Source organism: Pipra filicauda, unplaced genomic scaffold (genome assembly GCF_003945595.2).
Source record: "Pipra filicauda isolate LSUMZ 115617 unplaced genomic scaffold, ASM394559v2 scaffold324_size1259732_pilon, whole genome shotgun sequence".
Lineage (NCBI taxonomy): Eukaryota > Metazoa > Chordata > Aves > Passeriformes > Pipridae > Pipra > Pipra filicauda.
The window spans coordinates 142,293-213,191 of record NW_024104448.1 but is presented as its reverse complement, the minus strand read 5'-3'; the positions used below and the strand labels follow the sequence as shown (position 1 = coordinate 213,191).

At 46.8% G+C, this 70,899-nt stretch overlaps 1 protein-coding gene and 3 long non-coding RNA genes across 6 annotated transcripts; 3 read left to right on the top strand and 1 right to left on the bottom strand.

The window, feature by feature from the left end:
- Positions 1–4,440: 4,440 nt before the first annotated feature.
- On the bottom strand, positions 4,441–12,397 carry LOC113998110. The gene is made up of 3 exons (XR_003544337.2): positions 12,222–12,397; positions 10,880–11,229; positions 4,441–8,031 (listed from the first exon to the last, which is right to left on the bottom strand). It is a non-coding gene; the product is annotated as an uncharacterized LOC113998110 (long non-coding RNA).
- A 3,059-nt stretch (positions 12,398–15,456) lies between these two features.
- Positions 15,457–16,160, top strand: LOC113998105 (translation initiation factor IF-2-like). The gene has a single exon (XM_027740483.2). The coding sequence runs from the start codon at positions 15,457–15,459 to the stop codon at positions 15,946–15,948; it is 492 nt and encodes a 163-aa protein (XP_027596284.1). The 3' UTR covers positions 15,949–16,160.
- Positions 16,161–16,178: 18 nt separating this feature from the next.
- LOC113998109 lies at positions 16,179–21,151 on the top strand. Its single transcript, XR_005564469.1, has 5 exons — positions 16,179–18,167; positions 19,316–19,433; positions 20,252–20,369; positions 20,962–21,027; positions 21,113–21,151. It is a non-coding gene; the product is annotated as an uncharacterized LOC113998109 (long non-coding RNA).
- A 9,662-nt stretch (positions 21,152–30,813) lies between these two features.
- On the top strand, positions 30,814–50,303 carry LOC113998108. Of its 3 annotated transcripts, none has more exons than XR_005564463.1 (7): positions 30,814–31,083; positions 32,157–32,269; positions 32,387–32,511; positions 35,019–35,312; positions 38,227–38,485; positions 47,525–47,703; positions 49,124–50,303. It is a non-coding gene; the product is annotated as an uncharacterized LOC113998108 (long non-coding RNA). The 3 variants fall into 3 exon arrangements; XR_005564464.1 differs by having other exon boundaries at positions 30,814–31,473; XR_005564465.1 differs by lacking the exons at positions 30,814–31,083; positions 32,157–32,269; positions 32,387–32,511 and adding an exon at positions 32,526–34,001.
- The last annotated feature ends 20,596 nt before the right edge of the window (positions 50,304–70,899 follow it).

Sequence of the window (70,899 nt, the reverse complement as noted above, 5' to 3'; positions counted from 1 at the left end):
ATGGCATCCTCACAGCAGTAATACTGGCAATGACTTGGACATACCAAGTAGCAGGTGTTTGGAGGGTGCCAGTCAAGGTTTTGTCTCAATAATTACTAGCAAGAAATGGCTGTTCCTCTTTTTCTTGATCCTTGATTGCATTGGCTCAATGCATCCTCTGTTGCAGAATACACTCTATGAGGATGTGCATAATCCATGAGAATTTTCTCTTATGGATTCATCACACATAAATTTCATCAGAAGAGCAGACTTTTTTTTTCTATTTTCAATGCCACTCCAAATCATTCAGATGTGGAGAAAAACATGACCATTCATGAAGGAGCTCTGTACTCCAAGCACATCATAAAAGCTCCTTTGAGAACTAACTTCTTCTCTAAGTAATCATTGGAAGCAGGAAAATGTGAGGTAGAAAAACCTATCCTCCCAATTTCTTTCCCCAGAGAAAACACATGTTTTTAGGAGGGAGATGGAAGCCTGTTAGCCTAACATTCAGAATAAAGGGAATTAATTTGCACATACAGAATTGCTCTGTACAGAATACGGGGTACAAGCAATCTTGCTTTTTAAACACACTGCATGGCACTGGCAGCACTGAGGGTTGACTGGAATGCTGCTTTATGTTTTTACATGGGAGTTACCACATCAGTAAAGATTATTACAGGTAAGTCATTCCAATTATGTTTGAAGACTGTCATGTGTGGATTACAGTGATAATATTTCCTGTTCATAGTTCAAGGCATCTCACTAGAAATGCGTATATTTCAGTTTCTGTAAATATATTTTTAAGTGTTAAAAATTTAATGAATGACAGCAACATGACAATCCTGCCTGATACAGCATGGGCTTACTGGATTTACTATGGTTTAAAGGTGTGGCTTCTGTAAAATGCTAACTGGTGCATTCCGATACGTGTTCTCAAACTCCAATAGCCCTCATTTCTGCCTTTGGAGGGAGCCTCTGGTTATTTGGAACTGCCTGCTCAGAGTTGGTTGATTTCATTCATCTTACAAATTACTCACTAACAAAAGATGAACGAACAATGGCACATCTAAGGACCTTCTCATTTGGAGGACCTCTTTGGCAGTGTCTCCCTGCCACTGTCAGCCTGGTCTGGCATTTCACCTCACCAAGAAGAGAAGGAATCTTGACAACGGGGATCCAACTTACTGTGGAGTCGTTTTCTCTTTCCTTCTCCTGTTCTGTCACTGAACAAAGCACAGTTAGCCAGGACCTAACAGCTCCTTGGACACCTTTTAGAAGCAGTGGGTGCTGTCATGTTCACTGTTCCTTACATCAGCTTAGTTTCCCATACTTACATATTTGATCCTTTAATTCTCACTCTTCTTTTTTCATTTTTTATTTCTTTGCCAGAATAAAGAGTTCCAACCTGTGAAAACCATTTTGTCCTATGTGTTTGTTCATCGTTGCCTTTCTCTGAACTTTTTTCAGATATTATCTAACATTTTCAAGATGCAAGCACCAGAACAACACACAGTGTTCCAGGTATGAGCAAACTGTGGCATTATAGACTGGTATAATTATGTTTCCTGCTTTTGTTCTTTTTAGCTTTTCTAACAAACATTTGCATTTTTGGATTTGTACCATGCACGGAGTTGATGTTTTTATGAAAATGTCTACCTGTCGCAGTTCCAAACTTTCACTTCTGAATGGTAACAGGCAACTGAGAGCTCATCACTTTATTCATACAGCCAAGAACACTTTAGCCCATGTACATCATTTCACATTTAGCTACACTAAATTTCCTCTACCATTTTATTAGCCCATTATTTACTCTTAAGGCCCATTTACAGTTCTGTGCATTCAGCTCTCACACATCCTACATTGAGTAAAAGCGTACGCTCAGCAGACTCTTCCACTTCACTGCTAAGATTGTTTTCCAATCAATTTTTGAGTTTGTTAAGAAGAATCAATCCCCTGCAGAATTCTACTGGTGACTTCTCTCTATTGTCACTCTGCTCACATGGTTGAAGGTTTGAGAGCAGGCATGATTATGGTGCTGGGGAATGTGGCATTCAACATGGGTCTGTAAGGGTGCTGGGGAGCTCTGTGCTCCCTCACCTTGGACTGCACGCATGAGAACCGTTCACAGTGCTGCACTATGCTCTGTCTCTTGCACTGGGATCCTGCACCCCAGCAAGAGCTCATCAACCTGATCTGTAACTTCATCTGTGCCTGGCATGCTGGTCATGTGAGCGGCTTATTTGGCATTTCCCAGCAATGGAGGACTATGCGACTTCTGCCAAGATTCTGCATTAACTGTGGTCTTCTTGATTTTTTCCTATATGCAGTCCAGACTTATGGTCTTTGCCTATCATGTGATTTGACCCCTATGTTAAACATCTCCCTTCATGTGATAAGATACATGTAAGGAAGAATAAAGTTCAGAAGTCTAACATTGCATAGAAGGTAGAACACTAATAGTCTTTGCCAAAGGAATGCATCAGGGCATGGAAAAAGTATTTTAGAGCAAAGGAAGTTTAACAGCACATAGCCTTGTGACCCAGTAAGATAGGACCCAATACAGCAGTTCAGTAAGGAAATTATATAGATGATGAGTAGAAAGGCTGTGGAAATATGATTTGGATTGATACAGGCATGCAAAAAAAGGAGCCATGAACAATCTATTGGAAGTGAATACGTATTTCAGCAATAGTTAGCAAAACAGATAAAACCTGAACTTTTAAGTAGCTATTGGGTTTTTAATTTGGTTTGGATTTCATGGGTTTGATTTATCACCACAGTGCATTTAATTTTGCTATTTCCATATGGAAAGTGAGTATGAATGTTTCCAAGTCTGCAAGGAATTCCAAATTGTGAAAATTATCGTATCTCTGAATTTGGGCTTGTACTTTTCACTGGTTTGTGTTTGGATGCCGTTTGTTCCTGTCTGGGGAGCACAGACTCCAAAAGAGTATTTTGTTTTCCATGTGCAATGAAGCAATGGAAGTATTTGTCACTGTGCCTTTGAAAAATCATAGTTACATTTGTATGGGTTAGTAGGTAACATACACTCATTAGGGATGTTAGCAAATCAAACCAAGAAATGCTTCTAAACACCTTACATGTATCCTCTCTATTTGTGTGTGGGTGTATATTGTGTGCAGGAAAACTGGGCAAACAAATCATTATGATATTATTACAATTGTAAATAATCATTCACAGCTGCAATGTCAAATAAGCAGCCAAGGAATTGTACTGTGGTACAGTACCATCTAGTGGCCCAATGGAACAGGGCTTGATTGGAGACTGGTACTGCAAGTGTTCAGTATTAACTGCCAAACGCTGCATTGTTGATGCTTCATCATCATATTATTATCATCATCATCATTATCATCACCACCATCAACATCATCATCATTGTACAGAAAGCATCCTTCTAATTTTAATAGATATGTAACTTACTGGGCAACCTTGAAAATCTAGATAGACACCTTAGTGGCCTGGCTTGTGCGTCCAGCTACTCAGACACAGCTTTTTGAACCCTGTGATTGTGATACTCAAAAAATGTATTTTGAGTTTTAAACCCAACGTTCTCTTTTTGAGATTTTTTTTGGTCAATTACTATTTCACTGAGTATTTATTGCAAATAAAAGTAAGTTCTATCTCCAGAGCAAAAAGTCTAAGAGAGTTCTAAACCATTACTTTACAAATGGTATGGGAAATGAGAAAAGGCAAATTTACTACATTCATTCAACAAGCTTAATGCTGTAACACCTTCTCATTCATCCTGTACTAGTGTGAGTTCACTTTTTGTAACTCAGTATTTTTAATTGTTAGAAAACCAGTTGTTGTAGTTACTTAGCCAGATCATAAGCTTTGCAGCCTAAGACACAGTAGAGATAATCCAGTGGTTATATGATGAAATAGTAAGAAGTTAAATAGAAACTTACATTTATAAGCATGAGATTGCTATCTTACAGAAACAATACAAGTACTTATTTTGTGACTCCTAGACTATAGTGCCTTCCCTAATAATGGGGTCTTGTCCCCAACAGTGCTGAGGTAAAGGCATGAATTTAATTTTTTTGATTGTAGTCCCTGTGCTCTTACAAAGTCTCTGAAGGAACCCAAAACACATGCAAAAAATTACATAAACATTCTACTATCTAAATTACTAATGATGTTTAGAGGTGTCAGATGCCAATATACAGCTCTTCAAATAAAGCATAAAAATCTGGCTGTGGCTTAGCTCTGCGCTTCTTTCTGAATAAATCCTGTTTACGTGATTTGTACACATTATTTTTTATTATCTAAAGCAAAGCAGAGACTCTGTTCTTTACCATAGAACTTACAATTAGTGAAGTTTTGCCACACTTAAACTTTTTTCCCTCTCCAAAGTGTTGAATTTCAAATGTTAAAAACTGATTTATTTAAGAACTGTAAAATACAATTCCAATAGATTCAGAAAGGTTCTACAATGGAACTGAACTATTCCAAAATTTAAACATAAGTGGGAAATCCATCAATCAGACTTCAAATACAAATTAGTTACATGCACTCTACAGTGTGTACCGCACAATCATAAACCATTTAGACGAAAATGGAAAAGCTGCATGCAAAAATCTCTTGTTGCTCACAGTGTGAAAGTAGATAGCTTGTTTTAAAACAACTGCAAAAATAGCATCTGATTGTCACAGTTTGGATGTTACTTATTCTGATAATTTATTTGACAGCCATTGTGACACAGTCTTTTCTTGGGAAAGTAACATATATGTACTATTTTAGTTCTCAATCAATAAGAGAAATAAACTGTTGCTAGAGGAGAAAACAGAAAGAAAGTCTGAGGAAAATAATTAACTATTTTCTTTTATGACATCTGCATGATTTTCATAGGGCCAGCACCAAATGTCCAGGGATGCTTGAGAGATAAAGTAGCAAAGAAAAACCCAACCAAAACAAACCCATCAAAAAAAATCCGAATGAACAAAAACTGCCAAAATCAAAAAGAAACCCCCCAAATCCAAAATAAGGGTGTTGAAAGCAGTACTTATTTGAGGTCTTATTCAGGCAATTACTGACCCAACCTATAATTCCATTCATTTGTCTTAATACAAATGCCCTCTTTTGAAGAGGGTATTCTGAGAAAGAAGGTACAGAAAGGACAATAAACAGAAGCATGGACAATGTTTTCTGGTCCAAAATCAGACCATATCCTTAGCATTGACTTACTGAAGTCATACAACGTGGTACTTCTGTCTGGTATTTTTCTGAGTGCATTTGTCAATAAGCTGCTTGCCTGGGAAGTCCTAGGCCAAATCACAATATGCAAACCTCAGATTTACTCTATTTCATTTGTGTTAAAGACCATATTTTTATTGTAGTAATCAGAAATGCTGGAGCCGTCTCAAGAGGGGATATTGAGAAAGTAGAGTGGGGTATCCTTATTAGGGCTTTCACCTTTAAATGAAAAATTGAGTGTGAATCCACACACCTTTTGCCTCTGTAGTTTTATTTTCTCTTTGTCCGAAGTACTGACTGAACATAGCAATGGCTACAGTTGGCTGATTCTTAACTAACAGGGTCATCTTAGTGTTTAGAACTGAGGGGATTTTGCTCTTCCCAGACCATCTATTCTGCAATGGTAAGACTTTGATAACTTGTCTACACATAAATATAAAAACATAGCTTTACAATTGCTATGTAACTGTGGAACTTCTATTATTATCTGTAGTATCAAAGTACTCTAACTTACCGTGATGCTCCCACTAACATCATCTGGAATTTTGCCACTTACTTCAGACACGGGAAGTTCTTGTCCTTAAAGTGTCTGTGTGTCTGACATTTTTCTATCATTGAGAAAAAAATACAAAGGATTGAGAATATTTACAAATATTTAGGAAAGGGCAGTAAAGCCATCTTCCACTTTCTCCTTATACTCATCTCTTCTCATCTAGCTACTGCTATGTATTTCTAGTTACCTTTATGCTCCCTACAGTCCTGCATGGTTGTATTTATGTTTGGTACTTTCTGTCTCTGACAAGTTGCCTTGTTCATAGAGGCCCTGCAACTGTGGTTTGTAAAGTGCGTGTCTGCAGGATACACATTGGTGGCACATTTGCTTTGCTGCCAGCTTTATTGTTTTCTTCCAAAGTGGAGTTGTCTTTTTCACAAATTGTTCCAAGCACTCAAGACTCTCATGTCCACAAAGACCATGTTGCCTCTGGTGTTTGACACAGGTGTGGCACTTAAGAAAAAACTAACATAGGTCAGTTAGACATTACATTTTTTTCCTAAGTGTCAGCATACAACAGAAGGCTGCTGGTGCTTTTTTAACCTGGTGTCAAGATATATTTTTTCTTCCAGGACACTGGTGTTGAAGTAAATCGTGTGCTATTGCACACCAGTTTGTCATTGAGTTTTCTCTTTGCAGTACAGATAACTATTCCCTTCTTGCTGCATGAGTTCTGGAGCTACACTAACTTCTACACTTCACACTGATACACCCCAGAGAGAGTATAGCTTCAGCATCTTTTTTTTTCTTCTTCCGGGTTGTATGCAGAACTGATGTTCCATATGCTTTTTGTCAGGTGGAATGTTATGTAACTATCTTATAGTGAGACTACTTGGCCCTGCAAATACTGATAGTGACATCTTTTATATCTGGTTGAGGTTTTTTGAACTCTCAAGCATTTCCAGCATAGGCTGACCTCAGGAAAGCTTTCCTACTTGGCTACTACTTCCCTAATGTGATTCTTTAGCTGCAGGCACTTCTTAATTGGTTTGGTTTTGTAAGTGAATTGCCTTGCAAAGTTAGAGGGCCAGTGCTACAAAATTAATCTGTTTAAATCCAAATGGCACATATTCAGATTATGAATGACTACAAGTCTCCTGGAAGTCCTGTGAATATCTGTGCAGAAAGGAGTTCTGACTGGGATTTCATTAGCTGTGTGTATATCTGCCCATACTATATTGTATCAAGTGTCTTCATACTCTATTACCATTTCATGTTTCACAGCTACTCAAGGTGAACCGAACCTCTTACAACCACAATTTTTTCAATCACTTCACAGTCATTAATTTTTACTACATTTCTAAAAACTAGTGTAATCCAGACCATAGCCGAAATGTAACAAAATTAACCTAGACCTGCAAAGGTATTAAAGCCTCCAGAATCTACTGTTTATATGTTACTGACACACCAAAACAGCAGGACAGCTTTTAACTGCTTTTAAGCATTTTTCTCAGAATGGCTTAGGTGAACACGTGTAAATTACCTACAGTATTTCTAATAGCTAATGAGCTATTGAGAACAGTAGCCCATTCTCAGCTAGATTCCTTATTGAATTTGGCAAAGAATTACTCCAAACACACAACTGCAAATGCCTGAACTGAATAATATCTACATAAAATGTAGCATTTTAGGACTTTCCAAGGTTTTATTTGTCCTCTCTTTAGGTGTAAATCTCTGAAGCAGGGACTTAAATCCCAGTATCCCAGAATGTATCAGGTTACATGCTGTTCTTACATAGGTCTTCCTCTGTTTCTATTCCTCTTAAAATAAATGAAAATAACAGTAACTGTGATATTAACTTAGGTTGTCTCTCACACTCCAAGAAAATTTAGAAGTAAAATGTACTTATCGTATGTACTTGAACACTGAAAACTAGCAGTGTCATCAATGCATTACATCACTAATGAATATCTGTAGTAAAGACCAGAGGTGACCCCCAACATAAATCAGCATCCAAAAATCAACATCAAAAATGTTTGTTATAAAAGTGGAATTGTAGTTTACAAATGCCAAGTCAAATCAGATGCAAATGAAACACTTTTTGAAAGCATCAGTGGTGTACTTCACTTACATAGAACTAAATCACGAGAAATATTTGGATCATAAAAGACATCATGACAGTGATAATTTTAACCTGTATTTGTTGAATGATTGATTCAGTTGTTCCTCAGCAGAAAGGCTTCCTTCTTGGTCGCTCATCTGACAGGTTTCATGAAGCTCCATCCCTGCAACAGTTCTCAGTTTTGTTTGCTCTGGTAACACTGGGAAATTCATGTAGTCTGGATAATAATAAAAAAAATTCTCTGATGCATTATTCAGAATAACATCTACAGTTTGATGTAATTCTGTCTGTGATGTTGCACTTGGATAAGTGGCTGTTTTAGGTAAACTTTTGACTTTTTGTATATAAGGTTATTTCCCTATTCATATTTACAATAGACCTGAAATGTACAGGTCAGACAATTTATAGGTATTTTGGAAAAAACCTGCAATTCTTACTCAAAATAAAATTCTGCCTGGACAATGAAGAACTGACTTCCTACTGTATCATATGGGCAAGTAGTAACCAAATGTTTCACCCATGAAATCATTAGGAGCTTTGCTTTATACTATAATGAGAACTGTAAGTAGAAGAATCAAGTCACTAGTGCCTTGAGGCATAAATGCAGCTATAACACCCCTTAAATTACTGTAGGTGTAATTCTTTGAAATAATGAGATGAAAGAGTTCAAAGTGGTGTTAAAACAGTTATATGCAAGCAACAGTACATCCTTCACTGGACACATTTCACTAGCACAGTTCACAGTTTTTGCAGTGAGCTACATCAGCCCAGAGACTGAGTGACCTCTTGGAATCCTGCCACGTTTCCAGCACCTGTCAAATGGTTCTTTCTGTAGGGCATGCAGACAATGGAAACACATTAAAATAACCATATCTGCCAACAGGGGCAGGTCCAGAGAACAAAAATTGGCCCCCACTGTACATGCAGCTGATCAATAACGAGGATTGATTCTATTCTGTGTGCTCAGTCAGCCTGCCATAGTGTCTTTAACAAGTACAGTGGACAGGATGGCATAACTGCTCCATTAGCTGGGGTGTTGATGCCACATAGCACAACCACAGCAATTTCTCATCATGCATCTAGACTGCATGCCTTCCATTTGAGTCCTTTGTCCTATCAGTCAGCTATTACAGGGTAGAGAGGAAAATTTTTTTAATGGAAACAATGAACAATGCTCTTTTTCATCATATCTTTCTGTGTACCTTGTAACACAGTTTATCAAAATCAATCTATAAAAATCCACAATGCCAGACACATAATGCATTTTAATTGAATCTGCAACATATGCATGCATGAATTTATACAGATTATTTGCATGAATTAATGTGAATATATAGCATGTAGGTTTTTTGCCTGCTATCCAGTAGATTATTATTAGCAATAACAGATTCTAAAACTAGCTTTGCACATTTGATAAATGCCACTGGGGGAGGGGAAGGAGGAAAGAGTGTAACAGTGGCTGAGCTAAGGCAGCCTAAGGCATTTTTCTGCCTACACAAGGCACAGACAGACAGAATGGATTGGGGACACTGCTCCAACAGTATCTTTTACTCTTTTGGAAATGTGCAGCATTGGCTTTCTCCTTTTTTCTCTGTATCTACTATGATGTTGTCAGGGAGACAGAGTCCTTGACTTACACCCAACTGCTGAGGCCATCACCCTTTATAACTATACCCCAAACCTTGTACCCACTGGAAGATCTAAATCTGTTCTGTGACAGGCCCCTGCATGATATGTTTAGGTGATATAGAATAAAAATCTCCTTCTGTGTCTCTTCAGTTAACTCAGAGGAAGCCCAAACTTCATTCCAAAACGTGTATTACAAAAGAGCTGGCTTTATAATGTATTTATAACCCATTGTATTTATATTTGTATGCTTTTTTAAAAAAATTATGGCATAAAGAGGCCCTGGGTAGCCTTTTCATAACATGGTTGTCCGTGAAGTATATTTTATATTTATTAAAAACCCCAACATTTGTGAATCTCCTTTGATTTTCTTGTAACTGACATAAAACCTTACCGTAAATTGATCTCAAAAAGATACATGAAATGGGCATCTTTCATAATTGAATTAGGGTAATATACCTGTTGCCTTCTCAAGTAATTAGAGCTCTAATTGTCAATTTTAAAAGTAATCAGGTTGTCAAGAGAGAACACAATCTACAGCTATTTTAAAGGTCAAAATAGTTTTAGATTTCAATTTTATATATTTATTAAAACTCTTACAGTACTCAGACTTACTTTTTTATTTATAAATAGTTGTAATATTAAGGTGTTTAAACCTCGTTCTGAATTGATGGGTAAAAGATATGACTATTTTAATTAAATTCTAAAAGGACATTCTGTATATAACCTTTGAGCACAACCCTGAAGTCATTGTTGAGAAAAACTCTAGCTGACTTGATAGACTGAAATTTAGAATATAACAGACATAAAAATAAAAATAGCTCAGTAAGATATAATTGTAAACGCTCTGCACATATTTTTCCACATTATCTTTCCTAATATCTGGGAAAACATTGATCCGCAAATAAGTACGAATATTGCCTGATTTCTAAATAACATTTTGGTTGAATTCAATGGCATTGTTGATATTTATTAATAATATCTTTTTTCATGCAGTTGCTTACAGATAGATATAGTAAATAACGTGACTTACAAGAAAAATGTGAAATGAGTCACTTACTTGGGCACTATACCTACAGAACTTCTCAATCTATTTTTAAATATTTTAGAAAAGGAAAGGGAACTAAACGATCAGTTACATTTCTGAGCTAAGTGTTATCAGTAATACTTAGAAATCCTATCCTGACTTTTATTTATTAGTAGCAGCAATTTGAATATGCAACATTTTGTTAGCAGTTTAAATATTCAAAGTATAACAATAAAAGATATTTAATATTTTTTTCTTAATAGCAAAGAACTATCAAGACAGCAAATACTCTCTCCGATTTAGTGCAAGAGAGAAAGTAAACACTAATTATAGCAAATAACTATTAGTGTCAAAGGATTCCAAGACATTGCCAATATACACTTAAGCATTTCAGAGCAGACAGTGACCTTACCTTCATAGCCAAGGAAAAAGCACGTCAGCAAGTTAGGACTGACCTCCTCCAAAATGGAACAAAAGGCAGAGAAAGCACCTGGGCCTTTTAGAGAGAGTTTATCTAAAAAATATTCAGTTCTCTTCCTGTAGCTCTCCTGGGACCAAATGTCTTTGTATTCCTCCAAGGAAAAGACTCTCTTGTAAACCAAATATGACAGCACTTTCTTCACATCCAGCTCTTCCAGTATTTTCTCTCTCTGATTGCTTGGGATTTCAGAAAGCCACTTACTCCTGTTTTCATTTTCTCTTTTGGTAGATTTCGCACAGTTATAAAACCAAGATTTGGCTGTTCTTCCAAACATTTTGATACTTAAAGAGAAAATAGAGAATTCTACTTCTGCATTTATCGTGCCGTATTCAGTATGCAAAATAAACATAATGTGGATGGCTAGAATGCAAATACATACTGATGTCTGTAATTATTGTAATTCCAATGGAATAAAGAAGGCCTACATACAAATTATAAAGAAATCTAGCTCAATGCCTGCAGCCTCCTAAGAGGATTACATTACACTAATTAGCCCTTTACAACTGTTAACAGCTTCTGAACCGTAATGATGAGACTGAGAATTGCTTAGTTACTGTTACTTTTTAATTCTGTAACTGATCTTCAAAGATATGCCTTTGCAAAAAATAATTCATTCTAGAAGACAGCTGGCAAACTGAAATCAAACTGAAATAATCTGTACAAGCTGGTACAGGACATAACCTAAAGCTTCTTTTGTACACTTTAATTTTATATTCCTCAGAGGCCATACCCAAACCATAGTACAAATGCCCTCCACTTCTCATTCTTTCATAAAATATTAGCTTTAATATGCAATGGAATTACACATTCAGAAAGCAAGTTTCTATAAATATTTAGTAAACCTTTATGCAAAAGGTAAAAAAAAAAAGGTTTCAGAATAAGACCCTTTTTTGTGAAGATAAATACATAACTGTTAAGAATAACATTTCTGCATGTTTAGATCTTTATGTTGTTTCCAAGCAAAATAAACCATGTAGTGTCCATTCCACAAGCCAGGTTGACAGTGAAGATTACTGCAATCCCAGTGGAGGTGTTCTGCCACTGATAATCATTCATTGGGGATCACACATTACATAACCTCCCTTATGCAAATGCTCCTTAATACGTGGACTTCTTGGTCTTGTTTTTATACTTTCTGTCAACATAAATTCCCCATGTAGAAAAAGTATGAGTACTTCCTGCCTCCTCCTGCTGTTTCTTGAACTATTTTTTCTAGTTCCATTACTTCCAACATCATGATAGTGCATCCATGGCCTTGCCCTTGTGGCCTTACCTGCACTTTTCTTAAGAGTGGTTTATCAGTTGTGCAGCAAACAAAACCATTTTGCCAAGCTCTTCGGCAAAAAAGTTTTATGATATTTTCTATCCTGATGATCTGAAGATGCGACCACTGTATCCTCCTGTCAGGCTTCTTCTGCTTCTGAAATTTCAATTATTCACAGTCAGCATTAAAGTTGACCACTGTCCATGTAAGAATTCAGGAATTTTTTTAATTAATAATATGACCATCCAAACAATTAACTAGCCAGGCTTCATAGAATTGTTTAGCAGCGTTGCCTGTCACCCTGTGGTTGTTTGCAGATACAGCAAGCCTCATATGTTACACATCATCTGGAGTAAGGAAGAGTGGAATTATGTGTTATTTGAAGCTGTATTAATGGTCCTAGTTTAGGGTGTTATGGTTTATTAACCATAGCAGTGAGATTCTCATACTTCTGTAATCATCTTGCATCTACTCAGGTAGAGCTACCATGCATTCCATGGCATCACATACCACACCAAAGATGACCCGCGGGGGGAAGAGAGGTGGTAAAAGGCACATTCTATCCCAACCATGAGCCAGGTAGTACAGCTAAACAAGGGTCATTGCAGTCGGCAACTTATCTGGCACTTCTTCTATGCGGCCTTTGAAAGTAAGGGCTCCTTTATAATACTGGTTCTTAAAATTCCCTCTAGTTTTTCAACCTTCATAGAGGTAGTACAATTTTTTTTCTCTTCAAATTGTTTCTCTCTCAGAAGTTCTACTACTACTAATACAACAATATCTCAGGAGGTAAAAGATCCTGATAAAGCCTGGCACTCCACATATGCTAGACAGCATCCTATGACTCAGCCTTCTCAGCCTCTACAACTTCTGATGGCAAGTTTTTCTATTACTTCACTAAAAGCTAGAGCAAGCACAAAGTTACAGGTTTTGGGTTCATAAGGCAGTGCCCAAAGATGAAATAAAGGAGGATGTAACCTGCATACATTTTTCAGAGTTTAATTTTAAAAAAAACAAATCTGTGTTTATTTTATTGTGCTGATAACACTGGTTGTAATCAATATCCTAAACAGAGTAATAAATTCTGCACAGTAGTGAATTTGGAAGTTAAAAAAAGCAGGTAACCTGTCAAATTAACAATGAAATTTATTTCTAACAGAAGCTATAGGTTATATCTTATTTTTACATATGTCCATAATGGTTCTGACCATGACAGTCTATCCTTGAAGATGCATGACCTTGTTATAGTCAATGATGGACATAAGTGTCAGCAAGCTGCATCACTTCAGAAAAGGAAGGAAGAATTGGTGCAAATGAAAAATGTATATAGGTATCAGTTTGCTGAGGTACATTCTCAATATACCTTAAATAATAAAACTAATTTAAAACCATCATTAAAAGGTTTAGCTGGGGTAGAATGACAAGCAGGATTAACTACAGAGCCATTAGACAATTCTGGGGATTCATGGGAGAAAAACCAGTACTCTGCATTGAAAATGCAAAGAAAGGTTAGTATAATACGAATGGTTAATATAGGCTGGGAACAGTACTACACACAGCAGTTATCCAGGGTAATAACAGTTTGAAATTTGTGAGTATATAGTATATAGGACTGTCTTTGGACTTATGCACTGAATAACTTACTTTTTTTTTTTTTCCTAAAGGACTACAATGTTTTGAGCCAGAAATGTCCCCATTAGTTTTGTTGGTAAAAGAATATATCCCTTTGATCTCAAATATCTTCTTAAGAAGTCTTAAAATCATATAGAATGCGTGGTATCATAGGAAATGCAGCAAAGTGTGGATAATAACAAAATTTGCCTCTCTTCCTTCTCACATACTGTGTAGTTATTTCCAGTAATGTACACAGGAGAATAAAATGCTAAAATTCTGATATGGTAATTGTCAGAGTTCTAATAAAAATCCACAGCTTTCAAAATCTGATTACTAGTTAAAGGCAAAAAATTTGAAAGTGTATTGAGAAACTGAATACAGAGAAATGGGTGTAAAGTACAATCAAAGGAGGAAACCATAGAAATTGAAGATGCCAAAGAAGCAATTGAGACAAAATGATACATAGAAATGCATGGTGGAAATAAAGGATTTGTGATGGAGAACTACTTTTTTCCCAGGGTCAGGGAACTGGTATTTAACTGCAATGACCTGTAAATGATTCAGTGCAGACTATTGGACTATGCAATAGAAGTTGTACAATCCTCCCAAGCTCTGAGTCCTAATGCCTGGCAACTCAAACCTCTTCAAATTATTTACCTGGGTGCCTAGTTCTGCAATTTGTACAAAGATGCTGCTTAGTTTTGGTCAGCCTAATTTCATAAGAAATGGTGTTAACCAGGAAGCATCCACTACAAGTAAGATGTCGCAGTGTTTATTTGACATTGAGGTCAAATAAGGATGCAATCTGATCAACACTTTTTGACATTGACATTGTTTCATAATGAGAATAGCGAAGGGGGGCGCAGTACGTGTTTTTTTCCCCTCCCTATTACAAACCACTTGTGCCTGCCATGTGCTCCGCAAAATGGCATGATGAGGATTTTGAGAATTAGTGATGTGATTCTTCACTGCAGTCTCAGAATATTCAGCTTCTTGTTTATGAGAGTTACAGAGAAAAGTTTTTCAAAGAGCATTTTTAGATAAACTGAAGTGGGACTTCAACATGAGCTGTCCAGAGAAGGGCAATGCAGCTGGTGAAGGGTCTGGGGCACAACTCTGATGAGGAGCGGCTGAAGGAGCTGGGGGGCTCAGCCTGGAGAAACAGAGGCTCGGGGGAACTTTACTGCTCTCATCTACTCCCTGACAGGAGAGTGGAGCCAGGTGGGGGTCGGGCTCTGCTCCCAGGGAACCTGGGACAGAACAAGACGACAGTCTTAAGCTGTGCCAGGGGAGGTTTAGGTTGGACATTAGGAAGAATTTCTTCTCAGGAAGGGTGATCAGACATTGGAATGGGCTGCCCGGGGAGGTGTTGGAGTCATGGTCCCTGGAAGATGTTTAAAGAAACAATGGACGTGGCACTGAGTGCCAAGACCTGGTTGACAAGGTGGCGTTCGGTCATAGGTTGGACTCGATGACCTCAAAGGTCTTTTCCAACCTAACTGATTTTGTAGATATCGACATTTTCCAATTGCTCACCAGCCTCGGAGCCAGGTGAGTGGGTGCGTTTATTAATTAACGCCACAGCAGCGAGAGCTACAAAGAAGTATTCACTCAATTAGAAGAACGAGTGATGACAACAGCTTCACCCCCGCACGGCTCCGGGCCCGGGCGGGTCACGGCGGCGGGCGGAGCGGCAGGGCCGGGCCCGGGGCCGGAGAGGCCCGGGGCGAAGGTGGCGATCGCCGAGGCAGCATCGCTGCGGGTGTCGCGGGAGCTGCGCTGGCTGGCGGCCGAAGTCGGGCGGCGTAAAGAGCCGCAGGAGCCGCTCTGCCCCGGCAGCGCCAGCCCCGAGCGGCAGCGGCTGCGGGCCGAGAACGACAGGCTGCGCTACCGCCTCCTGCTCCTGCGCCACGGCTCGGCGGCCGAGCGGGGCCGGCCGGCGCCGGTGCAGGCCGGGGCCGCTCGGAGTGGGGGGGCGAGCAGTGGACTACGGGCTGGCCGGGCCTCTGCGGGGAGAGACGGGACAGGGGCACTCACGGCGCCGAACCGCCCGTCCCCAGCCCGCGGGGGTCGCGGTGCTCCGCGGGTGGGAGCCGGTCGCGGTGTCTGCCCGCAGCACTGAGCAGTGGACCTGCCTTTGCGCGTGCATCATAGAATCAGAGAATGGCTTGAGTTGAGAAAGACCCTAAAGATCAGTCCTGTTGTTCCAACTCCCTGCCGTGGGCAGCAACACCTTCCACCAGACCAGGTTGCTCAGAGCCCCATCTGACCCGGCCTTGAACGCAGCCAGGGATGTGGCATCCACATTTTCTCTGGGTGAACCTGTGCCAGATATGACACCACTGAAAGTTGTCACTGTTCAGTATGCCAGTGTGATCTCCCACGGTTTCGCTGGGGAGATTTTTGCCGGTGATAGTTGTAGTAGTGCCACTGAGCAGTTTTGCTGTGTCTGCAGAACATCAAAAAAATGCAGTTTAGATGGGTCATAAGTGCTAAGGACATAACTTATTCCCCTGTAATTACCTTTTTAGCCCAATATTGTACTGGTCTGGTTTGTTTCAACGATTGCTGGGAAAAGTCTTAAAGGCATAGTAGGGGTATACTTTGTATTATCACTGCTTTCAGAAAGTCTCCAGTGCAAGTCCAATTGATGCAGTGAATCAAAATAAAAGAGGAAAAGAAAAAAGAAGGTAAATCTGTGAAACAACATCAGAATGATGTAAATGGTTATTTTAGGGTACATAATAATAGAAGAAGTGGTGTTTGATCAGGTTCAGAAATACTTTGTGTATTTTGAAATCCCAGTTTTTGGGGAAAAGGTTTGCTATAGCAGAGAGAAAAAAAATATTATTTAGGAGCTTCACCTTGTGTTAGTAGGGTTAACTTACACATTCTTAGATCTCTACTTTTTATGTAAGAAAAGGATTGGGGTTATTTGGAAATAAAGGTCATAATTCTGTGGTGCCTAAAGAGAGCGAAGGTTCATGAGCAGTTAAACAGCGTGATGGCTGAAAGGACGTTGGCAGCACTAGCTGTATTATAATAGAGCTTAATATCTAGAGTAACCTTCACGTGAACTATCTTGTTTGAATCTGATGCTTTGAATGGACTGGCAGAAATGAGGGCTCACTGGAGTGATCCAGATTTCTCTAGGACATATGCCAAATGCAAATTCTGGGGCAGGAATATAGGCTGCTTTCTGAGGTCAAACTTGCAAAGCCATTTAGGCCCAGATTGATGAAAGTGCATGGAAAATTGGAAAGCTACTATAAAGTAGTCAGAAGGTTGGATGGGACTATCCTTTGTATAATTATGTAAAAATGGTTTACTGCATTTTGGTATAAATTCTAGTACAGTGAAATCTGGTCAAAGTTGGGACCTCTGGGGATGCACCAACAGTGTGAATCCTTTTATTCTATTTCTCTCACAAATATGTATGTGCATAATCTAATTTATTTGTTACAGCTACAGTGTGTGCCAAGCTTCACAGAAGACACACTGAAGCTTTATGGAGCACTGAAAAAAGAACATGATGCTTTGCTAGGTCACAGAGGAGCCAACCAGAGCAAATCTATCAAAATTACTCTGACAGATGGGAAAATGGCTGAAGGGGAATCTTGTGGGGAAAACCACACCATTTCAGTTAGCTGTAGGACTTCGGTAACCTGCAGATTCAAGGAGTTGTACTTTTGCAGTGATAAAACTGTTACTATCATTTGTCTCTTACCTTGTTGTGTAAAATATATGTCATGGTCAGTGGATGATGACTCTTAAATTGGTTCATTTGGAAAGCATTGAACCTTCAGCTTAATGCATAATAAACAGCTGGTTGAGGTTACTGTTCTGAGTGATGCTTGAGGTTCTGTGCTAGGATCATAATGCTTGCTTCCAATTAAAAAGTAAATCAGTCAGACTGCTAGGAATTAATAGAGACATTGGAAGTTTTGTGAGTTACCAGATACAGTAGAACTTATTGTAAGAAGCAGTCTTTCCTCCAGATCCCCGGCACTGAAAACCATTAAATGAAACTTCTCAAGACCTTAAGGTTCTTTACCTTTAAAGTGGAAAAGTGTTTAAGACCACCACAGAAACAAAAATTTAAGGTATTCAGGTGCTACGAGATGTGGCTGTGGTCTCATGGGGTTTAGAAACCTAAGGTCTTTTACAAGTCTGAACCTAAATGTTCAGGTCTCTTGTCGTCCGTTCTGGTTTTTTAGTCAAGTGTTGGCTTCAAATGCTGTCATAGCCAAAGCGGATGGTGAACTGTGGGACCTGTATTGTCCACTGGAGGGAGATTGTACTCTGAAGCTGCTGACCTTTGATAAAGAAGAAGCAAAAGCTGTGAGTAAACACTCTCTGGTTTCTGCTTGATTAGATGAACTAATGACATAAAATTGATTGCAGCATTAGGTTTTAAAATCTTGACATAAAAAACCCCACACAAAACTATTCAAGTAATGTATTTCCCATGATTCAGCAAAGAAGGTGAGATACTAAGTGCCTATTATCTGAGAGTAAATAAAATCTTAGGGTTCTTTTCATCTTTCTCTTTTACATAAACAGGTTATTTCTCAAATGAGATCATACAGAACACCTTGATTTGTATGCTAACTTGAAATAGTTTGATGTCTTCTAAGATATGTTCTGTGGTTTGACAGTGCATTTGAAGATCAGACAGTGAAAGCAAAGTAAGGCTGTCTTGCTGTTTTCTAAAAATTGTCCAACATTAGATTTGAGTCATAAATAAAGTCTACACCTCCTTTTACTGGCACTGTTTATCAGAACCTTAAGCAGTCGTATCTTAGTCAATTAAACTATGAATATACTTAGCAACACACCCAAGATTTTTTATTTTTTAATGAGATTCAGTCTGAAGCTTATGTTTATGTATTAGAATTAGACTTCAGTTTTGTCAAAGAATTATTCATATGATTAAGCTTGTTTGAGGTATTTCAGAAGCCTGTAAAGGCTTTATCTTGTAGCGGTGGCTCTGAATTAGTCCAAATTAACAGGAACTTAGAACATGAGACTGGTATTGATCTACTGGGTTGTTGGCTCCCCTCTGCTGACGTTTCAGGTAATGTACTTTGCAGACCTATTAATAAAGGTACTGAATGTGAACCGTGGAAACTTAATTGGCTACATTGTTTTAGATCTGATTAGTGTTGCATAGACTTTTGACTGACTGGAAACTAACTTATAAATTAACAAGGTACAGTAAGTACTAAGTTGATGGAATAGCGCACAGGTATAATCATCACCTTTCAGACTACAGTATGGTGGGCTTTTAGTGCTACATCTGCCATTGTATTAATCATTTAGAGTACTTCAAAGTGAGAACAGAAAATTGTTTTACTTCTCTTAAAATTTAAACAACTGGAACCAGTCTACTTCCCATCTGCAGATATACTTATGGTTTGATTTTTTTTCCTTTTTAGTTACACAATGCCACTGACCCCATGGCTTGCTCACCTGACTTTTATTTGCAGGTTTATTGACATTCAAGTGCTCACATTCTTGGAGAGGCCATGGAAGGATATTTTGGGGGCTGCTTATGCTATGGACCATCAACTGAGAATGGATTTTATTTTGACATATATATTGAAGGTAGGTACAATTTCAGTGTCTTAGAACTTTAATACTCTGTATTGAATCTCAGTACTAGAATTATTTTGTTCTGTCAAGTTTCTGCATGTTAAAAGTAAAATAGTGTCTCTAATATGATTGGAAGCTGACAGGTTAGTCTTCTATGTAGGCACATAAATTGAGTGTGTATGTACATTTAAATTCAGGAGCACTGTTCAGACACCTGCTCTGTAAGACTTGCAGCTGTTCGATGTTCTGCGGAAAAAATGTGGTGTTTGGGTAAAACTTCATGAACTTCTGGAGAGACAAAGGAGATGGTTTCCTTGAAGAATCCTGGGAGTTTGGTTTCCAAGTGCCACAGTCACTTGTAGAGAAGGCACATATGCTTATAACTTGTATAGGTGTTTACTACTTTTCTAATCACTGTGCACACCTTTACAATTCTGTTTTTTCCTTGTTTATCTTTCTGTAGTCAGGGAGAATACTGAATCTGCATCAGCCCATAAACAGACTCCTGCAACTGGGTTAAGCTTTTTTCCCCCTATTTTTTTTCTTAAATCATACATATACTTCGACCTGTAGGTCTTGCAGACATTTAATCATGTCAAAGACTGTTCTAGGAATGATTGCAGTGGGTTTGTTTGAGGTGGCATTATTTGCGTTTCTGAGTTTGGTGTCTGAAAATACAACTGATTGGAAGAAGCTAAGAAAATACTGGGACAAATCACAACAACACATTTTACAGTTTCCAATTAGACCACTAGAAAGTGGTTATTTCAAAAAATGGAAATATCAAAATAATTAATTTATATTTCTTTTGCCTGTGTCTTTTTGTTTAGAGGTGTATCTAGTACTGAACTCCCACTACTAGAGAACCGCTGTAAAAATATCATAAAAGAGAAACAGGCTTTTGAAAGGCTGGAAGTCAACAAGGAGACCCTGTTAGACATGTTTAAGGTAAATCTTTTGAGTAGCTGTGGTTGTGGTACAATGATCTTTTAAAATGTAACTTTTATAAAATGCTGCATGTGACTGAGTCATCAGAACTGTACCTGTCTAGTAAAACAAAGAAAAAGAATACCATCCCTTTCCCCCTCTGTTTCCTCTCAAGTGTTCAGAATGTTTTCAAGCACTAATAAAAACAATTTTGTATTACACAAAAATACCTCAGGCTCAATGAGATGACAAATAAGTACACAAAAGGCACTCATTCCTTCTGGCTCACTTGCAGAGACAGGTCAAAAAAGACTTTTGCTATAGCCCCCTGTTTTATACAGTGAATATTGCCAGTCTCACTATGCTGTGTAATTGCCTTTTGCAATGCTTTGAGGTGTTCAGGTGGTAATCACCATCAGGGGATTTAAGATGTTTTTGTCTCTTTCCTCTCTTGTTTTGCAACTCTTCTGAAGGATGTTGAACTGCTGAGTACAAACTTTTAACTTAGTTGTGTCTTTTACCAATGCACTTGCATTATTAATACAGATTTTAAAAAGAGAATTTTGTTAGCCATTTTATTGATGTTTCTGACTTTTCATGTTTCCACACACAGTATAACAACTTTTAACTGTCACATCCCTAATGAGAAGATGAAGACACCAACTACCACAATATACAGGTAAAGAAATATGTTTCTAAGATATTGTATTTTTATAGTTAGTTTATTTAAATTGAGACAGGAATAAATTGGTTTTTTGTTTTAGGTTTTTTTTATTTTTATTCTTCTGGATCCCTTTCCCCACCCACGACGTGGGGGAGCCCAGTTCTAGTTCCATCTCCATCTGAAGAACCATTCCGACGTCTTGAGGGACGGGGAAAGGGGACTCCAGCGACAGGGTTTGTCAGGCCCCGAGCCTGGAGGCGAGAGGTGCCCTCCCCTCCCCCCATGTGGCCCCATGGCAGGCACAGAGACAGCACACCGGCGTGGAGAGGAGGCAAGAGGGCGTTAATTGTTGGGAAGGGGTTTATAAAGCTTTTAGGAGGGTCAAAGGGGAACCAATCACAAGTTCAGGGTCACACAGAAAAAAACCATCAGGTAAAGGGTCAACAGCCAATAGGAAGGGGTTAACAAAGGACCAATGAGAAACACCTCAGGACACCTTCCCAGGACACCTTGTGTGGGAGACAATAGCTTCACAGGGGGTGTCTGGGAGAGGGAGACAGTGACACTGCAGAAAATACAAAAAGCCATTTTGAAACATATTTAAACCAATTTCTCATCAGATTCACTGCTACATATTCTAACTTCCAAATTCTTGTGTGATTGGGACTTAGGTTTGCAATTAATATTGCTACTTTTGTAAAACGAGGTATTTTCTTTCTCTGCTGGGACAGATTAGGTCTCAATTTGTGGACAAATGGCAAATCCAGTTTTTATTCATTCCCTCTCATTTCAGTAAACTGATTAAAATAAGTTACCACCCCAGACATTGGATTGGTGCATAGTGGGTAACACTAACTCTCAGCTTATTGGGGGGTGAGGAACCTGCTTATTTAGTTGCTCATTCCAATCAGTTGGTTGGAAAATAGCAAAACCATTTTCCTGTTTGATATGCATAGTTTGAAATTTCCTGGTTGGCTTTAACAAAGTTCACATATGGAACTATATGAGTTGGTGAGTGTGTTATGATGGTCTTGATAATAGATCAGCTGTGCTGAGCATTTACTGAGAGAATATTTCACTTCAGGTAGAAGGCACAGTTACATTTATGGAGCACTGAATGTGCTGCACATTGCATATTCATATTTACTACCGTGGTGGAATGTGTCAAGCACGAACTTGTGCACCATTAGTGACTGTATTGAGAAAATGTTGGAGTATTTGGAAATGAACACTTTTTTTCTTTTGGCATATAGATATGGTCCACTGATTAATCTCTGCAGGGTGAGACACATTGGAAAATTAAGGCCCTTAAAATAGTTAGGGTAAATTGAAATTAACTGTGCATTGAAATTGAAGTAAACAATGGTACAGTTGATTTATTTGTGTATTTATTTCTCCAGAGCTGATTATGCTAGGGTTCTTTGTATTGTTTTCTTTGTTTACTCTGAAAATAGTCCTTCATTTCTTTCTGAACTCCCATTTTACAAGTAGAACTGCAGACTTTAATCATTCATCTGCGTCCAAGGTTTACTGATTCTTGACTATTACAATAGTACATCAGTGAAAGTTAACAGCATCTTTTTTTGTCAGAGTATTAGTGTACTAACATGCATGTTTAGACTGATGAAGAGCACAGCAAGAATACTGTAGCTTGTAGTGACTAGATTAGCTATGGAACCAATTGTCCCATGCCCCGTAGAGAAGTGCAGTGCCTAAGCCCATGTGGCAGTGCTGTTCCAGGACCTCTGACCAGCACTGCACCTCATAGTACGAGTGTCCTGGTTTGAGACTGTACTTGCTGTCACATCTGCGTGTGTGTGCGTGGGGGTGCACGCTCTGTTCTGCAGCAAATGAACCTCCAAGTGTTTATTGGGTCAGAATATACTACTTTGACCTTGTCAGATGGTATCTTTCAGGTACAGGAGGTAAAATGGCAGATCTGCAAGTGCTGCTGTTAAAAGATGGTATTGCTGACAGGAAAGGCAAAGACAGGGTTTGCAGAGGCCTTTGTTTTTGTGGTATAGTTTAAGTTACTCACAGATGCCAATTTTGGTAACCATATTAGACCAATACCTCATTGGAATGTTCATCATAGTTGCTTTTGCTGGCTTCCTAACTGAAGTGTGTAGAACTCTGAATTCCAGGGATTATGTGTTAGATTGTCAAAACAACTAAGAATTAACTGTGAGAGTTAGGTTTGTTGTGTCTTTCGTGTTTCTCTACTGCAGTATGTTTTGAACGTGCTTTGAACTGCTTTTCTAGCTGCTATAATATGAAGTAATAAAACATGCCATGATGTGAGTTGAAACAAGGTACCTAAGTAGAATAAAAATATTACTTGACCAGTCACTTCTGTTTGTCTTCTGTATTAGTATGCTGACTAAAAGGCACTGCAAGTATCTTTGTTATAAACAAACGCTCAAAGACTGCATACAAATCTCTTCCCAAGGAAAGAAATAATACTGTTTGAATGTGTTAATGCTTATCTCTCCTTTCCGTGATATTATATAATATTATCTTAAAGTTTGGGGTTTGTGTATCAGAGGTCCTCTGATATGGGAACTCTGCAGAGAATATATAGAATATCCTTTCCTTATAACAAAATGATGAAGGAATGTGAAAAAATCCAGGAAGAAGCCAGGAACTGGGATCATAGGAAAACTGGAAAGGTACACTATTCCATTTTTTACTTATTTTATGCTTCTATAATAGAATTCATTCTCTTTCCTTGTTTTTTAGTTTTGGTTTGCTTGTTTTTTCCATTTTTGACAGTTTGAATGAGAGCCAGTTCTGTATGCTTCTTGGTGTTGCTTATGTTTTGAAATTTTAGTTCTGCAAACTCAATGCTGGGCTCCCGCAAGTGAACAGCAGCCCTTTCCCCCCAGGAAAGAAAGCCTGGAGCCTCGAGCTCTCAGGTGCAGATGATGGGCCTCCCAGGGCACTCCGTGGGCAGCAAGACCTTTCTGTCCTGGCCCCTTCTGTCTGGGAGAAATCTTTGTCCATATTCAATTTGGGGAGGTGGCCTGGCAATTTTGGAGCTGGGCTCCTGCCTGCAGACAACAGCCCTTTCCCCTATGAAAGAAAGCCTGGAGCCTCAGGCTCTCAGGTGCAGATGATGGGCCTTCCAGGGCACTCCACAGCGTGACAGACTGAAATGGCTTAAACACTCTCAAAATCATAGAAAGATTTCTTGGCAAACTGTAAGGAAGCAACTGCCTGTCTGCGACCACTGAAGCGCCCCCCTCCTAAATGACCTTCCTGACTGGAATTTGGACTGTGACAGGGACTTCAGGTAAGGCTATTGTCTAATCATCTCAGGTCTGAGGAGAAGTAAACAAGGCTCATCGGGTGGTGGAAGAGAAGGGTTTTGGGGGTGTGATGGCAAAATCCTTCTACACCCAGCAGGAGTAATCCCCTCCTTGCTCCAGGAAGACCACATATACACGGGACATTCACGTAATAGGCAGTTGAGCAGGGGTCATAAACCATTAAAGACCCCCAAAGACCCCCATGTCTCATTCCTGAGGTCTTCCTCCACTACAGAACTGCACGTGATGCAACAAATCCAGAGCCTGTCGCAAGAGACTGCAAAGCTTCCTCCCTCCCAGGGCAGGTGCCTAGGCATCTCCTGGACATGTATTAATCCACTGCACTCCATGTTTTGCTAGGCCCTCCCCACTAAGACCAGAAGAACAGGACTCCATGGGATGCCATCGGGTTCCATGGAGTGGTGATAAATTTTCTATTTTAATCTCCCTCTGTCACTCTCTTCCCCCCACTCCTTTTTCCTGTTTCTTTCTATGTCTCTTTCTCTGCCTTTACTGTTAAATAAAATCCATACTGATGATTTTGGCATATGGTATCATTTGCACCTTAATTCAGGCACAGGCATTTCTAATAATTTTTAATAGCCAGATCGTAACACAAGGGCAGCAAGACCTTTCTGTCCTGGCCCCTTTTTGTCCGTATTCAATTTTGGGAGGCAGACTGGCAATTTTGGAGCTGGGTACCTGCCAGCAAACAACAGCCCTTTCCCCAGGAAAGAAAGCATGGAGCCTGAGGCTCTCAGGTGCAGATCATGGGTCTCCAAGGGCACTCTGTGGGCAGCAAGACCTTTCTGTCCTGGCAGATTTTGTCCCAGACAAATTTTCTCACAGACAAATCCAGTTACTTGCAGACAAAAGGTGTTTCAGGAAGTGGCCTGAAATGGAGAGGAACCTCCCAATTCAAACCCTTAAAATGATCAAAAATTAGGAGTTTTCTTCAATTTAAACCTTAAAATGAGGAGAAAGGGAGTGGGGGGGGTGTTACCTCAAATTAAAGCAATAAAATGACAAATAAGTGGGTTCTCCCCTCAATTTAAACCCCTAAAATATTGGAGTAAGAGGGCTTTCCCTCATTTTAATTACCTCAAATGATTGAAAAAGGGGGATTTCCCCTCAGTTTCAAGTCTTCTGTATAAGGGACAACAGGGATTCACCCTCAATTTAAACCTTACAGTGATGAAAAGGGGGGGTTTGCCCTCAATTTCAAACCCATAAAATGGCATCGTAAAGGTTTTACCCTTCCATTGCAACCAGAAAATAATGGAAAATGGGGATTCCCTGTCAATTGATACCCATAAAATCATGAAAAAGGTTGGGTTTCCTTCAGTTGATACTCTTAAATTTGCGGGGACCCACTGTGGGGTCACCGAGGTGGGTCTTTCACAGCCTAAAATGGACAATGCATCACGGGCCAAGGCATTCCCAGCAGGACTGGACACTCCTGGCCAAGGCGACCAGTCCAAGGAATTTGGACCGGTGACAGTCTGGGGGGCATTTTAAGTTGGCTACTTGCGGATTTTGTTGTCCAGAAACTCCAGTTCTTTTTGGCACCTCTTGCTGAAATGTTTCCCTGCTGGGGAAGAGGTCAATTAGTCTTTTTAATGGCCCAATTGCCAGAGGTAGGGGAAAAACTCTCAGCATTCCCTACACCCCCGTCACTCCCACATCCACCTGTGGCCAGGGGGCAATGGGCAGGAGCCTGCCCTGGATGGGCTTGAGGGATGGTGCTAAGCCCACTATTGCCAAAGTGAAGGATTCTGGCATTGTCCCTTGGCCAAGATCTATCAGCAAAAGGCAGAAAAAAGGGCAAAGGCTTGAGGAAACTCTGCTGCCATCTGATGAATACTTCTCTCCAGTTTCCTGGCCTTGCAGCTGGTAAGGCCTGACAATCCGTCACAGGGAGAACTCAGTACACGGCCAGAGAGGCAATGCCAATATCTTAAAGAAAGTTGAAAAAAGGAAAAGCTGATGTCTTTTGTTTCAAAGTTATTTCAAGTTCTTACCAACAAACAAACATTTGCTGTTGATTTTTGTTGGGTGAATAGTGAGTGGTGGGCACAGGTCAGGTCACTAATGCTGATGGGAAGGAGGCTCTCTGGGGCAAGACCAACTGATCTCCCAAGTTCAGTTCCTGCCCAAGGAATGATTTGCACAGGAGAAAACCTCTTTCTTGAAGAGATTTAGTTCCCTCTAATGATAACATTTGCCTAGCCTGTTCCATGTGGAAGTAAAAGTCCCCTTTTTAATAGCTAAAATCACAGGGAAAATTCCTGGCTGGTTCCAGCAGTGAGCTTCCTGCCATGCTTCCCTCCCATACTTAGGGATTTGTCAGGAGCAGCAGTTGCGGGGGACTTTTACTTAAAAATAAAACCGAAACAAACAAAGAGAAAAAGAAAATTAAAAATAATTAAAAAAAGAAAAATAATTAAAAAATAAAAGAAAATAAAAAATAATTTAAAGAAAATAAAGAAAATTTAAAAAAATTAAACCCAAGAAAACTAAAAAGGAAATAAAATTAAAATTGAAATAAAAGAGGAAAAACCTTTTTTTGGGGACCCCCTTTACTCTCTCCCCATGCCCTCCAAACCCTAAATTGGAGGTCACTCCTAAAATGGGAGTGGGAACCCAAAAATTGGAGGGGGGACCCCCAAAATGGGGGGAATACCCCTAAGGCCTGAAAAATTGGAGGAGAAGCCCTAAAAATAGGTGGGGACCACAAAAGTGGATGAGGACCCCCAGAAAAAGGAGGCGGGAGCCCCAGAAGTGGGAGAGGGGACAACAAAACATGGGTGGGTGTCATAGGTTTGAAAAGAGATTTTGGAATTTTTTCCCAATGCTCCCCCTCCCCCCCCCCCCCCCCCCCGCGATCCGTTTCTTCCGGGATGGGGGGGGGACGGAGTGAAGCCGCAAGCGCTGGGCAGCGGGGTGGGGGGAGCTCTCTCGGGAAATAGGGTTGCCGTGGGGTTAGCTGGCGAGTTTTTTTGTTCGGGGGCTTTTGGGTTTGATCTGCAGACCGCACATTTTAATCTGCAGACCGTACAATTCTAAACATCCACTGGTCAGACTATGTGACCAATACATCTGTTCTAGAGCAAGCAGCTATCACAAGTATCGAGGCCATGCTGATGAGAACACAGCTGCGTTGGACAGGTCATGTCTCCAGGATGAAGGACCACCGCCTCCCTAAGATCTTGCTTTACGGTGAACTTGCCACTGGCTGCAGCATGAGAGGAGCCCCGAAGAAAAGATACAAGGACTCCCTGAAACAACATCTCAGCCTTGGCCATATTGATCACCATAACTGGTCTACTCTGGCCTCAAATCGGGAGGCCTGGAGACACACCATCTATAACGCAGCTGTCTCCTTTGAGAACACACGCAGGATCACCCTCGAGGAAAAAAGGCAACGCAGAAAGAACCGTGTATTGCAGAATACACCATCTAAGGAGTCTTTCTGCTGTGCCTTTTGCAATCGGATTTGTCTGTCACGTATTGGCCTCATAAGCCACCAGCGTGCCTGCAGCAAATGTGGACAGAGCCTTCCCAAATCTTCGTTCGCGAAGCCTAGCCATGATGATGATACAGACCGCACAGAGCGGGGAGCCCGGTTTCGGCCACATCCTTTTCCTGACAGGAAGTTTTTTTCCCCATGGGACACCTCGCGGAGAACGACGGAGAGAGAGAGAGAGACCGACCAATCTCAGAGCGAGGTATTCTGCCTTTGGGACTGCCTGTGGGAAAAAAGAGACTTCTTCATTGCTGGCTGCGAGCACACGTGGCTCTGAGCGGCTGTTGAACTGCCGCGACAGTCCTGCCTTTCCCCAGCCCCTCCCCGGGTTGCGGCGGGTTTCTCCCCTCCACCTGAGGAACTGGGACTTTGTTTTGTTTCTTCTGAAAGTTTTTGGTTGCACCATTTGTTGTTTATTCAGATTTTGTTAATAAAAAACTGTTATTTTCCTTTTCCACACTTCCACCTAAGCGTCTTAATTTCTAAATTGTAATCTTGTTAAACTAAGACAGTGGGGACCCCCAAAAAGGACAGGGAGGGGCCCTAAAACGTCAGAGAACCCGCCCAAAAGTGGGTAGGGATCCGCAAAATAGGGAGGGGTTCCAGAGGGGACACCAATAATGTCCCCACCCTGCATTATGGGGGTCCTGGGGACCCTCGCTTTCTGCCCCTCTCATGACACAGCATAGGGGGGCCTGATCACCTCACAAAGCTTTTAAAGAAAAGAGTAAAAAACCCAAAAATCCCCACCCAAAAAAGTAAAATAAAAATAAATACAACTAAAAAAAAAATAAAAGAAATTAAAAAATAAAAACAAAAGAAAAAATGAAATAAAAGATAGGAAATAAAATAAAATAACAGAATTGAAAAATATATATAATAAAAAAATCATGGCCAGGCTTCGCAAACAGAGATTTAGGAAGGCTCTATCCACATTTATTACAAGCTCACTGGTGGCTAAAAAGGCCAATACGAGATAGACATATCCGATTGCAAAAGGCACAGCAGAAAGACTCCTTAGGTGGTAAATTCTGCAAGACACAATTCTTTCTGCAATGTCTTTTCTCCTCAAGGGTGATCCTGCGTGTGTTCTCAAAGGAGACAGCAGTGTTATAGATGGTGTGTCTCCAGGCCTCCCGATTGGAGGCCAGAGTAGACCAGTTATGGTGATCAATATGGCCAAGGCTGAGATGTTGTTTCAGGGAGTCCTTGTATCTTCTCTTCGGGGCTCCTCTCATGCGGCAGCCGGTGGCAAGTTCACCATAAAGCAAGATCTTAGGGAGGTGGTGGTTGGTCCTTCATCCTGGAGACGTGCCCTGCCCAGCACAGCTGTGTTCTCAGCAACATGGCCTCAATGCCTGTGACTGCTGCTTGTTCTAGAACAGATGTGTTGGTCACATAATCTGACCAGTGGATGTTTAGGATTGTTCGGAGGCAGCGTTGATGGAAGCGTTTGAGGAGTCGCAGGTGGTGGCGGTAGACGACCCATGATTCAGAACCATATAAGAGAGTAGACAGAACTATGGCTCTGTAAACACTGATCTCTCTACTTTTCCTCAAGTGTTTATTATGCCATACTCTTTTATGGAGTTTTCCAAAAGCACTATATGCCTTTGCTAACCTGTTGTCTATCTCTGCGTCAGTCTTACCATCCGAGGAGATGAGGCTGCCTAGGTAATTAAACTGCTGGACTGATTTGAGCTCTGATTGGCCAATGGTGATGTGGGGATGATGGGGGATTTCCTGAGGTGCAGGTTGATAGAGAACTTCTGTCTTCTTTAAGCTGACTTCCAGCCCAAAGAGCTCAGCAGCATCTGCAAAGCAGGATGTTAAACGCTGAAGAACTGCTTCTGTGTGGGCAACAAGGGCGGCGTCATCAGCATAGCAGCTTTATAATAAAAAAATAAAGAATATTAAAAGGAACGGACGGGAATCGCTGCTGCTGCCGCCTGGTGGTGACCTCGGGGTACTGCGCGTGCGCGATGACTCGCGCGTGACACCTTGTGACTAAAAGCGGTACTGCAGCAGAGTGGTACGCATGCGCACTTGCTCCACCAAAGCCGAGTGTCACGTGATAAGAAAGGGCAAAATGGCGATGATTTGGCGCATGCTCAGTAACAAAAGGATCCAATGAATCACGTTGTGAGAGAAGGCAAGGCAGTGGCTTTCGCGCATGCGCTGTCATTTGCAAGACGCCCTCGGTCACGTGGTCACTAAGGGCGGCCCTGTACAGATGACGCATGCGCAGTGACTTTGATGACTCTGCAGTGCTGCCTGCTGATACAGGGGCAGCACTATAGCGAAGGGACCTGCGCAGTGCCTGCCGCGGCTGTCCTTAAGTCCCTCAGGTCGCGCGCGCACCGAGGGGAAGGGCAGCGGAGAACGGCAAGCAGGCAGCGGCCCAGCGGAGCCCGCGGGGAGGGCGGCCGGGCCGGCACCGAGCGGGGAAGGAGCGGCCGCGATAGGGCCTGGCCTGTTCCCAGGGCTCGCCGGGACCTATGATCTCCCGTCTCTCCCGGGGGGGGAATAAAATGAACATTTTGAGATAAAGCCGCGGAAATTAGTGAGGGACATTCTGAGGGTAAAATCGGGGACCGGAAGTCAGGGCAGTCCCCTGAGCGAAAGTCCTCCAGTGCCGTACAAAAGATGGCGCCCCCCGGACCAGAAGTCCTCCAATGCCATACTAAAGATGGCGCTCTTTGGCAAGTTCTCTAAGGCCACACTAAAGATGTCGCTGCCCGGACCGGAAGTCCTCCAAGGCCACACCAAAAATGGCGGACGAGGCCCCCTCGCCTTAGAGAGGCGTGCCTCCGCTTGCCTGAGCTCCACCCCGTCCCCGACCCCACCCCGTGCTCGTAGCGCCGTCTTGGCGCGGTGCTTCCCACTGTGGGGACAGGGTGGGGCGCTCGCTGGCGCCGGGCGCGGGCGGCAGGTTCTCGGGCGGCGGCGGCGGGTTCTCGGGCGGCGGCAGGCACCGGCTCGGGCAGCCCCAGTCGGGGACGCGGCTCAGGCGCGAAGATCCCTGGCAGAGCGCGGGCCCGACGCTGAGGAGGCTCCGCGGCCGCGCTCGGCGCCCCTATCCCGTACTCTCCCGCCCCGTCCTTTTCCCGTCCCGCTCTGCTCCCGCCCCGCTCGGTCCCGCGGTGCCGTGGCGATGCTGTCGGGGCTGCGGCGGTTCCCCCCCCGGAAACGGCACAGGGCGGCAGATACAACGTCAGGCTCTGCAGGAGCCCTGGGGTAAGCAGGGCCCGGCGGGGACGCGGCCGCTCTTCTGCCTCTCCCCTGGCAGAAGAAGTCCCCTGGGGACAACAGGCAGTTTTCTTGCCTCTGGGGAGCCGCATCTGCATCCCGCTGGAAGGAGAACGTGCGGAGAGAGCGGCAGGCGGGAAGACCGTGTTCATATGTGCCCTGGGATTCCAGTTCCTCGGGGGGGGTCTGTGCTGACTCAGGTACAGAGGAAGTGTATCGTGGAGTACCCGTTTGTTCACCCGTTGGGCTCGGAAGAGACACAAGGGACATGAAATCCCAGGGAAACTACGCTTGCTGTAGGGCCTGGAGTGAGAAGCAGCCGAAGCTGTTTGCTCTTTGCTCGTTCCCGAGCTTCCCCTCAGTTCCCTGGGACTCCAGGTAATCATACCTCATCTTGGCTTTGCCAGGGGCCTTGCTGAAGAGTTTCGAAGTGTGGCACTGAGATTTTCTGTAGTTGGAATTGATTTCTCTTTCAGGACACGTCTCACTGGGCAGTCTGTGTTTTAGCACTTCCCAGGACAGGATAATTGCAGTGGAAGCCCAGAGCCTGGACTAGGAAGGCCCAGGCCTCTGCCAAGCCTCTGCCAGCCTTTGCCCAGCCAAGCTGCTTGGTGTTGATTGTGCCTAGTGCTGGTGCCACACTGTCTGCTCAGAGCTTGTTCCTTACCGTTCAGTTCTCAATAAGAGGGGAGCAAGAGGCAGAAGATCCCACTGCTACTGGGGCTGAACTGTCTGCAGTGCCTGGGGGCTGGGCAGGTCTTGGCCCCAATGCCTGCATTGCTCTGCAGTGGCCGGGGAGGGATCCCAAAAGTCATCCCCCCACGTGCTGTGCTGCACAGCACAGCAGGGGCTGGGTAGGCCGGTTCCCGGCCGGGGGACCCCAGGGGAGGCCGTGGTGGGACTGAGGGGCTGCTGCTCTCTGGTGATCTCTGGGTTTGCCCTGGAATCCCAAAGCCTCTGCCTGCGTGGGGGGATGAGACAAAGGTGACTCTAAATTGCTTTATTGTTTAGTGTTCTGGTGCTGAGTTAATGCTTTTGGCTTGTTCTCTGTCAATTCCCAGCCTCACTTAGGGCTTCCTGTGGAGCATGAAGTGCTGCTGCTGCCGGGAGAAAGAAATCCTTTGGGAAGCTGGGATACAAACAGCAACTCTGTGAATTGCTCAGCTTTTCATAGGTAAGAGCAGGTTTTAGGGAAGAAACCCCTCTAGTGAGTAATCAGAACAGAAAGGTGGAAGCCAGGAGTCTTTGACTTCCGCAGTGCACGTAATTTTCTTGTGCTCCTCTCTTTCAGGACAGGAAAAATCATTGACTTGGGTCCAGCGATGCCAAATGCGTTGGGGTGTGAGCAGCCAAAGGCAACAGGCTCCAGCCCCGCTGACCAGCACTGGGGGCACCTGGTCCTGCCCGTGGGGTGGGGTAAGTCAGAGGGACACATTTCTCTTCTCCTGGCTGTTGGCATTAGCTCTCTGGGAAATGGCTCTGTTTCCCACTCCAGGCTGGTCTTTGCCATGTGTGCTGGGAAGGGTCAAGAGGAAGGGAAGGGGCAAAGGGCCAGGTGAATGTGGGGTCATAGAGCTGTGGGGTTGGGCTGTGCTGAGAGGGGCAGGTCAGTCCCTGTTGGTGAGTCTGAGCATTGGTGTGGGGGTTCAGGAGGCTGGGGGGCCAAGCTCGGGGAGTGTTTGCAGCTCTGCCAGGGATGGAGTTGACACAGCGCTGGGGGAGAGCCTGGAGCTGGGCTGGGCCGTGGGACAGACGCAGGGGAGCCGTGGGAGGGTTTGGGACTCCCTGGAGGGAAAGGAGGGATGGATGGGCTGGATGGAGCCACGGGCTTGTGCTCGTGGGAACACACTTGTCCAGGGCGCCAGGATCCGGGTCAAACTCCAGTTACCCTCGTGTCCAGGGATGCAGAGTCTGAGGGATTGGATTTCCCTGTGGGTTTGCAGGACACCAGGAATGAGAGGAAATGTGGTGCCAGAGCTGTGTCCCACTGGGTTGTGTTTCCCTCTGAGGACAGAGAGCCTGTGGGCTGAGGTGAGGTTGCTGTGAGTGTTGGGATGAGCAATGCAGGGAACAAGGAGCTCAGAATTCCAGGTGCTGATGGAACCATTGCCTTAGGTGTGTTTAGTTTGTGTCTGTGGGAGCTGGGATTTGAGCTGGAGAGTTGTTGTTGGGAACAAAGGGTGAAGTAAACGTGTTCCACGGATGTGTAAGGATGGACTGAGAAGCAGGGAAAGGGAGTATTTCTAAACTGTATGAATATTCCCCCAGATGTGGGATGGAGCAGCGATGGAGGTGATTGAGTTTGTCCTGGGCCAAAATTCTCTTGAATGTTTTCAAGCATAAGTGGGAGGTTGCCTTGCCCTTCCCCAAAGCGCTGCAGGCACATGGGAGTAGCTCAGTGCTGGCCCAGTTCTGAGATATAACCATGTGGGAGAGGTTTAAGTCTTAATGACAACACTATTGTCTCTTGATGGCAAAGACTGGGCCTTACAGTCCCAGCCTGATGAGGGAGGACAGGAACTTCTGTTCTTCATGGCAAACCTTCTGTTACTCCTTATGCAGTTTTTTCTTTCCGTCGTAGGAGTTGCTGTCCAGAATCTCTCTGACAAAACCTATTGGAAAGTTAGAGGTAGGATTTGAATTTGGGTCTATTCCCTACAAAGTCCTGCAAAGCATGAAAGTCAGGGTTGATGACTGCTCTTAACAAAGGTTTATTAATATTCCGTCAGATTTCCCTCAGCTCTGGGCAGGACAGGTAAGGGTTAGGGTCGGCAATTGTGCAAGTAAAACCTGTTGATTTCTCCTGTGCGTGTGTCAGTTTGGCAGGGCTGGGACAAGGAGGACTCGTGCGAGCACCTCCAGAGACAGCGGGAATGGGAGCGTGCTGCGGAGAAGGAAAATTCCAGGTGATGAGTGCTGAGAAATTTGTACTTCCCGTGTCCTGTGCTCTGCACTTAGTTACGGGTCAGCTGCAGAAATTTCCTGGGGACCCTGGGAAATGATCCCTGGTCTGCTGAAAAGTGGGAGAATCCTGCTGTCAAAATGCAGCCCCTGAGGGGGGGCCCAAAAGAGCAGACCTGGGTATGCAAGTGTGGGAGAAACAAGGGAGAGAGCAATGTCTGGGTCATCCTCTGCGTCCAGGAGGGAGAGCACCAGCAAAGGCCATGGACTAAACCACTGAAGGTGCTGTTCCCCAGGGAGCCCCTGCACAGCAGTGAACTTCCTTCTGCACTTGCTGTCCCTTTCCCAGCGGAGCTGAAGCGTCAGGTGCAAGTGTTGCAGGGATGGAGCTGCCAAGGACAAACTGGGAGGGTGTTTGCGAAGCAAGGGGGTAGAATGAAGTCTTCACTTGCTTTATTTACCTCATTCCACAGAATTGGCACGAGAGGAAATACCTCAGAGGGGCTTACCTCCAAATAAGCCCTGAATATCCCAGGAGGTTTCAGCTGGGAGAAAGAAAACCACCCTAAAAATAGCCAGTGGGGATCATCAGGTTTTCCAGCCAAGGAAAATAAGGACAGCGATGAGGGAGTAGTGTTCCAATTAATAATGATTTGATGGGAATGAATTCTGTATGTTTTACAGTCCTTTTTATTCCTGGAATGATTTTAAAATTATGGCCAAAACAACTAATTTGGAGATTTTGTTTTTGAGAGGAAATGACACAAAATAAATGCAGGGAGAGAGTGTGGAATCATCCTGGCATCCTGGAGTGGTTTGGGTTGGAAGGGACCTTGGGGATCATCTCCTTCCACCCCTTGCCATGGGCAGGGACACCTTCCACTAGACTGTCCAGCCTGGCCTTGGACACTTCCAGGGATGGGGCAGCCAGAGCTTCTCTGTGCAAGCTGTGCCAGGGCCTCCCCACCTTCCTAGGGAAGAATGTCTTCATGATGTGCGATATTTCCCTTTTTTCTCTGCAGGAAGTGGGCTGTGACAAGGGGATGTCCTCCCACTAGGCTGAGGATCAGGGTGGGCTCTGCCCAGGGGATGACTGCCACTGCTGGACAGGGAAGAGCACCTTTGCCCCCACCCCCGGCAAACTGGGAAGGAGTAACATCTGCCTGCAGCTGACTGGAGTTCCTGTTGGCTCTGGGCTTTCTGTCCACGGGCCGGGGATCATGGCCAGAGTCCTTCAGACCTGGGGAACAGTGGCCTTCACACCATCCCTGCAGCCCGTCCAGCGCAGGCTGTTGCTCATCGGCCCCTGATCGCAGGTGGGTATGGAAGTGATGGTGTTAAGGGAATGCTGATTGTATTTCCCTAACTTTGGCAACGCAGTCATTAAAAAGAGAAAAGTAACAAGTCTATGGAAATCCCCCGCACTTGGGAGCTTCTGATGCTCTGGATTAAATCTTGGCTCTATAATGTTAAAACTGTGGGCGAGGGGCGGTGCCGGACGGGGCCGGCCCGGGGGTCCCTTCCCCGCGGGGTCGCAGCCGCGGGACCCGCCCCCGCCCCGCGCGGCCCCTCCCGGCGCGCCCCGCCCGTCGTTGGGGGCTGCGGCCGCTCCCGGCCCTTCCGGCACTGCCGAGGCTGCCAGGGAGGGACCGGCCTGTGCTGGGGGCAAGGGGGGTTGTTCCTTGTGTTCGAGGGCGGCAGCGGGAGCGGCGTTGCGGGGCGGGACGTGCGGGAGGTGTCGGGTGACGGCGGGGAAGCCGCGGCGGGGCCCAGGGGCTGCAGTTCTCGGGGCTTAGTGGGAGGAGCTGGGAGTTGGCACCGTGCGATTTTGGGGTGTTTTTTTCCCGCGTTTTTGGTTTCCTTTTCGACCACTGCGGTGCTGGGCAGAAAAGGCTGGAAAAGAAAGACGGGGAGTGGCTTCCCGACTCGTTTTGGAGACATTTGCCACCTTCAGAGGAGGCACAAATTCCCGCGGAGCTGAGCAAGAGGTGCGGGGAGTGCAGCTGGGTGCAGCGAACTGGGGCAGGGCTGTTACCAAGGGAGGGTGTGCGCAGTGCCCCAAAACCCGCACCCAAAACAGCTCAGAGCCAAGAGCTGCCGGCTGGCGCCGGCTCCTCTCCCAGCGCCTCTTACCGCGCGCCCGTTGCGCGCGCGCGCCTTCTGCGCCCGCTTTGAGCACGCGCCGCTCTGTGGCGAAGTGGCGGTCGCGGGGGTTGCAGAGGACGCCGCGGGACCGGCAGTAGCCGGCGGTGTGCGGGCGTCCGGGGGGCTGCAGTGGCTGGTTGGGGCTCGGCTCGGCTCGGCTCCCGGAGGTGGCAGGGCTCACTGTGGAGCGCTCAGTGCCCGTTCCGTGCGGGGGCTCGTCGGTAACTCCCCTCTCGGGGAATGACCCGTCCTGCGGCTTCTCCTGTCCCCAGGTGGGAAGGAGGTAGCACAGAGCTTGCGGACAAAGCCCCCGTGCAGGGCTGCGCTCCGTCAGCAGCGGCTGGCAGTAAAGTAGGGAGGTGCACTGGAGTGGGCGCGGCGGCAGTCACGTCTAGGTCGGCACGAGAAGCGCCGCCGAGCCAGGGATCAGCTGCCCCAGCCAGCCTCTCCCGCGGGCAGCTCTGTTTTCTGTGCTGTTGGTTGTTGAAGCCTCTGCAGAGATACAAATGTGGCACAGACACCTCTCTGGAGGTGTGAGCTCAGCTCAGGACAGGGCGAGGTGGCTCGCACGGGCAAGGGCAGCCTCCTGCTGCTGCTGCTGCTGGACCGGTTTTCAACCCAAAAAGGGAGGGAGATTTTGGGGCTGAATCGTTCACAGGGATATGTCTGGTTGAACGAGGTGCATCACAGCAACATTCAAAGAGCCTCAAATCCTGGAATTTGGGTCTTTCCAGTGATTGCTCGGTGGAAGCTCTTTGGAGAGAGGGGAGTCACGGCAGGTGTGCTGTCCCACACTCGGAGGGCAGGCGGCATCGCTTCCACGTGTGCTCCCAGAGAACCTCCACCTCTCAGAGGCTGGGAGAGGGGGAGCGGCGGGCGGATTTCTTGGCTGCGCCTGGTGGAGGGAATCCCTCACCCTCCGCCTCGCGGCCTGCCGGGGAGAACCGGCACCCGCTGCTGCCGGTGCCCGGGTGCACGTGCCTGGCGTCCCGGCACTGCCAGATCCTGCCCGTCCGTTCCTTGTGGCGGAGCGCGGCCAGGGGAGCTGGGCATCCGCGGTCAGGGGCCGCGCTGCCGCAGGGGGGAGAGGTGGAGGGGCCGGCGGCCCCCCAGGTAAGTGCTCCCCTGCTCGCAGGCGTGCGCTTGAATAGCTGCGTCATCCCTTGGGAGCTGCAGCCTGGGAATGTGTGTTTTCCAACGCTTCGGGCTCCTGGCGTCGATGGGTACAGATGGGAACACAGGCATGGAAAAGGGGGGGGCACGTGACAAGGGAAAGTGTTTCGCTGTTACAAGGGACCTGGTGGCATGTTTTGTTGTGGATGTTGTTATAAGAGACCTGGTCCTGTATGTGCAATGTGTAACTGTGGACGTTGTTACAAGGTAAATGGTTCTTTATGCGGGATGTTTTAGTTCCGTTTCCAAAAGGCTTTGAGGGGAGAGCTGATGTGCTCCCCAAAAGTCTCTGAGAAGGGCAGTTCAAGCAGTGCCTATGCAGTTTTGGGATTTAGGCTTTTGTTTTTACATTTCTGTCTTCTCACACTTGTTGTAGCGTGTGCTTGCCATGAAAAGTCACTCTGCCCTGAGAATTCCATGCTTTGCTGTAAAACTTTCTCCCATCTCCTGGCTGGTTCCCCCTGCTTTTTTATTCTTGCCCCTTTCCCCCTCAGTTTCACGGGCCTGTACATCTTAAAACATTTAGCTGTGTATTTTTCTGGCCTCTTGAGAAAAATAAATTAACGACTACCATAAATAAGGAACTTTTTTTTTTCTTTTTTTTTTTTGTGCTTTGGTACAAGGAGCTAAAAATATTTTTAGAACACTGATTTTGTCAACGTGGTTGGTGACCACTAAAAACACTGAGCAGCCTCATTGTTCTGTGGTGCTTTTTCCTGTTTGTGCCATAGTGAGATTATCATGAAATAATTTGCCAGCATGTATCACACACCTTTGGTAGTGTTTGTGGGCCGAGGACATGTGTGCTGTGTTGTTCAGCTATTGCTGTATTTCATGTACAATCCTCTTTCAAACTTCTAGCTCAGGCATAAGCTGACTTTTTTCTTTTCTTTTTTTTTTTTTTTTTTTTAGGATTAAGTGTTAATAGAGTCCCAGAATGCTTTGGTTTGGAAGGGACCTGAAAGATCAGTTCCTTCCAGCTCCCTGCAATTGCGACTGCCTTGATGGTTTCTTCATGAGACGGAAAACTCCTTGGGCAGATGCCTTTGGGATTTCTGCTTTGCTGCTCCTCTCCATCCCCCGCCTGCTGCTGTGACACTGCCGTCCCATGGAAAGGGCTTGAGAGGGCTGTTTCCCACCCCCAGTGATCTCCTCAGTGAAGGAAAACAATGTGAGTCTTTTGGGCCACTGCTGGGACCCAGGGCTTGGGTAGTTCATCCAGGGAGGGGTTGAGTCCTGACACTGTGCTGGTTTAAAGGTAAACCGGCAGGGGAAATGAACCCAACTCAAAAGAGAGATTATAAATCAGAATAACAATTAAAAAATACAGTAAATACAATTATACAGACAAACAATTGGTTTTAACCCACAAAACCCAAACGTATAACCCAGCACCCTGGGGCGTGAACAGAGTGGTGTTCTTTGGGCCCCCTGAGTCCAAAGTAAAAGGAGAGGGAAAACCTGTTGGTGAGAGTGCTGTTGCAGTCCGGTCGAGAGTGGTGGTCACAGTCCTTCTCTGGATCCCACGAGTGGTAAAAAAGTCCCAAGACTCCAAGATTATATATATTCTCAGGTTCAGGCAGGAATGCCCAGTACCTGCCTCAGGGCAGGGAGTTCCACAATGGCTGTGAGGACAGGAGCATCCTCCTATATCGCAGGCCTCTTAACACCCAGCTTATAGCCTAAGAGGTCAGGCGTGCTCTGGGCAGGTGGTGTAAATGGCCTATTGATAACAGTTTCTGGGAAAAGAGCATGGAAGGCTATAGAATACACAGTTTTGGGTTACACCCATACAGTGATGAACTGGTCCCAGCTGTTCTAACTAGGACAGACACAGATTAGTCAGCTGGTAAGTGACTTCTTGTGTTATCTTTGGAACATAAACTTCTGTTTAATGGTTTGGGCAATATCTGTGTGTGGCTGATACTCATCCCGGTGGGTTCCCACAGCCAGACCTGCTCCCCATGTGCCTTGCCCTGAGCAGTTGTGCTCTCCTTGGCTCTTGCACAGCAGCAGCTTCAAGCTCTAATTGCCAAAAAACACTGAAATGCCTGGGCTGCCTTTGGGCTCCTGGGTGAGCCAGTGGCTGTTGGGTGTAGCTGCTGCATTTACTGTAGGCTTCCCTAATTCCCGTTTTCTTTGTGGGGTTCGTCTGTGGGAACCAATCAGCAAGGCAGGGCTCAGGAGGTGAGTTAGGGCAGGAGTAAAGGTAAACACAAAGACAAGGGTCATTCTTAGGATGCTTCTCTGGTTTTGTAGTTGTGGTTTCAATGTTGCAGGGTTTGCTCAAGAGCTGAGTCTCCTCCTTTGTGTGCAGGAAGGCTCCTCTTGACCAATATTTGCACAATTAGCTGCAGAGTAGCTACGCATTTGTCATGGTTTAAGATCCCCAAAATTCTAATTCCCTAGTCTAAGCCCCCTCCCACATCTCAACCTAATGTGGGATGATTTTTTTTCAGACAAAACACCAGACTCAAAGTGGGGGAAAAGGAATATATTACAATGACTGTACAAATAAATATTATAATACATTATACACACGATCACAAGTATCTCTACCATGATATAAGTATTTACAATGGATCAGATCTCTTCTCCCCTCCAAATAAAAGTCCAGGAGGGAAGAAGGACAGATCCCTTCTAGTCTCTGAGCAGTTTCTCTACGGCAGCAGTCATCTGTCCTCTTCACATGCATGCAGCTGATAGCTGGATTTCTTTCAATACACACAAGGGGATCTCCAAGCCCCTTGGCCCGTCGTCTCCAAACGAAGGGTCTTCAAGACACAAGGGGGTCTCCTTTCACCCCTCTTGGCTCTCCTTCGACTCCAAGCGAAGGTCTCACCTGTGGACTGCCAGCAGGGACTAAACTCGCTTCACCACAGGCATATCACAAAATGCAGGGGCATCTTCGTGATATGTCCCTTCCTCAGGGGCGTTCACCCCGGAGTCAGAACATCTTGGGCAGCATTCAGTTGCAAGCCTTTGCCTCAAGAGTTCTACCAGAGCTCCTGTGCTCTGTCTCAGGCTGCCACCTTGGCAGCAGTGGCGAGGGGGGGGGTGGAAGGCCAAGGTCACCCCCCTCTGCATTCCTCTCCGTCCCGGTCCAGCTTCCCAGGACGCTCTGAGCTTTTCAGCTCCTCTCTGCAGTGCATGTCGCACTTCACCCCTCCCTTCTAGGACGTGAGGGGTCTCCAAGGAGTTTGGGGGGTCTGGTTCAGTTCTTACCCCCAAAACTTTGTAGCTCTGCTGCTGACTCTCTTTTCTCGGCTCTCCTTCCAGGAGTCCTCTCTGCGGTGCATGCCGTTTGCTGTTTGGTTCAGTTCTTATCTGTCCTGGCTCTTAGCCATAGTCTCTGGACGCTGCTTCTGCTGCCGCTCTGTCTCTGCTCACTCACAGTGGAGAAAACTTTCTTAGCTCTCACCTGCAAGCAACTAGCCCAGCTTTATGCTGTTCCAGGTCCCCGCAGGCCCCCGCTGGGGGCTTGGGGGCCAAAGCCCCCCCCAAGGGGCTTCTGCCCTCTGCTCCTCGTGGCCTCAGAACATGGCTACCACTTCTACAACCAAACTACAACTCACCTTCTGTTCCGTTTGCCTGTGGTATGTTTACATCTCGCAGGAGCGCAGATTGGACAAAACTTCAAAACTTCCAGGGGTCACCACCCCCTGGGGTTTTACCATTTTCTTAGCTTCAGGGGGAAAACCTGGTTCAAACTACTAGAGCATTGCACATCTTGCAAAGCTGCTTTGGACCACAGCGCCAATAGTTTCTCTCCCCTGGTTTTGTGAGTTCCTCTGCATCCTTCACCTCTGCCTTTGGAATGGCTGTTGCTCAGTTGAATAGTGTTACCAGGTAAGGCATGGGCTTGAGAGAAATGGTGGCACTTCCTTTGCAAATGGTGAAAATGAGCACATGTTGAGGGCAGTGACTTTGAGAGGGCTGGAGGCAGTGCTTTTCTTTTCCCTTTGGGACTCTTGGTGAAGCAGACTGAAACTTTTCTGGCATTAGTGTCATGTCTGATGTCAAGGGTAGGTTGATAGGGAAAATAAACAGAAATAAGAGTAGTTCCTTTAAAAATACTTTGTGTTTTCCCCCGGTAAAAAAAAAAAAGGGGGGGGCCCATCAGATAGTTTGTTTTGGGCTTCTTTTGGCTAAGAACAAAGAAATGAGATAATAAAACCCAATGAACTGCAGAATTTGAGAGACAGCCAGAAGCACAACATGCCGTCTGTTCATTGTGACAGGGATTGTGCTGGTTTAAGAGTTAACCAGCAGGGGAAATGAACTCAACTCAAAGGAGAGATTATAAGTCAGAATAACAATTTACTAAAATAATACAGTAAGTACAATCATACAAACAAACAATTGGTCTTAACCCACAAAACCCAAATGTATAACCCAGTACCCTGGGGCATGAACAACGTGGTGTTCCTTGGGCCCCGCTTGAGTCCAAAGTAAAGGGAGAGGGGAAGAACCTGCTGGTGGGAGAGCGGTTGCAGTCTAGTCAAAAGTGGTGATTGCAGTGAGATGCTGGGGGGAGAGCTGTTGCAGTCTGGTCAAAGTGGTGATTGGAGTCCAGTATAGGGTGGTGATCCAAGTCTGTTTGAGAGCGATGAGCCGCAGTCCTTCTCTGGATCCCACAGAGTGGTTAAAAATGTTCCAAGACTCCAAGATTATATATCCTGCAGTTCAGGCAGGAATGCTCAGCACTTCCCTCAGGGCGGGGAGTTCCACAAAGGGTGTGAGGACAGGAGCATCCTCCTATCTCACAGGCCTCTTAACACCTAGTTTATAGCCTGAGGAGTCAGGCTCTATGGGCAGATGGTGTAAATGGTTCATTGATAACAGTTTCTGGGAAATGGCATGGAAGGCTATAGAATACACAGTTTTGGGTTACACCCATACCCTGATGAACTGGTCTCAGTTGTCCTAACTAGGACAGGGATGTCCATGTGTTTCTTTGGGATCTGAAATGAAGGGACTTGAGGCAGAGTTCTGTTTTATTTTCCCTGACAGAGGCAAATTGGAAATCATGTATTTATTATTGTTATTATTATTATTAGGCCATCTCTAAATGAGCTCGTGGTTGGTTTTTCTTTCTGGTTTTGCCTTCTGCTGTCCCTTCCATTTGCAGTCCTGCTCCCCTGCTGCCCACCTTGAACAGGTGCCTTTGGTACTGCCCTGGTCACTGGCGTGGTTTCTGTGACTGCACGGGGGGTTCCTGAGGGCCCTTCCAGCCCAAAGCATTCCGTGACTCAATGCTGAGCAGTGTGTGTCCAGTGGAGCCTGCAGTGGCAGAGGGGCAGCGAGTGGCACGGGGAGGCTGTTTAGGTTGAGGGATCCGCTATCTCTGCGCCTCAGGGTTTGGTGCCATACCCGGTGTCACCAGCACATGTTGCCCCCACCAAGGCTCCGCATCCCGGCTGTCGCATCTGCTGAGCGGGACGAGCAGAACCTGGCTCTCGGTTCCATCAACCAGAGGAGGGAATGAGCCCTGGTGCTGGCCATTGGGGGGACATTGGACTGGTGTTACCATCTGCTCTCTTCCCTTTTGCACTGTGTGATTCTGCCTTGATCAGAGAAGGTATGAAATGAAGCAGGAGGGGGAGCTCGTTTCCTTTCTGTGAGCTCCAGGCTTGAGACAGCTGCAGAGCAGCTTGTTTTCAAATATTCTTACCGAACACAGTCAACTTGAACCTCCCTTGGGCACCTTTGGATCCTTCTGTGCTGCTGCTCCTCTGCTCCTTTACCTGGGAGCTGTGGGCTCTGAAACACCTGGCTACTGGATGGGTTTTTACCTGTACAAGATTTTTTTTCTTAGAAAAGCAATCAGGTCCAATGAAAACATGTTCTGTTTACAAACCACACAGAAGCAGATGTTTTGGTACACTAGTTAATAGGATGCTTTGTGGAAGATGCCAGGAGGTAAATTAGTTGGTTCAGCTGGAGAATTGTGCCAGTTGGTAACATCAGTGCTCGGTGCTGATAATCCTGGACCGTTTTGTTCTGATGCTTAAAGCTTTGTGCCATGTTTTCTGTTGTCCTGCCTCTGTGTCTGCCTCTCAGTTAGTGTTTTCCACACTTTTAGCAACTCAGTCCCTCTTTGGGGAAATAAAACCTCTCTCACCTACCTCCAGTCTTTCTTTTGTGCAAATAGCAACTCTCTCAGTGTGCAAATGGCCACGTAGCCATGCTACCACATTTTTCTGATATGTTCTGCTAAGGAGCAAATAACTGCTGACAGTTCATTGACTGTCCTTATTTTGGTTTCGTTAGCCCCAAGTCGAGTGGGGTAGGGTAGGTGTCCGTGGGCTGCTTAGGGATTCCTTGGACAGTGGTAGACACTTAAGTGCTTCCTGGGCTTTTCCTGAACTTGTGATGGCTGCACACTCCAGTGGAAAAGACACAGAAGGCAATCTGAGACTGTAGAGATCAGTTCAGTGACAGCAGTGTGCCAAGTGATGTCTGCAGCATAAGCCTCTCAGACAGGTAAAGCAACACCTTCCTTTCTTGAGCATGGGCCTAGGAGAGGTTTAGGTCACCACAAGCAAGAAACCAATGAATTTTTGTTTCCCTCTTCAGACTTCTGCCAGCTGTGTACCATCCACAATGTCTGTTGCCTCGATAAATGTAAATGAAATTTGCTAAATCTGCCAGAAAAGCAAAAGCATCTCCAGTTTGTATGGCTGAAGATAGAACATGAAGGTGTACTAGTACACATCCTAGTACTGGGTGTGAATCCTGGTGGTTTGGGGTTGTGTGGTGCCTCTGGTCCTTCAGAAGTCGGGGCAAGGCTGAAGGAAGGAGGGAAGCCCCCATGGCTGCAGGTGAGGACAAGATTGTCTGTTTCAAACCTGCTTAGTCCAGAATTGGGAAAAATGGGAGAACAAGTTTTCTCCCTCTTTCTGTCCGGCACTGGGCAGAAGTTTAAGATGGTGCTGCACTGAGCTCTTTATTTTGTGGTATATGTTTTTTCCCTTGGTTTTTAATTTATTTCTAAGTGATGCAGTGAGGAGCAGAAATGAGTGTGTGTGTGTGTGTGTGTGTGTTTGCTTCCCAGCAAATCCAGATGTGACGTGGAAAGCATAAGTGAGGATTTCCAGCCTTGACTGCCCAGGCAGTCTGGAAAAGCTTAGTAGCTGAACAATAGGTATTTGTATCACATGTGCGTTTCTCTCTGGGGACCATTGAGTTCACTGTGTGTGAAAGTCGTCCCTGAAGAAGCGACACTGAGCAGTTTTTGATAATTGCAAGTGTAACGTCCTTAACATTCTTAACACAAGACAATATTAAGAATGTCTTTCAAGAGACCCATATGTGTTTGGGTGGCTTTGTACTCTAGACAGTGGATTTGTTAGACTGGCAGAAATGCTTGTCCACCTGGAAGTGTGCTGCCATAATCAATATTCCCTGCTTAAGAATTAATTAGTTTTTTTACCTTTTTTTTTTTTCTGTACAGATTGTGGATAGTTTGGGGAAAATATCTGTGATAACTAAATGAAATATGTTTAAGCATTTCCTTTCTAGAGGGGTGACTTGTTATTTTGTTATGAATCCTCAAGGAAATGAAACCAGAGTCTGATTTGCCATTGGGTCCCTGCAGTTCATAATCTGCTGGACCAGGTTTTTTTTGGACAAGATAGTTATTAACAAAGTGCAAACTCTATCTAAGATGAGCTAAATAGCTACAAAAGAGAAATGGTTTCCAAAGAATTGGATATCAGTTTTCTTTTGGAGTAGCTTTGCCTAAGGCAGGGATGCTCCAGTGTCTGCACCTTCTTCCAGCTTCTTCCCGCGAAGGTGCCACACGAGCACACGTCCCCAGAGCGCCAAACTTGGGGTGTTGTGTATGAAGTGAAAAGCAAAGCAGCTTTCCTCCTCTGCAGTACCTCAAGGTTTACAGTCCTGTGCCAGGCAGTTGTTCTGAGCTGCAGTATTTCCCTGTGCCGAAGCCGAGGGAGAACCAGAGAACCCCCAGCCCACGCCAGAGACTAGACAGGATTTTCTGCCCAGCCCCCTCCAACCCAGTGAGGGGCAGGTTGGGAATGAGGTCCTGTGAGGGCTCTGTTGTGGTGTGGAAGTGGCTTTCACAGACACACTGGCAGCAGCTGAACGTCTGCCAAGGCTACTTTGCTTAAATGCTTTTGGTGTCTTGGCTGCACAAATCTTGGATGTGGTGTGAGTGCAGATGTGCTCGAGGCTGGCAGGGCTTTCAGCGTTCCGTGTTGAGAGGGTAGGATGGTATGTTGGCACACGTGTCATGCGGGAGCTGGCACCCACCTGGGCCACATCCTCACCAAGTTGTGCCATCCTTGCCTTGTCAGTGTCACTTGGTTCCTATGCCCCCATTAGACCTATCTGGAGGTTTCCATCGATTGCTCCAACCCCTCCCAAGTCAGGGTTTATCTGCCCCAAAGCAGGCTGCCGGCCTGCAAGAGGTTTTTTTTTTCCCTTTGACTTTTTTCCTCTCCAAGTTTGCCATCATGCTGTGGAAGTTGCTCCTGAGAAACTGCTTCTCAAGTGTATTTCATCATTATTGCCTGAGTAACAAGGTTGGGAATAAATGCATTTGCTTTGACTTGATACCAGTTATGGATTATGTGCGGTTCTTTTCCTCTGCCAATTTGTTTTGGTAGCCTCTTCCTTTTTCATCTGCCATTCCCTGAAGTTTTGCTTTCGTTACTGCCGTGAAAGTTGCGTGCTGATTTTTACCCTGCTTTTCGAGCTGTTACCTTTGGGCAGGCCTCTTCTGAAGACCCCCCCAGAGGAAGTAAGGCACACTATAAATTCAACAGCCTTCTGCTTAGTAATGCTTTTCCCGATGAGTGTATTTTGGCATCTGAGGAAGGGAGTGGATGGTGACCGGTGGCTGCTTTCCTCATGCATGGGGATGGGAGCATGTGCCCACAATCAGGGCTCTTTTCTGACCGTCTTTGGTGATGAGTGGCATATGGTTAGAGAATTGCTGTCCAGATCGATTGTTCTGACCACAGAGCTCTTTCATTTTGCACTTAGGACTCAAGTGGTCAGGTGATTCTCCTTAACGCAGGGAGCAGGAGTGCTGCCTGTGGCATATATATTGATTTTTTGGCAGCAGTCAGTCTGGCAGGAGCCAGCCAGGCTGGACTCCACGGTGCGTGGGAGGACAGGACGCGACGAGGCCACGCGTCGCTGGCTCAAGCAGGGCCGTGTATCGGGAGTGGAGATGGCACTGCCTGTGTTCACCTGGTGGAACACCGGGATCTGCTGGGGGTTGTGCTGCGGGGGTTTGGGCAGGAGCTGTGTGGTGCCCTCAGCACTTGCCCTTGTGCAGTCCAAGGAAAGGGCGTTTCATTGCATTCCCAGGAACTGCTCCAGCAGCTGTAGACTTCCCCTTGCATTCTAAGGCTAAGGATGTGGTGACAGCAAGAAGACAATTGGTGGGATTGGAGACCATTTGCTGCATTTTGGTTAGATGTGTAACTTGAGTAATGCGTGTGTTTTCTAGGAAAAAACATTCCATAGTAGCAGAATGGTTTTCATAGACACCAAGTGAGTGCCAGGTCACACCATGAGCCTTCAGGCTCTGTAAGTACTGCCAGAGCCTTGGTGAAGCCTTGAAGCGTGACCCGACTGCCGGTGCTCAGTCTGGATCTGGCGCACGGCAGCCTTTGCGCCGCCTCAGTGTATCCCGGCAGCCTTTGTGCCACCTCTATGAGTTCTGGTGGGCTTTCTAAAATGAAAACTAAAATAAAGTAAAAAACAACCCCAAAATATACTAAAAAAGAAAATCCATGACAATCCAAAGGGAGCTCCTGAGTGGTACGCCTAGGCTGCCGAACTGTGCCGGGAGCTCCTCTGGCGGGAGGAGGGTGGGCAGTGGCAGCGGCCCTGCAGCCCCAGGCGGCAGCCCCGAGCTGGGCTGTGCCCGGAGGGGGCTGTGGGGCCGCTCCGGCCGCAGGACTGGGCAACTGCGGGGCTGGGGGTGGTGCTGGCCCAGCCCACTGCAGGTCTGTCCCTCTCTGCTGCCTTGCCGAGCAAAAGTGTCCCTGGCCGGCTGGCGGATGCCCCGCAGAGAGAAGAGCCCAGCCCTGGGAAGGCAGGAGACTGGGCTCAAGCTGCTCCGAACTGCTGTGGTGATCGATTTGAAGTTTTGGGATTGGTCGTTTCTGTCACTGCCTTACCATGGGTTCATTTAAAACAATAACTTAAGAAACCCTCGTCTGGACCGCAGGAACCACGAAGTCTGAAGTTCCCGAAGCAGCAAGAGCAGCAACAGCAACGGCAAAACTGCTGACCCGGAGAAACCGAAGTGATTAAAGGAAATTGCTGCAAATCAAGAAGCCAAACTTTAGAAAGTGACAGCCCTGAAAGGCTAGGTGGAGCAGAAAAGACTCAGCATTGGGAAATTAGGTGAGTTGCTGCTCGGGGAAAGTAGCCCATGATTTTTCATGAAATACAGTTCATGGAACTCTGAAATTTTGGGTGATTTCAGTGATTCACAGGAGTTATTTACAGTATTCTGGGCAATGTTAATTGGAACCATTTCACATCTTGTGTTCACCAAGAACACTCACGAATTACCTTGAACAAAATATGCTTTCTTACTGTATTTTAAAATAGGCCATGAAAGCACCCTATATTTGGAGCCTAGCATGTCTGCTCTTTAATCACAGTATAGGCTTTTTTCCTTCCTTGAGTATCTTTGTGTACCATAGTAACTTTTTCCATCCTCCGTGTCAATACCCTACACATTTAGAGTGTTATTTTCTTGGCCTATAGCAAAGCTTAGCCTGATACCCATGTTGCCTTTTATGCAAGAAGTAATTTAATGGCCACATTGGCAGCATATTTCCTTGTTAGTGATGCCAATCTGACCAGGGTCTGGCTTGCTACAGTCCTACTTGTGTGCTTGTAGGTCAGCACATTGATGCAATGTGAAACATTTATTTCAGACTTAATATCGACACATATTCTTCTGCCTACCTTTTCATCCTCTCTGTATACATATTGAGAAGAACTTGTTGTTGCCAGCCTGAGTCAAATGAAAATATATTGGTTTGTTAAGGGAAAATATAAATACATTGTTTTAGTAGGAAGCATTGGGCTTTACAGATAAAGCAAAGGTGGTTCTCTGTGGGGAGAATCTATTTTCTGTTCGGGTTCTACTGCACAAAATTAACATCAGTTTAAAGGCATAGAAGGATGCCTTTAAGATCTTGGATCTTAAAGACCTGGGAGCATGTGAATCTCTTTCCCTGCACCATCTCCAAGAGGTCTAGTCTTGGTACTCGCTGGAATTCTTACTGATTTCTCAAACTTTTGTTCTATACTAGAACAGTTCTGGCAGTGGGAGCAGCTGATGACAATTGTTTGTAATAGACCCTAAAAAGCCCTCCCAGTCTGTGTTTAATGAAACAGCTTGAGTGCTTTGTCACTGGCTTCTTAGGGCTTAAATCCAGAGTTTGAAATGATGTCTTGTGGTTGAGTGAGTGTCTTCCTGATGAATTTGGCAGGCATTCGGTGAATTTGGGCTTCTGCAGGTGAATTCAGTCTGGTGTTGTGCTTTTGTTTGTTTCCGTACTTGGGACAGTGAACCAAATGTCTTTTTCCCTCGCCGTCGGTGCTCTGAGGAGACCAAGTGTCCAGAATGGTGCCAGTGACTTTGCTTGTGCGCCTGCTGGGTGGAGGAACTGGTTTGGCTCTGTGTGGCCCTGCTCTGGAGGCCAGCAGGGCGCTCTCTGGGTGCCCTGCAGTGCTGCCCCGGGAGCAGAGCAGCCCACGCTGGGCTGTTCCTCAGGGCAGCTCTTGTGCTCTCTCTCGTCCTTTGCAGCGGAGGAGGCGGACCAGCTGAAGAGCCTGTTGCAGCCAAAGCAGCGCGAGCTGGTGCTGGCCGTGCTGAAAGCAGAGGAACCGCCCTGCCACCGGAGATGCTGAGGAAGGGCCGAATTGGTGGTTACCACGACAACCCATGGGCTGTAGCTGAGCTCCACCCACTGCCTGCCCAAGGAGCTGCAGGTAATGGAAAGCCAGCTTGTGACCCCCAACTCTTAAGGGCTTCAAAGACGGTTGGGTCGTTTCTGAGCTCCTTGGAAAGAAACGCCACTGCTCCTGTTCCTGCCGGACCCATGTGGCTTGCCTGCATGCTGAGGATGGAGGGGCGGTTGTGCCGAGTTCAAGGGAAAGGGAGGAAGGAGCACACTGTGCATATCCTTTTCCTTTCTGCACATTTGGAGATTAAGCAACTCCTGCAGATATTGGGGCTCTTGGAGTCCTGTGGATGCAGAGTAGGGTGGGGGCCAAGGGGCAGGAGGGCTTTGCAGGGAGGATGCTGCCCCAGAGGGACAGGCAAACACGACTTGTGCTCCGGGCTCACGGTGTCCGGAAACGAAAGCGGGGGCTCTGCAGGCGCAGCGGCTGCAGTGGGGGCTGAGGCAGGGCCCCCGCTCGCCACAGCCCCTCCTCGTGGGAAAGGCCCTGCTGGCCACAGACAGGCAGCAGGACCAGTCCCAGCTGCTCTGCAAGGCACGGGCCAGGCAGCTCTTGAAGCGCTGTGCAGAGCTCAGCCCACAGCAGACGCTTCCAGGAGACGCTGTTCTGCCGCGCCACAACCTTCTGCTTGTTGGGGACATGGCAGGGCATCCTCTGCTCCCTGAGGTGCTGTTACGACCCGCCCCAGAAAAAGGGAGGGGGGTAACCCAGGTTTTATCAATAATTCCCTTGGGGTGGATTAGAGTGAAACGACACTGAATAATTGGTGTCTGAAAACATATACTGGCAAGGTTTATTTTAACAATTCTCTATCAACAGGCATGCTAGCATTTCTGTGTTGTCATATAACAATGTGGCATAGAGATAGAAAATGCATAGGGGACAATTTTGCATCAACAGGTATGCTAGAATTTTAGGTGCTGTCATATAACAATGTGACATAGAGATGACCTTTGGGGGGGGGGAGAAAATGCATAGGGGAGAGAAAAGCAAGATAAGAGTAAGGGAAAGAAAAGCTGAGAATGGACAGATGTATATAGTCACCGCCCACGGGGTCCAGCGATGAAACTTGGTAGTTGCAGCTTCCATGTCAGTTGAAGTGGTGGCCTTGATCCGCCGGAGGTGAAAGAGGGAAGCCCCCACACTCCAAGAAGTTATGAGTTATTATATCCATGGTCAGTGTCACGGGCCATGCCTCGAGCCTCCAATCTCTCCCTGGGCCCTGCGCAAGAGCTGCTGTGTCTGGCCTGGTTCCCGCCCTTTTCCCGACTGCCAGAGGGGAGGATGGACTCCTATGGGCCATCAGAGGTCCTGCCCCTTCAATTGCCCATCAAACGTCAAAAGCCTGCGAACTCAGCTCTTGCTTTTTCAGGGCTTCACATCTTCAGCACTGGAGGGAGGGAGGGGCCGGATTGCTCATCAGAGGTATAATGCAAGTCAAAAGCCTGCAAAAGTCTCCTAGAATGCATAAATCATCAAACATTTCAGTCTCTGACAGGTGCATTGACAGTGCCCTGTCCAGACAGTGCTCAAGCACCACACAGGAACCACCCCTGGGGCGGGTGGTTCAGGGCTGAGGAAGGATCACCCTGGCCAAGGGCCCTGACAGCCCTGGGTGCTCAGTCCCTGTCAGCTCTCCTGCCCTGGCACCACCCTCATGCCCGGCCCCAGAGGTGTCCAGCTCTTTGGCCTGCCCTGAGGAGCCCCCGGGCTCACGGTGGTGCCCCCAGGGAGGCTCTGACATTGCCCCTGAGACACTACTGCAGAGACGCCAGCACTGCTACCAGTTCCACGAGCCCTCAGGGCCTACACAAAGGCAAGGACACAAAGGGACAGAGTGGAAGGGAGAAGATCCCAGAGCTGAAAAGGGCACGTCCTGCTGTAGTCCATTGCCAAGGTTCCCAGGAAGCAGCAGCCCTGACTCCCAGGCAGCAGAGGCAACCAAGGCTATGAGGGGCAGCTCTGGGGGCTACCAGGGCTCTGCTCAATGGGTCCTCTGAGCTCTTGGCTCCTGAACATCCACCTGCCTGCTGGGGGTGCCCCAGGTGTAGCAGAGATGGGAATAGATGACAACTGAGACAAATCACTTCCTGCTGCTTAAGCGAGTTCAGCTCAACTTGGAGCCTGGATCCATATGTCCACAAGGTTTCTGAATCACAAAACACCCTTTGGAGGCCAAGAATAATATTGCAGGTCTGTATAAATAAAAATGCAAACAAAGCAACCAACCACCAACTCACAAGAAAACCCAAAAACCCAATCCAAAACCCACAATAGAAGCATTTTATCTATTATCAACAGCTGGTCTTGGAGTTTCCTCAGCTCCTCTGAAGTCCTGTGAGCATGAGGAGCACTTTATTGTTGCTGGAATGGTCCACTGTTGACAACATTCACTGCTGTTTGAGTTTGGGAACACCCCACTTGGATACACTACTCCAGAGTGTAAAGGTCTCCGAAAGCACGATGAACATCGGAGCCCATTGGACCCACAACCCTGCGATTAATGCAACATTGATTTGTATGCTTTTGCTTGGACTGTGTTGCATTGATGGAACTGTAAGTTGGGGTCAAAATGCATACTTAAATTTACTCCAGGAAGTTACCCACAGTTATAATCTGTCCAAATGCTGGGTCTGCGCTCAGTTGCCTAAGAACTCACGGAGTAGATTCCCAGTTATTGGAACACCTTTAGCTATGGACGATATGAAGCTAACAGACTGACCAGGCTTTACAATTTGTATTTGAATTTGATCTTGACCCATTTGTGCCTAACAAAACCTCGGTTAGTTGTGTGCGACGATGTTCACAGGCTACTATTGAAGCCGGTAAAGGGGGAAATTCAGAAGACAAGGGTTGTGGAGAAACTCTATTTGTGGGGAAGTTTCCCTATTGTAATTCATATTGGAGTTATGGGGCAGCAAACGTGGAATAAAGTGCAAACTAGGAAAAGGGGAAAATCTACTGCTCTCAGAGGATGGCCTGTCCCACAAGGAAAAGGATGGTACTGGTTATGTGGGAACACTGCACGAAAGGTTTTACCTTTAGAATGGAAAGGTGAATGTACCTTAGGATCCATTTATCCACCCATTACCGTGATGGCCCAATTAGAAACAGGGTGGACCCAAACATTCCTTAAGCATTTTAAACATAGCCCAAACCCATTCGTCCTGAGACCGACTGCATTCCATAGCTTTGCCAGGTGGTTCTTACCTTGGTTGAGAGTAAGTGAATTGGAGAAATCAATAGTTAATCTTTCTGGCATAATGGAAACATTGTGGAATGCTACTGCAGATGCTATAGCAGCCCAGCAGTTAGAAATAAGCAGCCTTTCACAGGTAACTTTGCAAAACAGAAGGGCTTTGGACATGCTCTATGCCAAAGAAGGGTGTGTGTGCACAGTAATCAATAGCAGCTGCTGTAGCTATGTAAATCAACATAAATGTATTTCCACTGATCTGTCAGAAATATGGGAACAAACAAAAACCTTATACCAAATAACCCTAGCAGATACCTCATGGGGATTTGGAGAACTATGGAGTAAACTGACATGGTGGCTTCCTGATATTGACTGGTTGAAAAAATTGTTTTTTACCATTCTAGGAATTGGACTATTAGTACTGATGACCAGCATTAATGGCCCAGTGTTCCCTCTGGTGTTGTAAATGGTAAAAGCTTTACCTTACGGGGACTGGAAATGGAATGAAATAAGACACCAAGTTGAAACAGGAAAATATTTTAAAAAGACTCCAAATGGGAATAAGATGTTATAAAAGCAAAAGAATTTGCACTATTTTTAAAGAAAGGGGGGAGTTGATAAGGGAAAATGTTAAGTTGCCATTGATAAGGGAAAATCTTAAGTTGCCATGTAATTGACGTAGTTTAATAGGTGCAATTTTAAGGTTGGCATGCTGTTGCTAAGATAGCAGCCGTGTTGCTGGTGAGCAACCAATGGGGAGTTGCCCAGAGGCAGCCAATGGGAAAGGTGCATGATGGCGGGAAGGGGCAGCCAATGGGAGAGTGTGCAATGTAGCAAAATGTAGCCAATAGACAGCCAATGGGACACCGAGCGGACAGGCAGCCGATGAGGAGCTGTCGCCACGGGAAGGTGCTGAGGGACTGCGATGCTCTAAGAGCAAGGTGGAAAGTTCAGAGAGGAAGACTCTAAGCCTTCATCCCCTACGACCACCCAAGACGACCACCAGAGAGAAGTGCTCGGGTACCAGGAGGCGGGTACCGAGATTTACATAGAGCACCACCCATTCTTGCACAGGTTATGAATATGTAAAAATATGCAATGAATATGTATGAGCTAACTGGATAAAACAGAAGCTGTGATGGGGGAGCAGCACATGCCAGAGCTATCACCCGTGCATCCGGTGCTGTAATAAACAAATACCGGCTTAATAGCACCGTGGCTATTGGGTTTTACTACCACTGCTTTTTCTCATCATCAGTAGGTAGGAATGATTTGAGTTTTGTTACGCCTTTGATTCCCCTGAGGCAACCAGACTCTTCTGTGGTAGAATGTTTATATTTGTTAATGCTGAATTCAACCAAAGAACTGTATTAAGGAGTGGGAGTGGAAGTGAAGGGAGTCGCTGACTAATCTGTTGAACTCCTCCAATCACTGCCCCAGAAGGAGGGTCCATGAATTGTGCCTCTGGATCCTGGTTTGCATCCCATCTTTCCTACAGCTGTAAGACTCAAGGGGTGGGGAACATCCTGATCTACACAAACTGGTAACATCATGAGTAGAATAATGTGTTTGGTTTGTTCCCAACTGCGATGGACACTCTGGATTTTAATGTTATACCCTGTTATTATAATGCTGTTATTTTGCTGGCACTCATTATAAACAAATATATATATGAGTGTACTGTGTAACCCAAAACAAGAGGATACCAATCATTCAAAAAATACATACATTGATATAACAGTGCTTTTTTTCCAAAATTGGTAATTAATTCCATATGATGCTCTGTTTAATATTGCCAGCCATTAATATTTTTGCAACAACTTGAAGTTGTAATTGTAATATAGGCAGCACCCTTTTAAACTACAGTAAAACTTGGGAGATTGATGTATCCCAACTGTCTTAGTTTAACAAGATTACAACTTAGAAATTCAGAGACTTCAGGTGGAAGTGTGGAAAAGGAAAACAAACAGCTTTTTATTAGCAAAATCTGAATAAACAACAAATGGTGCAATCAAAAACTTTCAGAAGAAACAAAACAAAGCCCCAAATCCCCAGGTGGGCGGGAGAAACCTGTGCAACCCAGGGTGGGGTGGGGGGGGAGGCAGGACTGTCACTGCAGTTCAGCAGCTGCTCGCAGCCACATGTGCTCGCAGCCAGCAATGATGGAGTCCCTTTTTCCCACAGGCAGTCTTGAAAGCAGAATACCTTGCTCTGAGATGGGTCAGTCTCTCTCTCTCTCAATCATCCTCTGCGAGGTGTCCCATGGGGAAAAACTTCCTCTCAGGAAAAGAGAAAGAGGCAGCCAAGAACCGGGCTCCTGCTCTGTCTGGTCCCGGACCAAACCCCAAAAGCCCCCAAACAAAGGACACCCCAGCTGTCCCTGTGGCCACCGTGCTTCCCCGCAAGACCTCCCCTCTCTCCACTCCTGTGCTGCCCCCCACGTGCGGCCCTGCTCTGCCCCTCTCCCCCCCCCCCCCCCCCCGACTCTCCCCATTCTGGAAGAAATAGATGGGGGGGGTGGGAGTGGGACCCTAGGGAAGAGAAAGAAAATTCCAACATCTCTTTTCAATCTATGATGCCAATATACTCAGCAATAACATGCACATGTACAGTGGATGCTGTTAAAGCCTGGAGGCCAGAGGTACCTGTAGTAGCACTTCACAGGGGGATTCTGTAGCAGGATGTTCTAACCCAATAATACCTAGATCAGAGAATGCAAACAATACAAGCTCTCATGCAACTTCTGCTGGCACCAGGGTGCTGTTTTGGTGTTGAATTGTGCTAAAACCAGCCTGGTTCACCAAACCTCAAACACACATCCTGCTTTTTGAAGCAGCATTTGACAGATAATCTTCTCACTGACCTGTAAATCTGTGACTACCAGTCCATCACTTTATAACTATAAAAACCCAGTCCAACTTTCATATGGCAGAGTCTTCCACAGACTTCCTTGAACTGTGGAACTTCTCCCATGAAACAGGGATGTCTCTTCCTGGTCATCCCCCAGGGTGTGTTGTGCTCATCACTGGGCACTGGCAGTTCCAGGGGGAACATGGGCTGTGACATCACGGCTCTGGGAGCTGTGGGATCATGTGAGTTCTAGGGCCACTCCACAGTGGGGGATGGAGACCATACAATGATGGAATCCTGGAATAGTTTGGCTTAGCAGGGACCCTAAAGATCATCTCATTCCAGCCTGAGCAACCTTCCACCAGACCAGGCTGCTCAGGGTCCCATCCAACCTGTCCTTCAGTGTTCCCAGGGATGGGGCATCTACAGCCCCTGTGCACAGCCTGTGCTAGGGCCTCTCCACCCTCACTGGAAAGAAACACCTTCCTTAGATCTCACCTAAATGGATCTCCTCCAGTTCAAAGCCATCCCCCTTCTCCTCTCTCCACAGGCCCTGCTGAATACTGTCTCATCTTCTGGGCCCCTTCAGGTCCTGCCTGGCTGCACTGAGGCCTACCCAGAGCTTTCTCTTCTCCAGGCTGAGCAACCCCAACTCTCTCAGCCTTTCCTCAGAGCAGAGGTGCTCCAACCCTCTGATTGTCCTTGTGGCCTCCTCTGGATGGGGCCAACATGCTGGGAACAGAGCTGGGATGCACCTGCATCACCGGTGTGATCCAGGCTGCACCCGCTGGTGCCAAACAGGGGCTGTGGCCATGCCCCAGGGGCTCCCTGGTGCATCCATCAGTGCTTTCCAGCCTCTGCCTGCTGGGACACCTGGAGCTGTGCCCATGCACAGGGAACACTGGCCCCCACCGGGCTGGGAGTGACACAGTGACCCTAGTGTGCACATGGATCTGGCCAAAGCCAGGACCAGCAGAGACCTTCCAAGCCCTCCCTATGGCACCGGTCCCCCCTGCTCTGCTGCCCGCAGTGTTGGGGATGAGCCCAGGACATGGGAGGTGTCTGGGCTGAGGGTGCACATGGCTGGGACGTGTTGAGATGCAGATGTGAGGGTGATATCCAGCTGTTGTTCTCTTGGCTGCACACAAGCATCACACCCCCCTCTCCTCACCAGCCAGTGATGGTTTCAAATGTTCCTAACATCAGCCATGGAGGCTGCTCAACATCCAGTGAGGGGGCTGGCCTTGGAAACTGCCAAAGCATGGGAGCTCTGTGGTTCCCAAAGGAAAGGAGAGAAGAAAAAATGACCAGGAGCAGTGCAGGAAGCCAGAATGACAGAGGTGAAAAGCTGGTGATCCTGGGTGCATGTGAAGTGTTTGTGGGTATAGTGGGCCCTTGGTATCTCTTGCAGTCTTGTGGGGATGTTTGTGGTGGGGCAAGTCCAGAGGAACATTTTTGATCAGCAATGTGTAGAACATGAGCTTTGGAAAAAGGAAAGGTTCACAGAATCACGAATCACAGAATCACAGACTGTGCTGAGTTGGAAGGGGCCCCGCAAGGATCATTAAGTTCTACTCCTGGCCTTGCACAGGACCATTCCCAAGAGTCAGACCATGTGCCCAAAAGTATCATCCAAACGCTTCTTCAGCTCTGGCAAGCCTTGAGGCCATGACCTGGGGAACCTGTTCAGTGCCCAGCCTAACCCTCCTCTGACACAATTTTAGGCCATTCCCTCAGGTCCTGTCACTGGTCACCACAGAGAACAGACAGTGCCTGCCCCTCCTCTTCCCCTCACAAGGAAGTTGTAACTGCAATGAAGTCTCCCCTCAGTCTCCTGTTCTCCAGCTGAACATACCAAGTGCCCTCAGCCACTCCTCATACAGCTTCCCCTCAAGGCCCTTCCCCATCTTTGTTACCCTCCTTCAGACACTCTCTAATGGCTTACTGTCTTCTTTATATTGTGGTGCCCCAAAATTGCCCCAATATTGAGGTGAGGCCACCCCAGGTCAGAGCAGAGCAGGACAGTCCCCTCCCTGGCCTGGCCGGCGATGCTGGGCCTGATGCCCCCCAGATCAGGGTTGGCCCTCCTGGTTGCCGGGGCACTGCTGATTCATAGCCAACTAGCCACTGACCAGGACCCCCAGGTCCCTTTCCTGTCACTGCTTTCGAGCATCTCATTCTCAGTCTGTCCATATATCCAAGGTTGCCCCGTCTCAGGGGCAGAATCTGGAACTTCCCCTTGTTGAACTTCCTATGGTTGATGATTCCCAGCCCTCTGATTTATTGAGGTCTCTCTGCAGGGCCTCCCTACCTATGAGGGAGTCAACAGATCCTCCCAGTTTTGGGTCATCTGCAAACTTGCTCATTGTCCCTTCCAGTCATTGATGAAGATGTTGAAGAGCACAGGGCCTAAGATGGAGCCCTGTGGAACCCCACTAGTTACAGGAGGCCAGTCTGATGTCACCCCAGTCACCCTTTGTGCCCGACCCATAAGCCAATTGCTCACCCACCCCATGATGTGTTTAACCAGCTGTGGGCTGGACAGTTTGTCCAGAAGGATCCTGGGAGAGACATTATCAAAAGCTTTACTGAAATCCAAAAACCCCAAAGAGTTATGGCATTTCTTAGCGATTTAGCAGCAGAAGCCTGGGGAGAGTGTACTGGCATAGATTTTGTGAGCGTGGGATGGTGGTACTCCATGTGTTCAATTAATAGTGAGTGAAAAGGATTTATGGAATCCCATAGACACTGATCACAAAATCCAGCAGGGCTATGCTCAACTATGGGACATAAAAGGCTCTGATGGGCAGGAAATCATGGCCCTCCCCACTGTGTCAATGGATATGTGCCATGGTGTTAACAGCACATGCAGATCCTGCTGTAAGAGCATATAAGCCAGCAAAGCTGAAGAAAGTCACCTCATGGGTGACCAGGAAAATAATGTCTGTTGCCCTTCTCTCTGCCCACACAGATGCTCTCACCTGTGCATCCAGGTGAGCATCAGTGTGGGCACAGAGAAGAGCCCACCCGGAGCTGGATCATGGGGTTTATGGACACACAGGTTCCTTTTGACACAGGGGAATGGAGATGTCTTCACTCGAGGTGCTCACGTGTGCAATATAGGGAATAGATTTGATATGGATTTATCCATCAGACATTGTTGATACTTGTGCAAGTCACAGAGATCTTTTTGGTTCAAGGCATCCAGAACACACTACTAATGGGTGTGGGAAGGGCTGGGCCTGGTGGAAGGGCTGGATGTGGACATGTTGGCATGGCCAGGGCTTGTGGGGAGGTGTTGCCCTGCCAAGCCAAGTGCTGGCAATTCCCTACCAGAAGTGATGCAGACAAGCCCAGGGGTTGGCACAGGGCAGGTTCCTGGGGACAGGGACAAAGCCACTGGGAGCTGCAGGGAATGTCTGTAAACCCCCTGAGCCATGGGGGGTGGAAGTGGGGTTGAGAAGGGAAAGGGGAAGAACACGGTGAGAGGAGGAGCTGAAGGAGCAGCTCCAAGGCTCCCAGCTCCCAGCCCTTGCCCAGCCCAGCAAAACCCAAGCAAGCCCAGCCTGGATGCCCCAGCCCCATTTTCCCAGCTCAGGAGCTCTGTCAGAGAGAACAGGCTGGGCTGGGTGACTCTCCCTGGGCACTGGCCATGCTGGAGTGCTCCCTGGGCTGACTGTGGGCGGACCTCACCGGGGCATAGGTTGTGCTGCTGTTCAGCTCTTGCACACGAGGCTTTAGAGAGAAAAAGGAAAGCCCGTTATTTCCCCTGCTGGCTGCAAGCCCTGCACAAGCCTCTGGTCCTGGGCTACAGGACAGCTGCAGGGAGTTGGGCCCTTTGCCTTCAGTTTTGGTTTGGTTATTTTCCCCCAGTTTAAACCCCTAAATTTTACATGTGACATTCCATCATGAAGTATTTTTTCCAGGGAAAATATTTACAGATGATACTGAGAAAATAAAATATTTTCCTTGGATGAAAATCTATCTCATAAATATCTACAAGTGCATCCCTTCAGTTCTTGGTGGAAATGGCCCTGTGGGACTCCCCAGCCCAAGCCACTGGCACAGACCCTGAGACCCACATCCCATGCCCAGGCCCTGCTCCCTGGTTTGGCACCAAGGCTGTGCCACAACTCACCTTGTTCCATCCAACATGGGCAATGGTGGAGTCTGGTGGGGGGCAAAAAGCACAGAGTGAGCCCTTGCTTCCCATTCTGAGAGGGACAAACACCACTCTGCCTTTGAACAGCAGATCCCTGGGGTCAGCACTGAATCCCCTGCCCTGTTTGCCCCTAATCTCACCCCACTCCTGGCAGCAGTGAAAGCTGCCCTTCCATCTGTGGATGCAGAGCAGGAATGGGGATCTGTTGTCACCTTTCCTCTGCAGGCTGTGTGTGCAGGGAAGAAGCTGGGGAGCAACAGCATGGGGAGAAATCTGCCCTTGTTCAATGGGAGTTGTTTTGCAAATCCCACTGGGAGATAAATTGCTGGGATTGCATGTGGAAGTGGGAAAGGCCCTGCAATGAGAGGAGGAGATGGAGATGATGGAAAGGGGGTTTGGGGCAGGTCCCTGTAACTCAGTGCAGCTCCTGACGCTGCGGCATGGCCAGTCAGTGGTCTCTGGGTTGCTGATGATGCCAGAGGCAGCCAGGACACAAGAGGGGGTCAACCAGAATGGGGAGTTGGTACTCACAGTGTATTTCATTGTCATCAGTCCCTTCAGCCTCGTGGCTGGGAACTTGCTGCTGTCTGGAGAGAGTTGGGGGAAAGGGTTTTGGAGTCTGTGTCCAGACCCTGATGAGCTCTTTGGAGTCATTGCCATGGATGATTCTGTCTTGCATAGGGTCCATGGCTGGAGTCAAGGCCAGGGCAAGCCCTGCTCCTCCCTGCCTGCACCATGGGGGAATCCACCCATGAGCAAAGACCAGGCTGCCCCTGCCCAAGGACCACTCCAGGGGGCCTAGGATGCCCCGTCTCCATCAACCCCCAGCCCCCAGCCCACAGGGATTGCTGCTCACCTTTGGCATCTCTCTCTGCAGGCTCCTGCAAGGAAAAGAAAGAGAGAGGTGGGAGGCAGAGTTCCTGTACAGCCCTGACTTTCCATGCTCTGGACTGTGCAGTGAAGGTGATCCACATCTCACTCAGAGAGGGATTTTTCAAGCCCAGTTTATAAAACAGTGAATCCCCTTTCCCAGCCTGGCCTCTCCCAGGCTCTCAGCAGCTGTGCACAGGATGGGAGCCAATGTGTGCCTGGTGCGGGGCACCTCTTTGATAAAGTCTTTATCATCTCAGCAGATTTACTTCCCTCATTTGAAAAATGAAAGGCCTGAGAGGCTCAGCTTCCTGTGAAACGGGGTAAGGATCCAGCCGTTCTAAACTAGCATGGGTCAGAGAGCAGCAGCTCTGCATTAAGTGCAATTTTGGCCTCAGATTTTCCCCTTGATATCCCCAAATCACTCACCTTTCCTCACAAAACAGTAGGTGGATGCAGCAAGGAGGAAGAGAGAGATGGTCACCAATCCTATCATAATGTCTTGGGAAAAGGTCTGAAAGCCCAGGGGATTGGTATCTGGGGGCAGAGAAGCTGTTGGGGAAGATGGGGAATTATGGGGAGTGGAAGCAGAGAGCAGAATACGCCCTTAGAGCCAAGCGAGGTCCTGGCTGATGAACCTCTCAGTGTCCTGCGGTTGGCAGCTGGGCAGCCTTGGCCCAATACTGAGGAACATTGGGTGTGAGGGAGGGATTCACTCACCATTGGTGGCTGTCCCTGCCTGGGAGTTGGACCCACTGCCTGGGAGGAGAAAGGCACAGGCTGAGAATCTGCAGTTCCCCCAGGTACTGCACAGATTCAGCCACCGTGGGGACCCCCTGATCCACCATCTGTCAGCTGTGGGGATCAATAAATGAATGCCCTGCACAGCTATGGCTCTGCATTAGGTCTGGTACCACCACTCTCCCCTTTCCATGATGCTGGGGCAGGAGAGGAGCAGGATTCTCTCCTGGGACTGGAAGGAGTGTCCCTGGTGGCAAGGGCTGGGCTGAACTGCACACTGACCGCCAGCATCCCAACTACCTGGGGATATGCCATGAGGTGGGGCAGGGCAGGTTCCCCTCACTCACCTGGGCTCTGAGGGGCCTGGGAGTGTTTCCTGCCCATCCCCCACTGCCAGGACTCACCCGTGACTCTCAGGTTCTGGGCAGCACTGAGGGCAGAGTTCCTCACTCGGTTGCTGTTGTCCTTGTGCTGGTACCCACATGTGTATGTCCCCGTGCTCCGCCTCGTCATGGTGAAGAGCATGTAGTAGGTTCCCTTCTTCTGTTGGGCTTTCAGGCTGTGAAACTCCACCCCATCCTTGCAGAAGACAATTCGGGTGACAGGAGACTTCATGACTATTTGGCACCGAAACAAAATCTGTTCTCCCTCCTGTGCTGCATCCAAAGTGACATTGATTTTCATATGGAGGGATGGAGCTGGGAGGTCACCTGCAGAGACGGCAAAGGGATGGCCCAGGACAGTGTAACTCTTGTCAGGGCTCGAAAAAGACTCCGTTCTGCAAGGGAAAGAGTTTCTCCTCCAGGAGTTCACACTTGGGGACCCCTTCCCATCTCCAGCCCCACACAAATCCTTTCACAAGCCCTATCCCTGTACTCACCATCCCCTGGGGAGCTGCAGATGTCCTGGGCCATCACACCAGCACCTGCGTCATGGGGCACAGAGAGTTTTGGTCAGAGGGGCAACAACCCAGCTCAGCCCATGCACCCCGTCCACGTTCCCACTGCTGAGCCTGTGCTAGGCAGGAACCATTCAACCCATGGGACTCCATCCTAAGTGCCTTGTCTCCAGGCTTGACACCTTCCCAAGCTTGTTTTCATTGGGTTTGTGGTTCCAGGTGGATGCTTCTGGTATAATCTCACACTATAAACAACATACTTATCATGACATAGAGAATGGTCTTAGATGGGTCACAGCCTCTTGTGATCAGGAATGGAATTGCACTGGAACATGATTACCCTGAGGGGTGTTTCCCAAGCTTTTATGTGATTCTCTAGATGCACCTAAATGTCACACTTTTGACCTCCCCTGGTCAAAATTTTCTGGTCAGGACTTGGAGCTATCTGGTCTATTGGGATCTGTCCTCAACCATGGCAGGGTGGTGAAACGAGGTGACATTTAAGGTCCCTTCTAACCCAAACCATTCTATGATTCCATGATTCTCCAGACTCGAGAAAACTTTGGAAAGTTGGTGAGAAAACAAAAATAAAAGCTTTGAGTAACAACAAAATAACCAGTTACAGTTGATCCCAGAGCACAGAATTTGTCAGAAATTTCCACAGAGAGTGTATGGAAAAGAGGGCAGCTTGGAAGAAAAATGGAAAAACAATCAGTGCCATTTTCAATCCTATGTTATCAAGATGTCTCCAAATTGATTCAAGAGAGCAACTGAGGGAGAGCAGAACAGCCCCCTCGTATGCTGAATTGTGAAGGAACAAGGTATTTCCTCCCACAAATGTTTCTGTTTTTTTAACCCAGTCAAATCAATGAAGAAAAGCCAGCGCTTGTCTGTCCTCTAGAAACAGTATAAGGGCAGGTTGGGGTTTGCTGGGCAGTCACACACTCCCAAGGGCTCAAGGCATGGGGAGGGTTCAGCAATGCAACCTCAAGCCCCTGTGCTCTGGTGCTGCTTGAAGCGGGGGGGGTCCCTCTCTCAGGGAGGGGTTTGGGGGATGGTTGCAACTTGAGGCTGAGCTGGGCAGGTGGAACCTGGAGACCTGAAGGCACCTGAACTGCAATTTGTTGTCCTCTGGCTCCGTCCCTCTCTCCAGAGAATGCTCTTGGTTCCATCAATCATTGCCCAAACTAGCAGGGGGATGTGTTGTGTAGCTTGACTCTTTCCCTGTCAGGGATGCCGGATTCATACAGGGGGGTGAAGCTGCTTTGGGACAGTTTAGGGGAGATGATCTGAAAGCTCCTGTCCTGAGCTCCCCACCATCCTGTTTTGGGTGCCCGGTGAGTCTGGAGAAAGGTGAGGGCGTTGGACACAGAGATGCAGGAGGAAGGTGGGAATTGTGGACTGGAGAGCTGCTGAGCAGGGTAGGAGAGAGCCTGCCCCAGGCACAAGGCAGAACCCAGGGAAAGGGTGTGTGGAGCAGCCGTGTAGCAATGAGGGGCAGAGCTGCTTTGGCAGGAGGACGATTGCTTCCTGCAGCTCCCTTGGACCTCTGAGCAATGGGGGTGATTTTCAACCCCTCTGAGGGGGTTTGAGTCAAAGAGTGAGACTTGGCAGATGCTGAAGTGCTTTAAGGAGCTAGAGGCATCCACCTGGAATCACAAACCCACCCAAAATTGGCACTGATGTGACAAAGATTCCTCCATGGCTAAGACCCAAAATTCTCCTGCTGTGCAATGGCTTGAACTTGAGGTGTGTGTTGGGGGCTGCTGATGCTGAAACCCAAGACCCTCAACTACCCCAGAGCAAACCTTTCCCTATCCTCCCAACAGCCCAGAACATGCCAGGGGGCAGCTCCCTCACCTGGGCTCTGTGGGAGTGTTTCCTTGGAGTGTGCCCCTTTGCCATGACTCACCTGCGAAGCTCAGGTCCTTAGAAGCACTGAGGGGAGAGTTCCTCACTCGATTGCTGTTGTTCTTGTGCTGGTATCCACATGTGTATGTCCCTGTGCTCCCCCTCGTCATGGGGAAGAGCATGTAGTAGGTCCCCTTCCGATGTTGAGCTCTCAGGCTGTGCACCTCGACCCCATCCTTGCAGAAGATGATTCGGGTGGCAGGAGACTTCTGATCAATTACGCACCAAAACAAAACCTGTTCGTCATCCTGTGCAGCAGTGGGGATCATAGAGAGATCAGGAGCTGGGAGGTCACCTGGAGAGGTGGAAGAGTAATGGCTCAAGAATTTGTTACTGTTGTAAGGGCTGGGAAATACCTCAGCTCTGGGAGGGGTGAATTTCTTCTCCAGGGATTCACACAGGGAACAAAGCCCTTTCTGGTTTCCATCTCCAGCCCCAAACAATTCCCTTTACAGGACGTGTCCCTGTACTCACCATCCCCTGGGGAGCTGCAGATGTCCTGGGTCATCACATCGGCACCTGCACCATGGGGCACAGAGGGTTTTGGTCAGAGGGGCAGCAACCCAGCTCGACCCCGTGCCGCTCTCCACGTTCCCACTGCTAAGGCTGTGCTGGGCCAGAACCTTCCCAGCCACGTGGCTCCATTCTGCAGGTCCTTTGTCTCCTGTTTGACACTTCCCCAAACCCATTTTGGTTGGTTTTGTGGTTCCAGGTGGATGCCTCTGGCTCCCTGAAGCACTTAAGCATCTGCCAAGTCTCATGCCATGAACCAGACTCCCTCAGAGGGGCTGGAAACCGCTCCCGTTTCTCAGAGGTCCATGGGAGCTGCAGGAAGCAACTGTCCTCCTGCCCTCCCTAAAGCAGCTCTTTCCCCTGTGCTCCATACACCCTTTCCCATGTGTCCTGCCCTGCTCAGCAACCCTCTAGTGCTGAGCCCCAAGGTAAAGCCAGCCCCCAACTCACTCAGCACCAGCAGCAGCAGCAGGAGGAGGAGGAGGAGGAGGAAGGCCAGGTGAGCAGGAGACAGCCTGGCACATCCCAGCTGCCCCAGCATTGTTTGGGCACTGCAGGAACAGCGTCTCCTGGAAGCGTCTGCTGTGGGCTGAGCTCTGCACAGCGCTTCAAGAGCTGCCTGGCCCGTGCCTTGCAGAGCAGCTGGGACTGGTCCTGCTGCCTGTCTGTGGCCAGCAGGGCCTTTCCCACGAGGAGGGGCTGTGGCGAGCGGGGGCCCTGCCTCAGCCCCCACTGCGGCCACTGCGCCTGCAGAGCCCCTGCTTTCATTTCCGGACACCACGAGCCCAGAGCATGAGTCGTGTTTGCCTGTCCCTCTGGGGCAGCATCCTCCCTGCAAAGCCCTCTTGCCCCTTGGCCCCCACTCTACTCTACCCTGCTCTCACTGCTCCTCCCAGCTCTTCTGCCACATGGAGACAAGGGATTCTCCAAGGGGAAACTGGCCATGGGCACAAGTGGCTCCAGAGCTCTTGGGATGATAGCCAAGGCCACGGGGGTTAGAGTGGTTCTTTCCCCAGGAAGTGCCAACAATGCTCCATTGTGAAGAAACCCCCCAAGGCCTTTCTGGGTAGTCCTTATGCTGAGGAGTTTCTTGTAAGGGCCTGTCCACTAATGCTGCTCTTGTGGGGAACAGAGGATGAGATGGACATCTGGGTGTGGTTTTAGGGCTGTGATCTTGTTGGGATCAGGGAGATATGGTGGATTGTTCCCATGACTGGTCACAGGATTATCCAGGAGGTACTGGCTGAGAAGATGAGGAGCCAGGAGTTGCCTGTTAATGTGAGAGAGCAGCTGGAGCCCATGATGCTCCCCTGGGGATGTGTGGAACTGCAGGTCGTGCGCACGTGTGTCTCAAATGGGACATGAGACTCCAGGTCTGCAGGCCACCCTGGGGTAGTTGCACTGGGAGAAGAGGGTCAGGTTTGGTGCAGCCTGTGCACATCCGAGCAGCACAAAACAGACACAGTTCAGAGCCCAGCTGCAAGCGAGTTATTGCAGAACAGATGAAAAGAGAGTAAAGGTGGGGTGTGAAAAAGCTGCAGACAGTGTTAAAAACAAATGCCACCAAAACCTGAAAGAACTTGGGGGAGCTTTCATCAGAAATAGCCTTGACATTTTACACTTTCAGCCAGTGCAGAGATGTCCCACATGATAACTAATCTTATACATTCGTTTTGGAGCACATCAGCATGTGTTGCTCTATTTCACGTCCTTTATCTCAAGGCAAAATAACCGTTTATTATTTGTCTGAGTTTAGAGGTCAGGAATATTCATGGTTAGTAATTGTTGCTGAGATTTTTAACAACTAAATCAATACTAGAGCAAACATCCCTAACCTGTCTCTGAGACATTTCAACGTGGAGGAGCACATCCCATTTTGCATCCTGAGTTAACTAACCACTGAAATCTCTTTATTGTTCTTTCTCGAGGCGTCTCTCATCCCCTCGCACTAAGTTTCCCAATTGATTGCAAATCTTAGTTTCTAAATTTGAGCACTATCTGGACCCTTCTAATTTGTTTAACTTTATACTGCTCTATTGTGGGGTCTCATTTTGTAGAAGTACAGCTCAGACTTGGTTTCAAGTCTCATCATCTTGGCAAACCTTGTGGCCTGACACTGATTATGGCAATAGTGCAATGGCTCCTCATTTTGATTTACATTCTCCCCTTTACCATGAGTTTCCTCACCTTGTTCAATATTTGATCCCCCTCATGGTAAAAAGCACCAAAAGAAATTTTCTGCACATTGAATCAGAATTTCTCATGTTGCAGCTTGTGCCTCTTGCCTCTTACCCGATCAAGGTACATCTACAAGTGATGTCATATGGAGATGGAAACGTAGCAAGGACAGTGAGCCCCAGATTGTTCCCTGAGTCTTACAGACACTGTTACCTGGGCAGGTGGTGGAGTCTCCATCCTTGGAGATATTCAAAAGCCTCTGGATGAGGTTCTGGCCAAGTGGCTCCAGGTGTCCCTATTTGAGCAGGGGGATTGGACCAGATGATCTCTCCAGGTCCCTTCCAACCTCAACTACTCAGTGTCTCTGTGATTCTGTACAGGGCATGAGAGACTCGAAACCACACATTTCAGAATCTATGAGGTAGCTTGATCTGTGCCTGGTTCCTGTGTGTTAAATTTTCACTTCCCCTTCGCCATTTGATCATTTGCACGTATGATGATAGGAAGCATGTAAGAAGACGAGTGGTGTGATCCAAAGGCACAGAATCCTTCTGTGTTGGTGAAGTATTGACCAACAAACAATACTGAAATCAGCAAACAATTCAAAAGTGTCTAGAAAAATCATTATAGTGTGTTCTCTGTATCACTTTATTCCCTAATTCTGGTGGTGGTTGAAGAAATAATGGAGCTGGAATTTCAATGTCCTAAGGAGAAGTCATGAGAGGAATTGTATGTTGCTTCCTACTTGTATTTTGCTTCAGTCTCCCTGATATCCTCATTCTCTGTGGCCTGTGCCATATATTCCCCTGCTGGTTCTGCTGGAAGGATGAAGAAGGACATGGGAGAGAGGAGGTGCAGAGCTTGTGAGAGGAAGGAGCCAGGAACCATCTTGAAGAATTGAAGAAAGAGGGGGCAGAGCAGAGAATGGAACAGAAAGTGAAACCTTGTCTGCAGTGCATTAATGCCAATTTCTGGAAAAACATAGGTCTAAGGAACACAGTAAAAAAACCACAGGCAGTTGTAGAGTCGGCTGTTAGGGACCTGTGGGCAGAGAGACAACCAGCAGTGGAAGAGAGTATGCCTCTCCCCTCCTGCAGGGATGTGACCACAGCACAACCAGCTCCAGAAATCCCCTCTGTGCTGAGGGGGTGGCAGTGACTGTGGCCCAAAGGGCCAGAGCAGGTGCTGATGTGGCAATCCCAGAATGCTTGATCTACCCCTTCTGGGCTTGCTGGGGAAAGTTCCCCCTGTCCTCCCACCTCAGCCTTCCTGGCCCCCGAAGCAGGTCTGGCTCTTGAGGTGTTGTCAGAAGAGTCAGTTGGGTTTATCATCCTGCTCTAGCTGCTGCTGACAAGCCAGCAGGGACCATCAGACAGCACCTGTCATCTTCTTATCCCTCTTGATATTTTTTGGCCCTCATTTTCTTGCTCTTTTATCTCTGAGGAAATGACTGGAGAGGGAATAACTCATACAAACCATGAGGAGAAAACTGGGAGAAAACCAGAAATGATGTGAGGATGGAGATCTGAGTCCTGGATCAAGAGTCCTCTGGAGAGAAAAGCAGAGCCGAGGATTCCCAGCAGAATTCCCAGATGTCCAGGACCGCGACTCTCCTTGGAGCTGTCTGAGATGAGATCCCATGGACTCTGGGATCTTTCCCATTTCACTTGTCCGCTTGGTGATGTGAGCGGCTATTTTGACCAGGGCTGAAGACCTCCTGGAACTTGTCTTGGGTGGGGGCACGTAGAAGGAAGCAGGAGCTGGAGGTGAGGAGAGGGAACTCAGAGAGTATTCAGGGTCACATGCAGGTTTAGAGGTGAGATTCACACCAGAGCTGGTGGCAGCTGAATGGCAGGGCTCTTGCTTGGATCCATTTGGCATGGAGATATTGTGGCTCTATCTACTCTGGGTAATGCACCATTTCTGAAAATAAAGTAATTTTGCAGGCTGTCTCTTTCACAGGCAACTCACCTACTCCTGCTTGTCCCAGAAAGCTCACAAGGATCACTGAGCAAGCAGGAGATTCCTGTGCCATGCCATGGTTCTTGCTCAGCACCACATAGTTCCAGACAGCCTTTGGATAACACTGAAACACTCTTCCTTGTAATCTCCTTGATCAGAGTGGAGTCTTCTGGGCATGGGGAAAAACAGAGGATTCTTCTCTGCCCTGCCCTGCTCATTTGAACCCAGAAACTCAGACATCAGTTTCCCACCAGCAGCAGCCCAGAAAGGCACTGTTGATTTCTCTGAAAGCAACTGCGGGTTGTTGGTCAGGGCCACTTGCTGTGGCTTCATTCTGTCCCACCCTTGCAGTAGCTACTGGGACAGGACCTTCAGCCAGGTTGGATGAAGACCCTGCAGAAATATTCTGACACTTCACACCTTCTGTGTGACCTTGCCCAGCCTCCAAATGCCATTCTGGAGAGCCCCAGGGCACTGTTAGGATGTTCACTGGATATACTTGACCTGCACATGTGTCTGAATTCAGGGGATATGGTACCACAGAGACACCTTTGTCATGTCCTCTATCTCTGCCTGAACTGGAGTGAAATTCCTGGCTGAACGTGGGCAGCGATGTGAATCCCACCCTGAAAGATCCAGTCCTGGGTAAGGAGGTTTCCAGTCGCACTTGGGTTTCCTGTGGGTGTCCAGGAGATCCTGTGCCCAGCTCTGATCAGTGGGACACAAGGCTCACAGGAGACACGTCCTTTCCTGCAGCAGCTGCACGTGGTGCTTGAAGCAGGAAAAGTTCTAAAACAAGGAGGAGGGAGGGCAAAGTTCTCAGCCAAGCACAGGAGGTCTATTTTGAAATTACCATGCCCTCAGTAATCATTGTCAACCTTGGAATTTGTAAAGATGAGGTAAACACAACCGTATCATATGAGAAATGCAGAAATTTCTTCTGATATTGACCTCAAAGTTATTTTTGGGAACTCAATTATAGGAACAAATCTCCAGATCTCAGAACTGAAGCAGGAGAGGTTCTGGCTGCTCTACAGGAAGACTCATGAGGCCAATGCAGCAGGAACAGGGCCCTGGGAACCAGTTGGTCAGTGAAACCGAGCAGTCACTGCTGGGGACAGAGGAGAAGGAAAGTCACTCCTTTGCCTCTTGAATGTGTCTTTCCATTCTGTGGGTTTGTTTATTATAGTTCACATGGTTAAAAAACCCATCCCCCTACCTTAGCAGGGCCTTATAAGGAGTGTTTTGCTCTCAGTAAAACCAGAGCCAAAACAGCTCATTCCCTCTCCGGAAGCTCTACTTGCAACTGTTGGGCAGACACATCCCCACTGCTGGGGTTTTCCTCCCCCTAACACACAGCCTGCACAAACACAGCAAAGAGAAGAGGAAACCTCTGCAAGGGGCTCCTCCTCCATGGCCCCCTCTCCCCAAAGCAATTACTGCAGTGGGGCTGTTTCACACACTGGCTCACCTTGGAGGCACATCTGGAATTTAACTGCTCCAGCCCCACTGCTCAAGGAGGGAGGATTGCAGCTGCCCAGTATCAGGTACAGGCAATGCAGCTGCTACCCCAACACTAAAGTTATGGAGGTGCATCTGTCAATCAGAGATGCTGGAAGACATCAGCAAATGCCCCTCATCCCTGGGAGCTGGGATGAGCTCTGTTCTCCTCTCAAGAAGACGAGGGTGGCAGGGAGCAGCCAACTGGATATGGGGCTGTTTGGACCTGGGCAGCTTTGGCTCAAACCCTGAGCAATACGATCCCAGTAAGAAACTCCTGTGAGTGGATAAAGCCTATGAAATTTTGCAAGTCGGGCTGGCAGTCGGGAGGCAGGGCTAAAACCAGGAAACAATGGCCCTTATCCCCAGGAAAGAAAACCTAGAAACCTTGGCTTTGTAGTGCAACTGGTGTGTAATTCTGGGCACTCCATGGGCAGCATGAGCTTTCTGTGTTGGCACCTTTGGTGTGGGAAGAATCTTTGTTTGTATGCAATTTTGGGAGTCAGGCTGGTAGTTAGGAGGCATGGCTGAAAAAACGAAAGGAGAGCCCTTTTCCCCAGGAAAGAAAGCCTGGAAGCTTTGGCTTTGTGGTGCAGTTGATGGGCCAGGCTTAGCACTCCATGAGGAGCAGGAGCTTTCTATTCTGATACCTTTTTTCTGGGAGGAATCTTCGTCCGTTTGAAATTTTGGCAGTCGGGTTGGCAGTTGGGAGGCAGGGCTGAAAACAGGAAACAACAGCCCATATCCCCAGGAAAGAAAGCCTGGAAGCTTTGGCTTTGTGGTGCAGTTGGTTTGTCAGCCTGGGCACTCCATGGACAGCAAGAGTTTTCTGTGCTG

Coding starts and splice junctions, on each gene's coding strand:
- LOC113998105 (XM_027740483.2), top strand. CDS start 15,457: ATGACAACAGCTTCACCCCCGCACGGCTCCGGGCCCGGGCGGGTCACG.